The sequence below is a fragment of the Garra rufa genome, chromosome 8 (genome assembly GCF_049309525.1).
Source record: "Garra rufa chromosome 8, GarRuf1.0, whole genome shotgun sequence".
In the NCBI taxonomy this organism is placed as follows: Eukaryota; Metazoa; Chordata; class Actinopteri; order Cypriniformes; family Cyprinidae; genus Garra; species Garra rufa.
Window position 1 is genome coordinate 22145547 of NC_133368.1, and position 71739 is coordinate 22217285.

Genomic DNA, 71739 nt, shown 5'->3' on the forward strand with positions numbered 1-71739 from the left:
TAATGCTTGGTTACTGAGTCTAACATAAATATTTTTCCACCATCATGACTATCAGTTTGGAGTAACACTACAATAAAAGCTGCATTTGCATTAAAAACTAGAAGTGTTGGGAATGTTACTTTGAAAATGTAATAAGTTACAGATTACAAGTTACCCTATTTAAAATGTAATAAGTAGTGTAACTATTTCAATTAATTTATTAAAGTAATGTAAGTGCATTGCATTACCTTCTTAATTTCTAACAAATGTTTTCAACTGTTAATAATTTTTAAACATCACCTTCATCACTTGAATTCAGATTATAATAATTCAATTATTTCAGCCAACACAAAATCAGACTTTAGCACTTCTTTTTACTTTGAAATCGTTTTGAGATTAAATACAGATTTAAAATAACAAATAGTTTAACAGCTATAATACTGTTTTGAAGATCAAATCTCATAGCTATGACAGGAAAAATGATTGAATAAGCATGTGTCCTGCTCTGTGTTCTGAACTCCTGAAACATTGGTGTCTCAAATTTTAGAGCAGTCAATGCAATTTAGGAAAGAAATCAATTAATGTAATTGTAATTTTTTTTTACAGTAACTATAACTGATTACAGTTACATTTATTTTGTAATTAAATTATGTAACTAGTTACTGCCCAACACTGCTAACTAGTCTAGATAACAAATGAAGTGAACAGGAAAAATGCCTAATGTTTGTTTACCAATCGTCACTGACATGTTTTTGCACCACAGTGGAAAAAAGCAGCAACTGTGTCAACAGTAACCGTTCAGCTGGATGGTGGAAAATCGCATTTTGTTGATACTTGTATGTGCGTGTGAGAGAGCAGAGCAATAATAAACAATAATTGCGACGTGATCCTGTGTCAAGGAGCTCCTCTCGCTGAATGCCGAACTCAGTGATGTGATGTGTTGCATTGCACATACATACAGGAATGTGCTGTACTCTCATGCTGTATGCGGTTGCAGTGCTGTAGATATGCAGAAAGCGTGAATGCAAATGAACCCCCTGCACCTGTACCTTCCAATTACCTCCCAAGAATTGCATTAAGCCTCTGGATCCAAGGCTCACTGGAATAACAGAATAACAGATGAGATGGCAAAATTACTAACGTGCCCGGCAGGAAATTGGAAAATGGGAAATCTGTCTGGTGAAAGTATTCAATTACTGCGCTCCTTTTCCACACGTTCGGCCACGTTTCTGAAACATGGTAATTTCCGCTTTTCTCACCGCCTCTTGTGCTGAGAACAGAGCCTACACCAATCACAGATTATTATTACACAGATATGAATACGACGCACTCAAGTTCATGGCTGTACTCTTAAAGATTTTCCCTCGGCTCTTTTCCTGGCTCCGCTGTTATGCTGTAAAATGACGATGAGTTTAAGATAAAGAAGGGTGGAATTTGGCAGCATAAAGGACGACATCAGGCTCGCCTGCACCTTTAAAGTCAAATGAGAAATCTTTTATCTAATCGCACACTTAGGTTCAGCACAGACGCACATAAACAGACACCCTCCGTCTCCCCTTCCAAGTCGGCTCTGCTGTTCCCGATCCCCCGGTTCCTCTCTTTTCAGCTGGGAGATGCTATGTGTCTAATTCCACGTTGTTATTGATGCTGGCTGCTCCCCTCGATAAGAGCAGGCGGAAAAATCAATCACTCCCATTAGACGCTGAGAGAGTGACAAGAGGGCAAACCCTGGCAAGGGCCCCCACACACCCCCTCACCGCATTTGCCTCTGTGTGCTTCTCTTTGCTCTTTTACTATATCTTTCATTTAGTTTTTCTTTTACGTATCTGTTTGTCTGCCTTTGTCATGTCTTTTACCCATTTTGTACCATTCACACTTTTAACAGCTCAGCAGCTCAGCTTTATGTTGCGCTTGTTCACATGCATTTCTCGCATGATTCTGGTTTATGATTCTACAAATGTAAATAATAATTTAATACTATATACATTACCAGTCAAAAGTGTTTATTTCTAATGTTTTTTAAAGAATTTTCTTCTGCTCACCAAGCCTGCATTCATTTGATCCAAAATACAGCAAAAGTAGTAATATTGTGAAATATGTTTACTATTTAAAATAACTGCTTTCTATTTAAATATATATTTTAAAATGTCATTTATTCCTGGCAAACTTTCAGCATCATTACTCCTGTCTTCAGTGTCACATGATCCTTCAGAAACCATTGTAATATGCTGATTTGCTGTTCAGGAAACATTCTATTGTTATTATTATTATCAATATTTAATACAGTTGAGTACATTTTTTCAGGATTCTTTGATGAATTAAAAGATCCACAGATCAGCATTTATCTGAAATAAAAGTTTGAAATCAGTACAATTTTCTTTTTTTTTTAGACAAATGCTGTTCTTCTGAACTTTCTATTCATCAGAGAAACCTGGAAAAAAGGTTTCAACATAATAGTTTTTTGAGCAGCAAATCAGAATATTAGAATGATTTCCGAAGGATCATGTGACTGAAGTAATGATGCTAAAACGTCTGCTTTAAAATCACAGGGATAAACTACTTTTGAAAATATATTCAAACAGAAAACAGTTATTTTAAATAGTAAAACTATTTCAAAACTGTACTGTTTTTGTTGTACTTTGAATCAAATAAATGCAGGCTTGGTGAGTAGAAAAGACTTTTTTCAAAACATTAAAAATCCTGGTGTTCAAAAACTTTTGACTGGTAGTGTAAATACAAATAAAAAAACTATTTAATAAATAATAATGATAACTGCAACAAATGCATGTAATTATAAAATAATAATAATGTATACTTTAAATTGTACATGTTTTTTCCCTAAAGTTTATGAAACCTATCTTTTCAGGTGTCAGTACATTTAAAAATAAATCATGAAAAGAAGATGCTCACTCTCACCTGATGGAATTTCTGCACAATTTGCTCAATCAACACAAAGGTTAATAATGTTAAAGTTCTCCATTCACCCAAAACTCTGGGTTCTGTTCATAAGAGAGGGTCATGATCTATGCCATAATGGGAACGATCACCATACACTGCTGCAAGTTTAGAGCAGTTCAACCGTCCACTGTCAGGGCATCTATTATCATTTCATTATAGGCAACAGCCACTGTCGATAAACAGTTTGGAAGAAACAAAGACACCTGGATCCATGATGTAATCACGCTGCACCACATGCAATAATAAACCTCTGGGTGTTTGTTCTTCAAAGTAGATGCTGATTGTCCAATAAACAGGATTTTGAATCATGATGATACATTTAAAAAGCGTAAAACAATTGATTCGAAAAGTTTTATCAGCGCACACGGTATTTACAGCTCGAAGCCCAAAAGCAGAAAGTCTCTACAGAGGAAGTAATGACATTCGAAACCCTGTAAGAAAATCGTGAACTGATCCGTAAAGACACACCTGAAGTCAATAATGAGCGAGAGATACAGGACAAAAGAATAAAAGAACGAAACTGTGATTCATCAAAACAATTTTAGCAAATAAATAACGGAGCAATCTTCGAGCTAATGGAGCCCTTTCACAGCCGAATAACTCAGCACACACACTCCATTAACTAAACTCAATACCAAGATCATTATTATCTGATAGACATACAAAAGAAGCACCCCATAGTCAAGCCTTTCAGTCCACATGGCGATTAATTACTTTAATTCACCCTAATGGTAAATAACAATATATGTGAGTGTATGTCCTGCAGAGGCAGACTCACAACAAAGCAGCATCTCTAAATTGTCTCCATGGTCATCTCAGCTTAGATTGATTATCCTATCTGCATTCACTTGCTTTACAAGTTAAATTATTTTCCTATTAGTCCCAGTCTGCATTTAAATCTTATTCTCTACAGTAGTGTGCTTTTTCTCTTCTGAAAAAACAAAGGCACAAAAGAGTGTCCGATTTGCTTGTGCATGCATGAAGAGCAACAGGATCCGTGTGTTTGGGTCAGCATCACTTTCTTTTTATCACTTTCAATGACCCCAGTTTTACAGCACCGCAGAAAGAGTTTAAACTCTTGGCAGCCATCCCTCTTTTTTATACTCTTTCCATCTCCGTATTTCCTCCTTACTGTTTTGCGATCCTAAGCTTGGGGGTAAATCCTGCTTGGCATTGCCAGCCAATCCTGCACATGAAATCCATTTCTTGGCTCTTCCTTTTCTTAAGGGTGAATCTATTCTAAAAACCGCTTAAGTATTGCTCTCCTCTCATTCATATACCTAATGTCAGTAAAATACTGTCTACTATCAGTTAAATATTATTGATATATCTTGTCTGACATTGCCGTAGACCGAGAATCATTTCCCCTGGTAATATTACAGCAGTTTTTATTTTTTATTAAGAATTAGAACTATGCCAGAATGATAATGAATCACTCTTTTGATCTAACTGGTTTTCAGACTCAGAAATAGTAACAGAACTTGCAAATGCCTTCAATCATTTAAAACATGATAAGACAGTAGTGAGCAACACTTTACTGTTGGTAATGACAATTTATATCCATAATTAAATATAAAAAAATATTAAAACACTGTTTGATGGTGAGCAAATGGACCACAATTTTCTTGGGATGTTGGGATTTTTATTTTTTTGTACTTTAATGTATTATAAATGAAAATACTCAGTAGTTTATCAATTGTTGTTGCTTTCATGCATATACTGCATATATTTTATAATGAAAATATAAATAAAAGGGGAAGTTCTTAATCACATCACTCTACATAAGAACTCAGTTATAGAACAATACTGCCATCTATTGGAAATTCATGTGAATCACCTCTATTTTAATACTGTACTTCAGCTGGTAACTGGAACACCAGATTTAATTTGAAAAACATTGTTTCAGTTAAGCTTTCCCAGTTTTCATTGGTAACTGCAGTCAAATATTACAAAAAGATTTGAAAAGGTGACTCGTTTAGTATAGATAACCTTGGGAAAGTTGTGAGAAACATGTGGCTATACAAACAAGACCAAAGGGGAATAAACCTAAAATCATTTAGGTGATCTTGAATCATATACTTTGAAAACATAATAAAGTGAGAGTTTCTTCATTAAATAAATTAAAACTACACTACCAGTCAAAAGTTTTTGAACAGTAAGATTTTTTCCGTTTTTTAAAGAAGTCTCTTCTGCTCGCCAAGCCTGCATTTATTTGATCCAAAGTACAGCAAAAGTGGTAATATTGTGAAATATTTTTACTATTTAAAATAACTGCTTTCTATTTTAATATATTTTAAAATGTAATTCATTCCTGTGATCAAAGCTACCTTTTCAGCGTCATTACTCCAGTCTTCAGTGTCACATGATCTTTCAGAAATCATTCTAATATGCTGATTTGCTGTTCAAGAAACATTTTTATTAATTATTATTATTATTATTATTGTTATTATTACCATCAATATTTAATATAGTTGAGCACAATTTTTTTCAGGATTCTTTGATGAATAGAAAGATCTAAAGATTTTTTTTTCTGCTTTTATCTTAAATAAAAATGTTTTTTTTTTAACATTATACACCATACCAAAAACTCCTAAAAGCTTAGAGTCAGTATAATTGTTTTTTAATAATAAATGAATACTTTTATTTAGCAAAGATGCTTTAAATTGATCAAAAGTGATGATAAAGATATTTATGTTACAAAAGATTTCTATTTCAGATAAATGCTGTTCTGATTTCTTTCTATTTATCAAATAAACCTGGAAAAATTATACTCAGCTGTTTTCAGCATAATAACAATGAATGTTTTTTTGAGCACCAAAACAGAATATTAGAATGATTTCTGAAGGATCGTTGGACTGGAGTAATGATGCTAAAAATACAGCATTGAAATCACAGGAATAAATTTTATTTTAAAATATATTCAAATAGAAAACAGTTATTTTAAATAGTAAAAAATATTTCAAAATGTTACTGGTTTTGCTGTACATTGAATCAGATAAATGCTTGGTAAGCATTAAAAAACTTACTGTTCAAAAACTTTTGACTGGTAGTGTAAATGCACAAAATAACTGTATGACAAATTAATGGCACTATAAGACTTTTTTACACTACCTTTAATTCTGGTTTAACATTTTCTTAAACCCTGGGTTAAAGCAACTGTGAGTTGGTAGGACCTTTAACCCATGGGTTAAGAAAGCTATGGTTCAGAACAGGGCTAGCACTGCTTTTGAGGGGTTAACTCTGAACTGCTGTGACAAAGGAATGGTGCTGTTGTGCCAGAATGTTAGAATGAATCATAAACTGACTACTTACCTTATTAAATATTCATGTGAGCTGCACAGTTCCAGAAACATTCACATCATCTCAATTGTTGTTTAGATTCAGCATCTATTGGGAAAATGTGAAAAATGTGCAATGACAACAAACTATGTTTAAAGAGATGATGAAGTGATGTGACTACTCATGATTCATTACTTACCCATTGTATAGCAGAGTGGATCCCAATCCTGATCCTGGAGTACCCTCAATGGGCTTCACATTAGCTCCTTAGTAGAGAAATGAATGAGAGAGATAAAAGAAACATTTAAAAATATGCCATGCTGCCAGCATGATGCTGGGGTACTGCAAACACGGAGCAAGACATTACAGCATTGGTGGCCAACATCGGCCTTGGAGAGCCACGGCCCTACAGAGTTCAGCTCCATCTCTAATCAAATACCTTAACAAGCTCATCAAGTACTAAGGGTTACTAGAAAGTTACAGGCAGGTGAGTTTTAATCAAGGTTAGAGCAAAACTCTGCAGGACTGTGGCTTTCCAGGGCCAACACTGGCCACCCCTGCATTACGCTTTGATAGTGGAAAAATGTAAAAAAAAAAAAAAAAAAGAATTTAGAAAGGTGTGATTTACACAAACTTCAGTATTTCTAGCTTCAGTTAAAATGGTATAATTGTATATAGGCCAATTTCTGCCACAAAAGAAAAAGTCATATCATAGCTATGACATTAAAAGTAGAAATAGAGATAACTTAGAGATAAAAAGCATATAAAAAGTACATATAAAAGTCTAAATTATGACATAAAAGGCACAATGATCACAAAAACTGAAATTATATAGAAAGTCTGAATTATGACATAAAAGTAATAATAACCACAAAACATCAAATTAGATAAAAAGTCTATATTATGACATAAAAGTCATAATAATCACAAAAAGTCAAATTAGATTAAAAAAAGTCTAAATTGTGACATAAAAGTTATAATCACAAAAAGTCAAATTAGATTAGACATTAAAAGTCCATAGTATTATACATTTTCCATAATACAACTTTATTTAAATATATATTTAAATATAATCTCATATTTATATAAATATATATTTTTATATCATTTTTATTTATTATATAAATTATACAATTATTTAAAATTATTACATAAATGAAAGTGGTAATAAATGAAAGTATTATTTATTATTTAGTGTTATTTAGCTAATTGTTGAGGTACCACAGCTGCTACACAATAAAACTAACTCAAATTAACAACCGATTTATGAACAAAATGTAGTATCACTTTGTGATATTTGACTGTTCTATTCTCAGAAAGCATTCTAATATGCCGATTTGCTGTTCAAAAAACAGTAATTTTTTTTCAGGATTCATTGATGAATAGAAAGATCCAAAGATCAGCATTTATCTGAATTATACACTATACCATTCAAAAGCTTGGAGTCAGTATATATTTTTTTGTTTTGTTTTGTGAAAGAAATGAAAAAAATGTGTACTTTTATTTAGCAAGGATGCTTTAAATTGATCAAAGGTGACGTGTTGTTTTTTGAGCAGCAAATCTGAATATTAGAATTATATCTGAAGGATCGTGTGACTGAAGTAATTATGCTAAAAATTCAGCTTTGAAGTCGCAGGAATAAATTAAATTTAAAAATATATTCAAAATTATTTTTAATAACAAAAAATTCAAAATGTTACTGTTTTTTCTGAACTTTGGATCAAATAAATGCAGGATTGGTGAGCAGAAGAGACTTCTTTAAAAAACATTACAAATCTTACTGTTCAACAACTTTTGACTGGTAGTGTCTAAACAAACTATTAAACAATAATTGTATGCAGGCCAATTTCTGCCACAAAAGAAAAAAAGTCATGTTATGGTAAATCATAGTTATGACATTAAAAGTACAAATTATGAGATAAAAAAAAGTCTGTAATTACAGAAAAAAGTCATATTAATCACAAAAGGTCAAATTAGAATAAAAGCCTAAATGGAATAAAAGTAATAAGAAATGTATAAATTGCTTGGAATTTATTACATAAATTGGTAGTACATAAATTTAATTGGTATTAAATAAAAGTATTACATAAATTGGTTTAAATTATTACAAAAAAGTCAAAATTATGAGATAAATTAAAATCATGAGAAAGTCTAAATTATGACAAAAAATGTTACATTTTGAGATTATGATATAAAATGTCAAATTATTAGGTAAAATCATAATTTTGACAACATTTAACTTTGTTATAATTATTATTTTTGTAATAGTAGTTATTAATATATCATAATTTCTACTTTGTATCTCATAATTATTTTCTTTTTTTCAAAGTTATGATTTACCTTCTTACGAGGCAGGAATGTGCTTCCATAAAATTGTTTACCCAAACAGTGAGCATCATTTAAACACCATCAGTCAGTTTACAAAAGGGTGTTTTTTTTCCCACTGTATCCAAAGTTACTGGTCTCTTAACTGTTTATGTAGCTAATTGTTGCATTACCACAGCTACGGCACAATAAAACAAACTGTACACCTCTCAAACTAGTAGTCAACTCATGAACAAAATGTAGCATCACTTTGTGATATTTTACTGTTCTGTGCCACTCACTCTTCAATTTCTGCATTTTATATGACAGTATATTAAAGTAGTACTGTATACTGTACTATTATGCCTGTCCAACCAGCTGTTTATTGGGCTAGCCATGTACACAATAAATGAAAAATAGCGACAAAACATAGTAATGTAATCTCTAGCATAATATATTCTGCATTAAATACTAGACTCAATTCCTGGAGCTATAAATAGATGTTTCATAAGGCAGTCCCTGTGTCTGAGCTCCACAGGTTAACTGGGGACACCGGGCAGTACGTGCCAGACTAGCATAGACCGTTTTCAAACTAGCATCAACAAAAATGTTTTCTCAGTACGTTATGGTTGACCTTTGAAACGTCTACCTCACATCTTGCATGAAAGACTGTCACTGTGCTCGATCACAATGATGTTAAATTCAACACTAACCGTGGCGAATTTGTAAATCATGATGAATCCTACTAAGGTAAAGGCTCGTAACTTAATATTCATAAACCAGGCCTCGCCATTGGAAAGTTACTTTGCGAAACGTCACGACCTAATTAATATACATAAGCCGAGCTTCGCCATTGGATCATTTCGGGGCGACGTCAGTACAACGTGATTAAAATTCAAAAGCTAAACTCTCTGCGCGCTGCGTCAAGTGTAGAGTGACTAACAGACCGCTTGAGGGTGCTGTGAGATACAGACAGGGCTAGGGCTGTCACTGTGTGACCCCGGCTGAGAGGAGGAGGAGGAGGAGGAGGAGGAGGAGGAGGAGGAGGAGGAGGAGGGACTTACGCCGAAAACAAGCAGAAAATCTGGCAGAGCCGACAGTGAGCAAGCGGTTAGCAATGGAGAGATACGAGTGAATGGTAAAAGGGCTGAATCGTGCAGTCGCAGGAGCATGTTGATATGGACAGAGCCCAGCATGCACGAAGTCTCTGTTAGTAATCTCTCAAATCTGACGCAAAAGGGGTGGTCGCAACCCAAGAGCGGAAACAAAGGCGCTTTGGTTTGAACAAAATACATCTGTAAAGAAGGGGATAATTGGTGAGCAACAATTTCAGTTTTCAGAGGTTCCGATTTGAAAAGAAACCTCACGCCACACGCAGAGTGACGCTACAGTTGTGTTGTTCTGTATTGAACTAATCGATTTGATGTGTGCTGCTGTGTTGCACTTCTGCAACATTGTTGGTGGGAATCCAGTTTATTATGCACGAAATGTCACTTGCCTTGTTAGTCTCCTCTGTGTCTGATCACTGTCTCTATCAACTGCCCCACTAAACTTATCGTCTGTATCGAATTTCGGTTTCCCAAATTTGCTGCACAGTATTTTCTTCTAGCCGAGAGAGTCCACTGTTCATTCACATGGCCAGGCATGTCCATGTGACGGCCGATGTACTAAACTAAAGCTAAATAAACCCAATATTCAGTATAATTTGTATTAGGAAGCTATCACGACTGGTTTTGTGACTGTCTTTAATGTTTAATTCTGATGTATACAATATGTTATTGCTTGTTGACAGTTCAGTAAACGCGGTTCTTTCCATTTGTCAACTCTTTCAAACCCTCCCTCAGTTATCCATGGTAAAAAAAAAAAAAAAAAACGACGTAAACCACTTTGCCATTCTTGGTTGCTGGTTTTAGAGGAGTTTTGGACACTTTTCAGTTAGTCAGGCAGTGAGACCAGCTGGCTGACCAGGTAAACCAACTGAGCACAAGGTTGGACAGGCTGTGAGCCCACATAAGCTTAGCAAAAAGGCTAGTTTAAGGTGTTTTTTCAGCAGTAAAAGCAGTAATTTTTTTTAAAATGTGTTTGGACTTATTTTTATTGACAGTAAAACAGTTGACTGCCTTCTGCAAAAGTGCATGAAGTACATGAAGTAGGTATCTGTAAAATAATCAGATGTTTTCCAGTAAATGTTTTTGTCCAATTGCCTAAGCTGTCACAGTTTGATTCAGTACAGTAAAATGTCTATTAAATATGTAAGGTAAGGAGAAATAATCCAGCATGTGTCAATAAATAAAACTGGTATGCCACTCTTTTAGTTTAATTTGAATGTATAGGTGTATCCACCTTTTCTTCAACGCGGAAGTAAGCCTATTGGCGAGACTTGTAGTTCATTACCCGCTATAGGAAAATAAGGAGAAGGATAACAATGTGCAGTAAACAGTAAAACTTTTTGCACTACAAACCAGTGAGCTCAAAATTAAGATAATACATTAAAGGTCCCATATTGTACACATTTCTGAAGGTTTATTTTAGTTGTTGATGTCCTTAAGAATATATATTTGCGGTATAAGTGCCAAAATCCATCTCAATATATTTTTACAGCTCCTTTTTTAGGAGCTTTGTCAAGAAGAGGTCGATTTTGGCCCATCTAATTAATATGCATGAGCCTCTCTTCTGATTAGCCTGCTGTTTTCTGAGTGACACACAGCCAGGCCAACCACAAGTAACTATGGTCATGTATGCTGTAGCCCAGTGGTTCTCAACTCCAGTCCTCGAGGCCCACTGCTCTGCACATTTTGTATGTTTGTGAGTCTGACACACTCAGTTCAGTTCATGAATCTTTCTTCTAATGAGCTGATGATCAAAATCAGGTGCCTTAAATGAGGAACACATACAAAATGTGCAGAGCAGTGGGCCCCGAGGACTGGAGTTGAGAAACACTGCTGTAGCCTAGCCCAGAGCCATAGAGAGAGCTGATACTCAACAGGATATTTCAGAATGATCATTAATGTTTTTTTCTTTTTCAAACACCGAATGCAGTAAGCTACGTAACTGTTGCTTTAGTAAAGCCCCTTTCACAATGTGCGCTGATTTTGGAAAATTACGGGAACGAGCGCTGTGTGAACAAAAGCCAGAACCAAATGCCATAAAGGCAGTGTTGAAGTGATGATACACGTTACCGTACGACTCTTCAGGATGGAAAAATACGTGCAAAGTGGAATGAAGTAGCGATCAGGGAGCTCCTCACTATCAGCGCTGAAGCACAGTTTGTTCAGGTTAGATTCAGTTTAGTGAAATGTACGCGTCGCATTATGCCTCACATCCAAACGTCACATGTCTTTATGGGTTGTGTGTAAAGCACGCACAGATTCCGGAAAACAACTGTGAATGAACCTAATTAAACAATTCCGGAACAAATCATGGGACACATTATCCGTGTATTTTCCGGAATGGCTGTGTGAAAGAGGCTAAAGTTGACGTGCCGCTGGTCTCTTATATTGACGTTGTTCGGAAGCCTGTTCAATGATGTAGTTTTGACATCCATCCACTAAACAGCGTTTTCTCGACTTGTTTTCGTGTTGTTGTTGTTTAGCAATAAAATGGACGCGATGTTGTCGGGGGTTTGACAAAAGGAGGGTGGGACGGTGATTGGTGCTCTGGGTGGTGACTGAGTAGATCGTATGTCACGTTTTAACGGAAGTCACAGCGGCTCGTGAAAATGAACAGCTACTTTATGCAGGCTGTGTGCATTTTCCTGTGGATTGACTGTTTTGAAACTTATATGGTAGTTACATAGCCCCTATACCTCAGTTATAATGAAAAAAGCCAGGAAATTTCGATTTTGACAATATGGGACCTTTAAAATAATATGGTGAGACACACCAATTTGCAATATCAAGCAGCAAAACTAGCTTATTTGTGCAGTTTCTGTGCTCTCATCACTACCACATTGCTGAAAAGATCTACTTTCTAACACTGAGACTGTACTACTTCAGATATGTAAAGGGACCAGGCTGATGATAAAGTTAGCCTAGCTGCTCATGTAGAGCCTAGTGTTTAAAATTCTGCTGTAGCACTGTGTGTGTTGAAGAAAGAAATCGAGCAAGATGTTCCTTCTGTGTGGAGAGGAGGTGCGTTTTTGCACAAGGCCGATTAGAAGCGTTGTTTTGCACTATAAGCATGAAGATGCACTTGATACAGCTTCCTGTGGAGAATGAGATTGTGTATGTGATTTTGTTTTATGATAGAGGGGGAAGCAGGATAGATCCCTAATAATGTTTATTCTGCCTTGCTCTGCTCCTCACATGCTACAGAAATGAGAATAATGTACCTTTTACTTTTGGGATGCATTGTTTGGGCTGATCTGTCGCATATGATCAAGGAGAGTCTTGGAGTGAAAGAGGTCTTTTCTAGTAATTTTTCAGGAATTACCTGTTCTCTGATAAGCTGTGCAGTACTTGGAGAAAAGGCTGGTCATGTGCTTTCCATTCACCTTTGACCTCTGTTATTCAGAAGTAAGGTATATGCATTCTACAAAGACTAGGAATTAGCTTGAATGCAGTGCATTTGATCTTGAATTCCATGTGAGGTGTAATTTAGAGGATTGTGCTTCTGTCTGTCTTCACTTTGCAAAATGCAACTGCTTGATTGTATACAGTTGAGGTCAAAAGTTTACACCCCCTTTCAGAATCTGCATAATGTTAATTATTATACCAAAATAAGAGGGATCATACAAAATGTGTGCTATTGTTTTAGTACAGACCTGAATAAGATATTTCACATAAAATACATTTTCATATATAATCCACAAGTAAAAATAACGGTTGGATTTATAAAAATGACCCCATTAAAAAGTTTACATTGATTCTTAATGCTGTGTTGTTACCCGAATAATCCACAACTGTGTTTTTTTGTTTGTTTGTTTAGTGACTGTTGTTCATAAGTCCCTTGTTTGTCCTGAACAGTTAAACTGCCTGCTGTTCTTCAGAAAAATCTTTCTGGTCCCACAATTTATTTGGTTTTCCAGCATTTTTGTGTATTTGAACCCTTTCCAACAATGACTGTGATTTTGAGATCAATCTTTTTTCACTGAGGACAACTGAGGGACTCATATGCAACTATTACAGAAGGTTCAAACACTCACTGATGGTTCAGAAGGAAAAAAAACATACATTAGCTGGGGGTGAAAACTTTTGAATTTGAAGCTCAGGGTAAATGTAAGTTATTTTTTTCTTCTAGGAAACATTTATTAAAAAAAAAAAGTATACATCTCTATTCTGTTCAAAAGTTTACACCCCCCGGCTCTTGATGCTTTGTTTCCTTCTGAAGCATCAGTGAGCATTTGAATCTTCTGTAATAGTTGCATATGAGTGCCTCAGTTGTCCTCAGTGTGAAATGATGGATCTGAATATACAATCATTGTTGGAAAGGGTTCAAATATGCAAAAATGCTGGAAAACCAAAGAATACGTGGGACCTGGAGGATTTTTCTGAAGAATAGCAAGCAGTTTAACTGTTCAGGACAAATAAGGGAGTCATGAACAACTATCATTAAACATAAAAACACAGCTGTGGATCATTCAGGTAACAACACACTATTAAGAATGTAAACTTTTGAACAGGGTCATTTTTATAAATTCAACTATTATTTTTTCTTGTGGACTATATGTAAACATCTTTTATGTGAAATGTCATATTCAGGTCAGTACTAAATAAACAGTAACATGCATTTTGTATGATCTCTTTTATTTTGGTAATATAATTAACGTTTTGCAGATTCGGAAAGGGGGATGTAAACTTTTGACCTCAACTGTATATCATTGAGAAATGTGAGCTATATTATATCCCGGCTCTAATCTGCAACATGCAACCATGAAACATGAAAGTATTAAAGTATTATAAACATTTAACATGTTTTTCTGTAAAGCTGCTTTGAACCAATGTCTTGTGAAAAGCACTATACAAATAAAATTGATTAGATTTATTCTCAGCTCAGGATTCAGCATTTCAGATGCATTTCATTTTCTTTATTAAAGGAGTCACTCATCTGCCTGCTAATTAAAGCAGTAGCACTTGTATGTACAGTATCTCGCTTTCCTTGAGTCTGTAAATGCAGAGTGAGGAAGAGAACAGATGTGCATGTTTTGTTCTCATGTTCATTTTCATAGTTTTTGACTCATTCCATTAATTTGTTGTCTTTCAGGTCCCTCAGTATGAGTCGAGATGGATGGAGAAAGAAAGTCAGCGAAGAAGATGGGTGGGGAGGACGGGTAAGAGTCTGTTGTTCTTTATTAAGAAATGTGTTTATTATTGAAAACAGGGAGGCTCAGCAGCTGTTTTTTCACAGTTGAGTCGTCCTCTGACGTGCTGTTTTTACTTGTCCTTAAATTCCCTCAAAACCATAGACTGCGTCTCTACCAGTCGAACACTCCCCTTCATGTGAGAGCTGGTGTGTGTATGTGTCTGTTACTGCTAAAGTCTAGACAGGTTTTCATTTGTATTACACCAGCGAGTAATCTCAATTTTCCTCACTTGTGACCAGCACCTCTGCTCTGCCGCCACAGTCCGAGCATGGCGAGAGATTTGATACGCTAGCATAAACGACTCCAAGAGCTTCTGTCTTTACTGATAACATTTCACAGTATTTCCCTGATAATATGACCATAATGTGTTGCCACCAATTTTGAGAACCGAATGAATGGAGTTTGTGCAGTTGATTTGCAGTTACTAATTTAATAATTTGCAGACAAAATAACAGACCCCCGATTTCACGTGAAAGCAAATCTTGCTGGTTCATGTACAGTATGACAATTATATTGTGCAGATTTTTTTAGTTTAATTAAACACAGCACAGTCGTTGCCTTCAGGCCTTGTGTGTTGTCATATCTCAGGTTATATTAATTAGATTCAGGGGAATTTCCCGTCAGTACAGGTGGAGAGGGTGAGTATTGTGGAGTATTTTCGTGTGTGTGAGTCTGTTTATTGGTTCAGGCTCAACTCCTGAATCCCAGCGTTCCATCCGTTGCCATGGAGACAGAGTCGCCGTGCCAGCAGGGCAGACTTGCACCTCCAGTCTCATTGAATGTCTGAGGCGTAATCAAACGCTTGTCAGCCAGACGCTGCACGTTTTTCTTTGTGCGTGTGTCTGTATTGCAGTCTGTTCATATTTACAGGGGTTAGAATTGTTTTCTACTGTATAAGTGTGCTTGGTCTGTGTGTACTCTCTGCTTTGTCTTGTTACCTGGTCTTATGAGGTTGCGTTGATGTGAATGGGATTTTTTTTATTGGGAATTTAAGTCTAATTAACATCACAGATTTGTTTGTTGAATTTTTTAGGGAGGTTACATGGCTGCAAAAATCTCTAAGCTTGAGGAGCAGTTTCAGAAGGACGCCCCGAGAGAGAAACAGAAAGAAGGAACGTCCTCCTGTATCTTCAGTGGTGTTGCTATCTACGTCAATGGATACACAGGTCAGATCTCTTCCAGCATCCTCACCACCCACATGTGCTGTAATAACAACTGTGAACAGGAAAACAAACTTACTTCCTGAAATGACATCAGTTTTACTGCATAATGCATGTGGAGTAGCAGCAGCAGCATCATATTTTATAATCAACAATTATTGTTTATTATTTGTTTTTATTAGTGCTGTCAGTCGATTAAAAAAACGAATTAATCATGCATTTTTTTCTGAAATTAATTGCAATTAATCGTGATTAATCCCACCTAACATTAAAGTTTTTAATTATACTTTTATATTGCAATAATTGCACATATCATCTTTAAATTAGTGTAGAAACAACAAAGTATATTTTTTATATTTATTTAATGCCATTTTTTTTACGACTGAAGGCAAGTATCACTGATACCAACTGATGTCTCTGAATTTTTTCCCCTAATATTTAACTATTGACCATAGCCATTCAACATTACAGTATAATTAAAATGAGTTTTTAATTAAAAAAATTTTTTTTAGACTTTAAAAAGCAACTTTTAATTTGTTAACAATTTCCACATAAACCCATTATAATTGGCCCTTGTTTTAACAATCTAAGCGCATGATCTAAGGCGCACAGGTGCACGTGTTCGAATCCACTTTTGCTAGTTTAACAACAGGAAAAATGGTCAGCGTGCATGGTCTAAAAGGGTTGTCCTTTTAGACCATGACTATTCTCTTAATAAGTCAAACCTAACTCCGCCCCTGCGTTAATTGCGTTAAATATTTTTAAAACGTTAAACTGAAAAAATTAATTGCCTGCGTTAACACTCTAATTTTGACACCACAAGTAATTATTAATGCCAACACAATAATTTTAATATTTAATGAGAACAGTATTGCTATATGTTTTTATAGAGATATTATTAGCACTATTGTAGTTGTTATTTTATTAAATGCATTTTTTCATTAACATTATTAAATAAATAATACAAATTTACGTATCCTATCACCCGTTATACTGTGCTTGGAGCGCATGCTCTTCAATTTCACGCACAAATATGGTGGTGCACGCAGTATCTTTTCAATGAGAATGAAACTGAGCCGTATCAAAGCCGTGTCATGTTTAGCAGCGACAGCTCTTAAAGTAGTAGCAGCCAAATAACCTAATAACCCAGCTGCTTATCTAATAATCAAAGAACAAAAGAAATAACTTTTTATAGCTTTAAGGATTCATCTGCATTCAATTAAAAAATTAGTGTTTGATAACTTTATTCAATTTCTGTGTATTTCCTACTTGCTGAAGGGCACAGATAGCTGAAAATAACATTTATTATAATAGGTTTATGTCAAGATATGTCAAGTTCACTTAAATTAGAATTTTATTATTAGTTATTTTTTAAAGTTAAAATTAAAAATGTTAAAATTACTCTTAATTATACTGTAATGTTGAATGGCTGTAGTCAATGGCTCAATATTAGGGGAAAAAACAATTTCCTAGAGACATCAGTAATATTGGTATCAGTGATACCTTCGGTCATAAATAAAATAGTCAACAAATGTTAAAAATATAGTATCTTTATGTTGTTTCTTCATTAATTTAAAGAGGATTAGGTGGGATTAATCACAATTAATTAATTTCAGCACTAATTTTTATATACAAGAATAACCAAATGAATTGGAAAAATGAAGTTGAATGATTCTGAGGAAACCTTGCAGGCTGGGCTTAAGTCTGTGTTTCCTATTTGAGCACCATAGCTGAATGTTTCTTGTATTGTGTGTTTTTTTTGTATGTAGATCCGTGTGCGGATGAGCTGCGCAGGCTGATGATGCTGCATGGTGGGCAGTTCCATCTCTATTACACTCGCTCCAAAACCACACATATTATTGCCTCCAACCTCCCCAACAACAAAATACAAGATCTCAAGGGAGAGAAAGTAGTGCGACCAGAGTGGATCACAGACAGGTGTGTGTTTTTGTGTGCACATTGCAATTTATAGAAGCATGATATTATATGCATACTAAGTTTTTTGTTTGTTTTTGTGCAGTATAAAGGCAGGCCACCTACTTTCACACGTCCAGTATCAGCTCTATGCGAAGCAAAAAGGCTTGAACTTTACCAGTGTTTGTGCACAAGGAAAGCAGAATTTGACGTCCAGCCATGATCTATCCAAACTCACTCCAAGCCACCCCCAGTCAGACATCATTAAACCTCAGCCCAGCCACACTCAAACCCTCTCGAAAGAAGTTCTCAAATCCACTCACACTAACCACACAGCAACTAACTTGGGCACTAACACTGAGCGAACCAATCACCAGCTAGATGTCAGATTGTAAGTATGCTTTATAAACAGAGATCCATTGGCATATGTCAGTGTCAGAAAACATTTGGGAAATTATTTAATATTGTTTCTTTTTTTGTCTGACAGAAATGGTTCCTGTAGCATCATCTCTGAGGAGGATACAGAGAGGCCTAGAGTTAATGGGATTCATGATGGAGATGATTATGATGATGATGACGCCTTTGCCCTTTTGCCAAGAGGCTCACAAGACACTTTGTTAACTAACGGTTATGTACACCCTGTGAATGGTGCCTTAAAGCCTCAGGACTCTTTTGCAGAACATCCTCTACATGTTGTTGACACAGGGTCCCATCAGTCTCACCTCCCACAGGCTGAATGCAGGGATAGTGAAGAGCCCAGCTGCTCTTATGCTGGGTCAAAAGCAAATACCCATCAGAGGTCCTTAACATCCTCTGCCAGTCCTGCAAAGCAGCCTGGTCTTCACAATATGCAAAAGGACCTCCATCAAAAACCAACATCTAATCTAGGAACGTCAGCTGCTCCTCAGAAGGGAGGAGATCAGACAAAAGTTAGACTCAATGGGAGCTATCACATGACCCCTAACTCCTCCACTCTTGCAGACTCTAGCAATCAGCCAGGAAGGCCAGGCCAGGGAGCAGAGGCTGGAATCATATCTGAGTTCTTTTCTCACTCAAGGCTACATCATATTTCTACGTGGCGGAATGAGTTCTCAGAGTACGTCAACACCCTTCAGAGCAGGAGGCGAGCAGCAGGAGGAGTGGTTTTCTCTGGAAAAGAGAAACTGAAAAAGTTCAAAGCTAATTGCAGTTCAGGTATCTTGCCTTTGTGGTTTGTGGTGTTTGTATATTTAGGGGTTGGTAGGACTCACACTGTCCACAACGTCACCCAGGCTCGCCCCAATCGGCCTGACTGGGGTGCTACATCGATCAAAAGTAAAATAACGCTCATAACTCCTAAACCCTTCGTCACCGGCTCAAGTGTCTCATATCATTGGAATCTTTGGCTCACGACTGGCGTGCCTCGGATTTGTCCGTCACCCTGGCGAAATTTTCGGATGTTTCTCATTTTTTTAAAAAAATTTACTTTTGCGAACTAGTCCTAGGTTTTTCGCCAGATCGAAACCAAACCAGTGCAGAAAGATTCTCTGGAGAGTAAATATCAGTAATTATCAAAAAAAAGCTGAACTTTCGACTCTCCGTCACATAAGGATGCTGAAACATTTGAAATGCCGCATTTTTCAAGGGCGTAAATGATTGTATATTATGTGGTTTTTCACACATCATACGAAAGACCTCCGTGTTCTGAACAATTTTGCTTCTGGAACCACTGCTGTCAATCAAACCGTTTGTTAACTGTTTCAGAAAATGTGAAAAAACTACTATGAACTAGTTGTTTAAAAAAGGGGCCTGTCCAAATATGCCCAAAAGTCTGTAAAGCCTAAATGAAAACTCAAAACTTGCGACAGGTGATTCTAAACAAGCATGCAATGTTTTAGGGAGATCAGACCACAGCTGTAACTATAACAGTCATAAGCGTTAAAAATTGATCTGGATTTGCCAAAAATGCCTCTTCCTATCATTGATTTAGGTCATTAATGGCTTGCTAAATCATATGTAATGTCTTTTTTCATATGTGCTTAAATGCCTTAAAGAGCTTGAACCCCAGTAATCGCTGCTTGCAGCTACATTTCTTTATGTTGTTGAAAAGCATGTGCCTTTGTGATGCAGAGTTTCTGTTTTTATCTTTTGCCCAGGTTCCTTAATGGCTGCTCCTCAGGTGCGTCAGTCCTGCGTTCTTCATGTGGACATGGACTGCTTCTTTGTGTCTGTAGGGATCAGACATAGACCAGATCTCATTGGTAAGATTTTTTTTTAAAGTGAATTGGAGGAAAGTGGTGAAGCTTGTTGTTGATTTTGATAGCACTTACTTATCATTTTTACTGATGGTCAATCTGTACTCCAGGTAAACCGGTTGCAGTGACAAGTAACCGCGGTCCAGGCCGTGTTGCACAGCGACCTGGTGCAAATCCTCAGCTTGAGTTTCAGTACTACCAGAGGAAACAGAAACAGTATAGGAAAGGTAAGCACAGGTTCTAGAAGTAATATGTTGGTTACATTTTGCTTGAAGTCCAGAATGAATTTAGTATACGTTTTGAAGTTTGAATCTAGGTGATCATTGTTCTTTCTGATTTAGAGAAAACAGATGATGATCTTGAGATGACCCCATCTCCACATGGTGATGAAGTTCCCAGTAATGGAGTGGATCTGGACCTGGCTGCCCTCTCTATGGCTGAGATTGCATCTTGCAGTTACGAGGCCAGGTATTTCTTGTAAACATGCTAGGCTCTTTTTTTTTTTTTTGTGCAACACAGTCTTGTTTTCGTCAACGATGACGATGACAAAATCATTTCGTTGACGCCACTTTTTTTCATGACGATAACGAGACGAAGACGAGATAAAAATGGCTCGTTGATGACTAAAACATGACGAGACGTGTGAGTTTTCGTTGACGAGACGAGAATAGACAAATGTTAGTGGGTGGTCCGTCAGACGTTTAAAATACATGAGATTTCCGCTTATTGTGCATGCCAATTAAAGCTTAAAAAGTATCTGACGCTATGGCAAGCCGTTTTAGCATTAAATACTCTTTGCTATACTAGTATGGCAAGCCGTTTTAGCATTCCATCCTTGTTTGTCTTTTATGTTCTAAAACATTCCTTCATTATTGTAATTATTGGTGAAAATAGTCGATCCGGAAGCTCACATTGTGTTGAACTATAGATCTGCTATTTTCAGAACTTATAAGTGACACTACCCAACAGCAAAATACTTACTGACCTACATTAATTTGTTAAAAGACTACTTTTTTCCCTTTTTTGACTAAAGTGACTAAAATTTGACTAAAACTAAGAAGCATTTTAGTCCAAAAGACTAAGACTAAATCTAAGATGGTTGTCAAAAACAACGCTGGTGCAACATGAACCCTTCAAAAAGATTTTAAAATTGACATGTCAGTATCTGCAAAACATCCATTCCATTTTTAAAAACTTTTAGTAGTAAATTAGCAAATTCTCTCTCTTTTTTTTTTTTTTAATTTAGTTTTTTTATTATTGACCTCCATTGTCCACAGAAATATATTTTGGGGAAAAAAAAAACAGATTTTATAGGGCCATGTGTAGGTTTCCATTGGTACATTTGATGTAATGACAGTTTTGTTTTCAAAGCTTTTTTTCTAACTTGCAGAAACTAGGATTGTCCTTTTAGATTAAAATGAGTAGCTAAAATAATTATAATTCAAATTAAAATAGTTTCAAAATTACATTTTAATTTAGATGTTTGTGTTTTACTCTATAAGGAATTTTAAATATTTTAGAATGTTTGCCTAATTACATATTTTGGAGCTTTGCAGAACTAAAAAATATTATACATTTCAATATTTTATTAATTTACATAACTTCTCTAGATTTTCTCCAAGTCACACTTGTAATTTAGGCTTCCTTGATCATGATTGTCTAAGACCATAATTCGTCTTTTTTAAGCTTACCTTAATGCATACTTTGTCTTATTTTGAGGCCCCCAAATGTTTTTTAAACTAAATTTCTATAATTTTTCCAACTGATAGGACCTGATTGTTTATACCCACTGTAGAAAAGGTCATTCCAGAACGACACACAAGTTTATAATAATATGAGGATATTTCCTAACATGTACTGTTTTTAATACAATATGACTTCCAGCAGTACCTGTTACTCTGTTTTCTTCTCTTACAGGCAGGCTGGTGTGCGAAATGGCATGTTCTTTGGCCGGGCTAAGCAACTCTGTCCTGATCTGCAGTCTGTTCCATATGACTTCCAGGCATATAAAGAAGTGGCACTGTCCATGTATGAGACCCTGGCCAGGTAAGAGATATAATGTTTGTTACAGCTTCTTTGTTGAATTGCTACGTTATTTCTAAACCCAGCAGACAAATGCAAGAGTTATTTTGCTTGACGGATGTTTGTTTTGTAGCTACACTCATAACATTGAGGCATTAAGTTGTGATGAGGCGCTGGTAGATGCCACAAATCTTCTGGTTGAGCTGGGGGTTACACCTGATGATCTGGCACGAGCCATCCGTGAAGACATAAAGGAGAAGACTGGTTGCTCTGCTTCAGTTGGAATGGGTAAAAGAATTTATTGAAAGGGATAGTTCACCCAAAAATGAAAATTCTCTTATTAAGTACTCACCCTTATGTTGATAAATTACCATCCGTAAGACCTTTCATATTCAGAATACAATTTAAGATATTTTATGAAATCTGAGAGCTTTCTAACCCTGCATAGACAGCAACACAACTATGACGTTCAAGGCCCAGAAAGGTAGTAAGGACATCATTAAAATAGTCCATGTGACATCAGTGTTTCAACCGTAATGGTTGAAAAACTACAAGAATACTGTGAAAGAAAACTGACTGACATAGAAGAGGAAAAATTATTAAATAAACTCATTATTTTTGTTTTCTTGCCACACAAAAAGTATTCTCATAGCTTCATAACATTACAGTTGAACCACTGATGTCCCTTTCTGTGTCAGTTGCGTTGCGAAAATATCTTAAATTTTTGTTTCGAAGATAAATGAAGGTCTTATGTGTTTGGAACGACATGAGGGTGAGTAATTAATGACAGATTATTCATTTTTGGGTGAACTAACCATTTAATGACCCTTATTTTGTTCCAAACTTTTATAACTTTTTTTCCGTCCATGGAACACAAAAGGAGATTTTTTTTTTTATATATATAAATGTTATACTCTCTCTCATTTCCATGCAAACCCAATGACTATATTCCAGAGTTCCAATCCTCATTTACTTACTTTTAACTTGAAAAGAGTGGCCAGGATATATATATATTTTTTTAAATTTACCCTCTACAGAAGCCATAGAGGTTTGGAACAACATGAGTGATATGAAGTGTAATGACAGTGTGTTTTACTGTAATGAAGTTGCTAGTGCTCTTTCATCTCTAATAGCTTTTGTAACTTCCCTTATACGTCTTATTAGGTTCCAACATCCTTCTTGCTCGAATGGCAACCCGTAAGGCAAAACCAAACGGGCAGTACCTACTCAGATCTGAGGAGGTGGATGATTTTATCAGGGATCAACCTGTCTCTAGCTTGCCAGGTGAGTACAGAGCATCCTACATTCAATAATTATTATTTAATATTCAGCCATTGCTCCAGTCTTCAGTATCACATGATCCTTCAGAAATCCTTCAGATATGTTTGTGCTCAAGAAACATTTCGGAAACTGTTGAAAACTGAGATTTTTTTTCAGGATTTTCTTTCGACTTTGAATTTTACAATGGAATTTATTGCTGTATTTGTTCATTTGTAGACTGGTGCTGCTTTGTTCTTATGTGCAGGTGTTGGCCGCTCAATGAGCTCCAAGCTGACCTCCCTGGGTGTAAGTACTTGCAGTGACCTGCAGCAGTTGTCCATTTCTCGACTGCAGAGGGAGTTTGGGCCAAGGACAGGACAGACACTTTTTCGCTTTTGCAGAGGACTGGATGACAGGCCTGTGCGCAGTGAGAAGGAGAGGAAGTCTGTGTCTGCAGAGATGAACTACAACATTCGGTTCACACAGGTTTTGAAGTATACAAGTTACTGCAATAATTGCAAATCATCCTGTATCTGTCATTCTCCTCAGTCTGTTGACCTGTCTCATGAGTTTCCCATCACCTCTAATACTTTGCTAGGTTGAAGAAGCGGAGTCTTTCCTTTCAAACCTGTCTATGGAGGTGCAGAAGAGGTTGGAGGGGGCGGGGCTTCGAGGTCGCCGGATTACACTGAAGGTCATGATGCGAAAACAAGGGGCTCCAGTAGAACCAGCCAAATATGGTGGCCATGGGATATGTGACAACTTTGCCAGGTGACTTGCACCAGAATAAATTAACACTGTCTTATCAAGTAACCACTGTATTTCTTTTTGGGTAGTGATGTGCTGACATATAATTTCTATTGTGTTGTACATCCGAGTGGAAAAAATGACTAAATTTCAATATTAACTTTAAGTTATGTGACGGCAAAGGTATTTCAAATTTAAAAAGCAGAAAAAAGTGAAAACAAGCATGCACAATTAAAGGGATAGCTCACCCCAAAATTGAAATTCTGTCATTAATTACTCACCCTCATGTCATTCCAAACCCATAAAACCTTTGTTTATCTTCGGAACACAAATTAAGGTATTTTTGATGAAATCAGAGAGCTTTCTGACTCTCCATAGAGAGCAATGAAACTGAAATTTTCCCAGACCCAGAAATGTAGTAAGGAAATAGTTAAAATAGTCCATGTGACATCAGTAGTGCAACCATAATGTTACAAAGCTATGAGAATACTTTTTGTGAACAAAGAAAACAAAAAAATGACTTTATTCAACAATTTTTCTCTTCCGCGTCCACTGTCCTCTGCCATTTTCAGGAGTACCATGACGCATGCTGCTCATTTTTGGGTTAACTATCCCTTTAAACATCCAATATTAACCAATACAGATTGATTAACTATTATTTAAATCGTTAATATTGACTGATAACCAAACTCTATTTTTGATATACGTTTGACATTCTCATTGCTGTCACGTTGCAGGTCTGTTTTACTCGCTCAGTCCACAGACAGTGGTCAGCTGATTGCAGCAGAGGCCATTAAGCTATTCCATGCCATGAAGTTGGATGCAAAGGACATGAGGGGAGTGGGACTGCAGGTGCAGCAGTTGGAGGGATCACATGCAGACCCATCAGGACAAGGACCCTCTCGTAGTCGCTCGATCAAAGACCTGCTGCTGACCAAACAGCCTGCCCAGAGCCCCAAGAAAGACCCTCTAGCACAAGGTCGGAGCAGTGTGATTAGAACAGGGTTCTTCAAATCCAGCTCTGTACTGTCCTGCAGAGTTCAGATCTAACCCTGATCAAACACACCTACCAGTTACTCTAAATATCTTGATTTTCTCCCTCAGGTGTGTTTGATTATGGTTGGAGCTAAACTCTGGATAAAACTGGATTTATAGTATATGTGTAGGATTTATGTTTGTATCTAGCGCTTAACATGCCTTCTTTGTTGCTTGTATTTTAGATGATTTGCCCGGCCCTTCTTCATCTAGAGCTTTCTCCTCCAATCTGGAGAGAGTTACCCCTCCGTCATCACCACTGCCGTCCACCAGCTCAGATCCAATGCCTGGAACGAGTAAAGGAGGACCTTACCACCCACACACCCCCAACCATGTCAGGACATCCCTAAACATCAGCATTGAGGTGCCGTCTCCCTCTCAGGTTAGAATCTCTTCGTTTGATTGTACCTTAAGAAAAACAAAGAAAACTTCTGTTATTAATTACTCACCCTCGTGTCATCCAAACCCCGTAAGACCTTTGTTTATCTGCAGAACACAAATTAGGATATTTTTGATGAAATCAGATCTTTCTGATCCTGCGTAGACGGCAATGGTAATACCACGTTCAAGGACCAGAAAGGTAGTAAGGACATTGTTAAAATAGTCCATGTGACATCAGTGGTTCAGCTTTAATTTAATGAAAACAAGAATAACCTTATTCAACAATTTTTGTATCAGTATTCGACGCGCATTCACTAGAGTACCACGAAGCATGCGTGTGCATATCTCTAATTTGCGCACAAAAAGTATTCTCGCAGCTTCATTAAATTAAAGTTGAACCACTGATGTCACATGGACTATTTTAATGATGTCTTTACTACCTTTCTAGGCCTTGAACATGGTAGTTGTGTTGCTGTCTATGCATTATTGGAAAGCTCTCTGTTTTCCCTCTTGATTTAGGTGGACCAGTCTGTTTTAGAGGCTTTACCTGTAGACATAAGGAAACAGGTGGAGCAAACCTGGAGACAAAGAGAGGAGCAGCCCAGCACCTCGTTTCATCTCTCAACCCCACCTCGAACCTCCTCTTCTCCACCTCCAGGTCCTTCGCTTGGCACCCTTGTTCTGCAGCTCCCAAACCAGCCGGGTCAACCATGCACAACGGGCATTATACTAGAGCTCCCTGACTTCTCCCAGGTACATGCAGTTAACATTCCAACCACAGGGGGGAAACATGGTAAAATGGTGTTACATTCCCCATCAGAACCTAGTCTTTTAGATATCCTAACTCGCCTGAACTTTTAACAGGTTGACCCAGATGTGTTTGCAGCTCTTCCCAGAGAGCTTCAGGAAGAGCTGTGCTCTGCTTATAGAAACAAGGCAAATGCTCAAGTCTACGCTCAAGCTCAAAGCAGCGCTGGTAAGTAAAAAATAAGTAGGGGTGTTATTGTATCACTTGAAGAGTGTTTTCCCTTTGAGGCCACAGGTTGGAGAAAGTTGCTTTGCGCGTACCTAATAGTTGAACTGTGTGCATAAAAAAATTAACCCTATGTAGCTGACATCCTAGAGCTAATTTCTGTCATTATGAGCACTCACACAGTACTTTTAAGATCTTATTGAAATCATACTTTATGTTATAATGTGATTCCTAAATTTAGTCCTAGTGTGTTTTATCTGACTTTTTATTAACAAAGTAGTATAGATGTAAAATATTTGCCAGTTGTTGACATTTGCCATAAAAATAACACAATTTTTATCTTATCGATTTAATATTGATGTTTCTAGAATTAAGTAATCAACAAATACTGCGCACCATATACTGTATCTCCAACCTTTCTCTCTCGTTTCTGTAGTTGAACAAAAAAACCCATTTCCTCAACTAAAGCAGCCTGCAGTGGGGAAATTAAAGCGCCGCTACAAAAAGAAAAATGCTAGTCCTGCCAAAAAGGGTCCAAGTCCACAAAAAAAACTATTTCCTGGAAACAGCCCTGCCAAATCCAGCCCCTCCAAAACACTTCCTCTGCCACTCAAACAGCCAGGCCTCAAAGTAAGCTTGTTATCCAGTTATAATATTCTCCTGTTTATCTATAATATCTTCAGCCACTTGATACACTTTAAATACATCTGTGTTCAAAATTTTTTGGGAAAAAAGTATTTATCTGAGATGTTTTTTATTGGTAGACTGAAAATGTACAATGCCCGAGCACAGATGTCCCAGAGACGCTGTCCAAATTTAATCCCCGCCCAGTCCCAACCCTAGCTGGAGCTTATGAATTCAGTGACATCAGAACTCTGCTTCGTGAATGGGTCACCACCATCTCAGGTATGTTAAATTCTTGTTAAAGTATTCATAGTCCCTTTTTTTGCGCTTTATGTTGTTGCCTTATGTTATACTGCTTCAAATTACCCCCCCCCCCCCTCATCAATCTATACTCCATACACCATAATGACAAAACAAAAACAATTATCAGAACTTTGTAAATAAATAAATAAATCAAATAAATTACATTTAAGTACATTGCATAAGTATTCAATAACTCATAACTCAGCACCTTTACAGCCTCAAGTCTTTTAGGGGATGCGGCAAGCTTTGCACATCTGCATTTAGCAATTATCTGCCATTCTTCTGCTTACCTCTTCACCTCTCAAGCTCTGTCAGCTTGGATGGGGGCAGACGCACATTTTCAGGTTTCGCCAGAAATGTTTGATTGGGTTTAACCCAGGCTCTGGTTGGGCCACATTCACAACAACATTCACAGAGTTGTCTGTAAGCCACTCTTACTGTGTGCTTAGGGTCATTGTCTTGTTGGAAGGCGAACCTTCTGCCCAGTCTGAGGTTCTGAATGCTCTGGACTAGGTTTTCATTAAAATGTTGATGCATTGAGCTTTTCTTCTACTCTGATGAGTCCCTGCCACACAGCATGATGGTACTCTGCAGGTGATGAGCAGTGCCTGGTTTTCCTCAGACATGATGCTTGGAATTGAGGTTCATCAGACCAGAGTATCTTGTTTCTCACAGTCTGAGGGTCCTTTAGGAATTTTTTTTTTTGCAAATTTTTAATGTTTAATGTGTATTCACTGAGAAGAATATTGAGTTTGGATACACCGCCATACAGACCAGATTAGTGGAGGTGGAGTGTTACAGCGATGTTTGTCCTTCTGTAGATTTCTCCTATCTCCATATATGATCATGGAGCTCAACTAAAGTGACCATCACGTTCTTGGTCACCAGTCCAACCAAAGCACTTCTCCATCGATTGCTTCATTTGGCCAGGAGGCCAGCTCTAAGAAGAGTCCTGGTTGTTTCAAACTTCTTCCATTTAAGGGTAACGGAGACTACATGCTTCTGTGATCCTTCAATACAGCTGATTTTTTTCTTAACTTTTCCCCAGATGTGTGGATTGATGCAATCCTGTCTTTGAGCTATACAGACCTCTTTTTTTTTTACCTCAGGACTTGGTTTTTGCTCTGATATGAATTTTCAGCTGTTAGACCTCTTAAGACGTGTGTCTTTCAAAATCATACTCATTCAAATAAATTTGCCACAGGTTAACTTTACTCTAAGTGTAGTAACATCTACAAGCAATATGAAGTTTCAACTGTCTCAGATAAGGTTATGAACACCTATGTTCATAAATGTTTTTTTTGTTGTTGTTGTTGTTGTTGTTGTTGTTGCTTTGCCATTATAGTGTTATAGAGTGTAGATTGATGTGGGGGAAAAAACATTTTAAAGCAGTTTAACATAAGGCAGCAACGTAAAACATGAGAAAACTGAAACTTCGCAAAGCAAAGTGTATATTTGCATTGTGCAGTTGGTTTATTTGTTTGGTGCTGCGTATTCATAGAACCAATGGAAGAGGACATTCTCCAGGTGGTGAAGTACTGCACAGAACTTGTGGAGTATAAAGACCTGGAGAAACTCTACCTTGTCATCAAATACATGAAGAGGTATTGCTCTGAATTCTCCCTCACTAATTCTTGCAATTAACACCAGTACATTCTAAATCTCACCAGTAGTAAAAATACACTACTGTTTACTACCCTACCGACCCCAAACTTTTGAACAGTAGTGTAGGTTGACCTACATTGACCATTTCATTGTTTTATCTCTTGGTTTCAGACTTATGCAGCAGTCGTCAGAGTCGGTATGGAGCATGGCCTTTGACTTCATCCTTGACAATGTGCAGGTAGTGGTACAACAAACCTATGGTAGCACTCTAAAGATCTCATAGGAGGACCGTCCTAACCTCAGTCACTGTGACATCAGCCCAGACCTGCCACCTCATCATGACAACAAAACCACTTGAGTCTGCCAATCATTGTAGCATCGCTTGTCCTCTTCTCAGCTTCTCAGAGAACACAGAGGATTGAAGGTCATGCCAATGAGGAATGATGAGGAACAGATGAGCATACCAGCTACATTCAGAAGCAGCTGAAAACTTTCTTTCATCATGATGTCAATTCTCTAGACAGTCTAGAGATATTTTGGTAGCACCTTTCAATCAGGTTGTATTTGTTAACATTAGTAAATGCATTAAGTGTCTTGACAGCATTTATTAAACTTGGTTATTGTTAATTCATACATGTGCTATTTTACTAGTTCTTAGTTATTAATGCATTAACCAATATTAACATACACTACTTTCATAGCATTTAAAGATGTATACGTAAAAATGAAGGTTTTACAGCACTTATTAATCTTGGTTAAAGCATTATTGATTTTTAGGTCATGTTGACTATTGGGTTAACTAATATTAACATGTACAACCTGGTTATACAATGTTACCAGAACTTTTTTTGAATGTTTTAAATGCACTGACTGTCCTAAACCAAGCAAAGCAAGCCTCTTTGGTTTTCGTTAGCTTTTTTGAATCTTTCTTGTCTTCATTTCTTGTACTTCAAAACATGTGTTTATATTGAAAGCCTCAGAAATATTTACAGACTTTGTAGCAAAGCAGAATGGAGTGGCATGTTATTTGCCTTTTATGGGTCAGTCCAAGTTAAAAGTGGAAATGGAGAAAACAACCTCTTCTATCAAAGTCAGTTTAGCATGTTGATACTAACATTTTATGTAAAGCTAACATTTGTTTTTCTAGAAAAAATATTACTCCCTCTTATTGATCGTTTATTATTGTATGTTTGTCTGTATGTGTAAAAGAGCTAAGAAAGAGAGAGATAAATATTTATGAAGAGAAAGATTAAAACATTGGCCAGGTTAATTTTACTAAATTGAGTTTCAAATGTCTTGTCATGCTTCTCAGTCTTTTATTCTAAATTTGTGGATGCGGTGCTGGAGGAAAGGAAGGGTTTTTCAATCAGTTGGATGTGAACTGCATAATATGTCTAGATAATTCAGGACAACATTCCAAATGAAGCATTTTCCTCTCAATACCTGTTCAATGTAGGTTTGGCTTTATGTATAAACAGAATGTACTTGACTCCTCAAAATTTGTACTTTCTAGTTTTTAAGAAGCTGCTCAAGAACCAGACATCTGTTCTTTCACATTATCATGACATTACAGAGAGGAAGGCCTACAAATTAGTATTTGGTCAAAAATCTGTCATGACAGAATGACCCGTGCCTGAAGACCTGAAGCTGTGACATAATTTGTATGTTTTCTAAATTTGCAAATAAATTTGGATAAGTGATACTGTCTTGTTGTTGTTGTTTTAATGTATGTATTTATAATTTGTTGATCAGGCTAAAATTTATCTATAAATAATGTCACTAACAATGATAAAAATGTAACAGAAAACTTTTCATACTGTGCTAATTAAATAAGATACCTTGAAAAAAGGGGAAAGGTAAAAAAAAAAAAAAAAAAAAGCATTCTATCTCTGGTGAAATGAGTGATATGATAACTGTCACTGTACATAACTATCTGTGACCATGGACCACAAAACCAGTCTTAAGTCGTAGGTACATTTGTAGCAGTAGCTAAAAATACATTGCATAGGTCAAAATTATCGATTCTTTTATGCCAAAAATCATTAGGATATTAAGTAAAGATCATGTTCCATATACATATTTTGTCAATTTCCAACCGTAAATATATCAAAACTTAATTTTTGATTAGTATGCATAGCTAAGAACTTCATTTGAACAACTTTAAAGGCGATTTTCTCAATATTTAGATTTTTTTGAGCCCTCAGAAGCCAGATTTCGGCCAAATATTGTCCTATCCTAACAAACCAGGTATCAATGGAAAGCTTATTTATTGTCAATTTCAAAAAATTTACTGGTTTTGTGGTTTAATAACACTGAGGAAAGTTAGCTTGTGGTGATGTACAAATAGGGTTACCACTTTTAATACCCAAAAATAAGGGACGCATTCGGGGGGGGGGGGGTCATCTAAAAAATGCTGCAGTAAAAAGGTTTCATATGAGTTGTGCATATAATATGGGACGTCCTGAATAAGAACTGATCATTGTTTTTTTCTACTTTTTAGAAATGGGGTCTATATACCCCGTTAAAATGTAATCATGTCCCATATCTCAAAAATGCTGCAGTAAAAAGGTTTCATATGAGTTTTGCATATAATATGGGACGTCCTGAATAAGAACTGATCATTGTTGTTTTCTACTTTTTAGAAATGGGGTCTATATACCCCGTTAAAATGTAATAATGTCCCATATCTCAAAAATGCTGCAGTAAAAAGGTTTCATATGAGTTTTGCATATAATATGGGCCGTCCTGAATAAGAACTGATCATTGTTTTTTTTTCTACTTATTAGACTCTAAAGTCCCATTTCTCAGAAAAGAACCGTCAAGTACACCAATAAATAAAACGGATATTAAAGCATAAATGCAAATAGATGAGTAAGTAAAAATTCACGAGCATTTTGTAGTGTTATCTCTCAGTCCTGGGCGTCTAATGAAAAGCGCTCTGTAAGCGCGTTCTCTCTGTGTTGTTTCTAAAACTACCGTAATCACTGTAATATGCGCGCACACTTAAAATCAATCGCGGCTGGATGGGCCGTGTTTTTCTGAACCGCGGCTGGCTTTACCGCAGTGATTATTTGCATGAGATGCTGCTTTAAAATTTTTTATAAAAATACGGGACAAAACCCGTCCCGTATTGATTCAAAACGGGACGCGCAATTTCATTCTCAAATACGGGACGATTCCGTATTTTAAGGGACGGGTGGCAACCCTATGTACAAATAATACCACAATACTGAGGTACAATATTACAATTGGTGCATTTGAAGAGGCACATTTCTATTCAAAGACAATGATTTATTAAATTTATTTTGCATTTATATATTTGGTCGCATTTGATAATCATAAAAAAAATTGTACCACTAGAGCGGATTTTGTATAGGCTATACACAATTTTAAAATGTACTTCTAGTACGATCTGCCTTTGTAATGTAAAATACTACAGTTACAGTAACAACAATTATTAAAAATACTGTACTACTATGGTATGAGTATGGTTAACGTTAACGTTACCATGTCCGTAAGGGTAACGTTAACCTTTTTTTTTTTTTTTATTCAATGCCACAAGAACAAGAGTTATTACATATTCATATCAAATAAACATTAGCTGCCAGAGGAAAAGAAGAAACAAAATAGAAAAAATAAATTAAATTAGATAAATTTTAACGTTTTTAGAGCATTACATGTTTTCAGTGCTTTTTTAAGGGTGACGTTAACCCAAGTAACAATACAGAGAATAAATGACGTGTAATTTTTAACTAAACAAGGCGACTGCTTTTTACATTTGTACAAAAATGTATGACCGAACAATACAAATATATATTTATATTCTTTATAAAATGCGTCGAACACGCTACGCTTGCATGACGTATGACGTGATCAGTCGACGCCTCGACGTGAAACCTACGTCAGCGTGCTGCCTTCTAGAAATCATACGGCTTTGGTAAGTGCTCTTCCCTGACCTACATAACACCAATAATACATTTTAAACGTTATGTCAGTTAAATAATTTCTAGTTTGTCGTTGCTTTTTGGTAAGTGTGTTGCTAACTAGGCAACAGCTAATTATTAGACTTTGTTGGGGATCAAAGCTGCCGTTATCACGGTGCTTGGAAGCCAGAGCAAGACGCTAGCACTAGCACGATTTGACACAAAGCCCAACATATCAATTTTAAATTCAACAGTCTTTGTTTACAAAAGCTTATTGCCTGTTAATATCATCAACTGTTAATGAGACACTGACATACTGTAAAAAGTAAACCAAGTTGGCATGTTTGTCTTTATGCGCTGTGGTCAGGCGCTGGCCCTATACTAGCATCTCTATTGTTGTGAATAAACGGAATGGCCATAAAACCCAGACTACTGTTGACTAACTTGTGCCACACCTTTCATACATACGTAGCATTTGTTACATTTCATGCTCTCTGTACTTCAATAGTGTCAATTCAGAACTGTTTGCCTGGTAGCGTATTGCTCTATTTCAAACAGAAGCCTTAATACTATTCGGCTAAAACATAAATAAAGGCACAAATGCCATGTTTTGTTGTTAGACCTGTGATAACAGTTATTTAACAACGTAGCGTTAATCTAGAAAAGTGTTTTGTTTTAATTAATGTATTTTTTTGAGCATTAAATTATTAAAGTTCACTGTCAATATCTAATTGCATCCAACAATTTGCTGTATTTCTAAGAGGCAGTCAGAAAGTGAGAGAAAATGGCCAGTCAGTCCATGGAGGTTGTTGCGAAGGCTCTAGAGCAGCAGGTGCTGCAGTCAGCGCGGCTGGTGGAAGAGCAACTGGATGCCGAACTGGTGAAGCTAGAGTGCATGGATGAAGATGAGCTGGAGCGACTCAAGGAGAGAAGGCTTGAGGCACTCAAGAAAGCTCAGAAACAGAAGCAGGTGGGTATAGAGGGTTTGCGCATACGTCACAGTTTGGTCAGTTACCCGGATGAACGGCCATATTGGAGATGTAAACAATAGCATTGATTGCACGGTTAATGTACTACTGAATGCATTGTTCTGCTAATTTATGCTGTCTAAACCATGGAAATGTGTGGAAGCTGCTAAATAATATAGAAAAGGACTTCGAAAGTAGCAAAGGGCAGAATATTTTGACATAAGATATAATTTTTGGTAAAGATATGTACGAGCAGTTTTTCACCTACCTGACCGGAAATGATAAGAACAAACATAAATGTTCAATATTCTTGCCCTGAAAATCCTGGTTTATGGCCAACCACAAACGCATTTTGTTCCTCAGATAGTTTTTCATTTTCAGATTGTTATAACTTTTATAGCTTTTATATAACTCTATAGTTCTCCAAATGTTTTTCCTGGTCCGACCAATTAGTACAGCCTAAAACATGATGATAATTCACCATTTTCAGCAGCAATAATTAGTCAAATTTTCGGGTTCTGTCTGGTTCACTGGCATTGTTTGTTCAGTGCCACCAATATGGCTGATTGATAACGCGTCATGAACGCCATAAAAACATACAGGTTTTTTTTTTTGGTTTAAATTTGAAGCTTGCTTTAAATGTAGTTTCAAAATGAGTTATCCACATTAGTGTTTATTACAGTGCATTGAAACAGATCAGATTCCCCCACTAGTGTGATTAAACTTTGTGGGCTGTTGTATGTGTCTGTCCTCAGGAGTGGATATCTAAAGGACATGGTGAATACAGAGAGATCCCAAGTGAGAAGGATTTCTTTGCTGAGGTGAAAGAAAGCAAAAATGTGGTCTGCCATTTCTACAAAGATTCTACCTTCAGGTATTGTTCCTATACTATTTTTGTGTTTTGTTTTATAAATCAATTGTGAATACAGACATTTTCAATGTTTACAATTTTTTTCAAAGATGCAAACTTTTGGACAAGCATCTAGGTATTTTGGCAAGGAAACATCTGGAAACAAAGTTCATCAAACTAAATGTTGAGAAGGCTCCATTCCTAACGGAAAGGCTGAGAATTAAAGTCATTCCAACACTGGCTCTGGTGAAGGATGGGAAGACTAAGGATTATGTTGTGGGCTTCACCGATCTGGGCAACACGGATGAATTCCCTACTGAAATGCTGGAGTGGAGACTGGGCTGCTCAGATATCATTAACTACAGGTGAGTGAAGAATATATATTATATACATATTATTCTAGATTCCATCCACCTTGTTTTTCCCGTAAGAGTGGGCACAGCCAGTTGTAAATGTTATGGGTCTGGCTTCCGGTCTCATCTGCGTCCAGCTATTTGTAGCTGTACAAAACAGCCTGTTTTGCTGCTTGATATTGCAAATTGGTGTGTCTTACTATATTATTTTAATGTATTGTCTTAAGTATGAGCAGTAGTGCAAACAGTTTTACTGTTTACTACACATTGTTACTCTTCTTGCTATTTCCATATAGCAGCTAATGAACTGGAAGTCTTGCCTATAAGCAATGAAGCAAAAAGTGGATTGCTAAACATACTGAGGTGGTGCAGGGTTAGCCCACCATTCAAGGGCCATTCGGTGTAATAACGTCTGAGTTTGACAGTCTTTATAGAACAGCAGTATCTCTCTTATGATCGATGGAAAGACATCTCCTCAGATTGCATATGATGATGATGCATGTTAAGGGATGTGTTGAAGTGAATTTTGAATTCAGGGCAAGGATAAAGAATGAATTGTATTTTAAAGGATTAGTTCAGTTCCAGAATTAAAATTTCCAGATAATTTACTCACCCCTATTTCATCCAATATGTTTGTATCTTCGTTTCTTTAGTTGAAAAGAAATTAAGGTTTTTGAAGAAAACATTCCAGGATTTTTTACCATATAATGGACCTCAAAGGGAGCCAATGAGTTGAAAGTCCAAATTGCAGTGTTATTGCAGCTTGAGAGGGTTCTGCCGAGGAAAAAGGGTCTTATCTAGCAAAACTCTTTGTAAACACTGGGTCGATACTTCCACCTATGTCATGCATGTGTGAAGTCGAGCTAGTGCGGGACAAGCATTTATGGTTAAAAGTATATAAATTGATATTTTTTTAGAAAATGGACAATAGTTTGTCCAGATGAGACCCTTATTCCTTGGCTGGGATCATGTAGAGCCATTTGAAGCTGCATTGAAACTCTAATTTGGACCTTCAACCTGTTGGCCACCTGTGAAGACTATATGAAGAAAAATCCTGGAATGTTTTCCTCAAAAACCTTAAGGCAGCCATTCCTTCAGTATTACATTTCAGATCCACGTGATTCTTTAGAAATCATTCTAATATGCTGATTTGGTGCTCAAGAAGCATTTCTTATTATTAATGTTGAAACCATGATTTTTTCAGGACACTTCAGTGAATAGAATGTCATAAGAACAATTTTATTAAATGGATGTTTTAAATTTTACTGTAACTTCTGATCAATTGAATGTGTCATTGCTGAATAAAAGAATTTCTTTTTCGTTTTTATTTTTATTTGTATACTACTTTCACATTTTTTCATCTTTTCTCCTTCTAGTGGGAGTCTTTTGGAGCCACCAACTATTGGACAGAAGTCAGGGTCAAAGATTACCAAGGTGGAGAAAAAGACCATCAGAGGCAAAGGTTATGACTCGGACTCTGAATCTGATGAGGACTAGAGGACTAAAACATCAAGCTCCATCTCTCTCAGGGCTTCCTGCATAACAGTCCTAAATCTTGTAACACCACTTAGTTTGTTTTTTTGCAGTGTCTATTTAATTTCTTGTGTTTCTCACCCTTGTCTTTGGTTGCCCGTTTTAAGATGACTGAATACCGCCTGATAGGGTAGTATTACTACTACATTTCATATCTCTTTCATTTTAATGTACAGAAGTGAAACTTTTCTATGGAGCATAATTCTGGTGAAGGTTCTCTCTCTTTAGCACTGATTTATTATCTAAGGAAGATTGAGTTTTTGTAAGACTGAACAACCGGAAACATTTAAACAATGGTGCAAACACAAAATTTATTGACTGATGCTCAGATCAGTGAGTATCAAAACAAGTGCCAAGGAAGCAAACTTCTGTATCCCACTAAGAATCGCCACCTCTTTCTCCCATTGATCTGAAGGAAGTGCATTTTTTTTCCTTTTATAGCAGTACATGACTTATTACAAAAATAAATATAATACTCCTGTCTTGTTATTGTCATTGAAAAGTGTTTTCTCCTTAATGACTGATGTTTGAAAGGCACAGATTTATAGAAGACTTTACGATTTTACATTCATGCAACTGGCTGTCACTTCTATCCAGAGTAACTTCCATTTAATTCGAAGTATACATTTACATTTGATCAGTTCTTGTGTTTCCAGGAAATGCTCTACTGTAAAGAAGATTGATATTCAAATTTTTATTAAACAAACAAACAGACAGTAAGCCACATAACTTCTATGACTTAATAGCTTTCTGCTCAACTGGTTTCAGGAGACGTTTCACCACCAGCTCCCCTTTGCTATTCAAATATGTGTTAGCCATGTCCTCCTCAGCAGGTAATCCATAGGGGAGCTTGAGAGGTTCAATCCTGCAGATATAAGTATTAAGTAAGTGAGTTTGCAATGGTCAGCAATCATGTTAACCTGATTTAAAGCGTGAAATAATTCAGTCCAGCTTACCTAACTAGATGCTTAATGATTTTCAGAAGATTGTTCACTGATGGGGTGTTCTTGTGGATACGGGGTTCATGTCCCTTGTGAAAAACATAATATATTTAATTCTAATATTTCACTGGAATTTGATAGTTTCTTAGAGTGATTATATATTTAAAAAAAAGATCACATCTCACCTTCATAAGCCCCAAACTCTTTACAACCTTTATTTCCCAATAGGGTCGTCTCATTGTGCTTTTAACTCGTGTTACTATATGCAGTTTATGTGGCTGTTCTGGATCACCGCCATACTTGTCATGTTCTTTTGCTCGTTCCTCAAATACCTGAAGGACGAAAATATAGTATGATGTTACTACGTTAAATAAACGGAATGGAATAAATCGACGCAAGCACATTTGAACCGTCACATACCTGTGCAGGGATGCGACTCCTAGTGAATTTAGTGCGACATGGTGTGGCTTGTGTCAGATTCTGCAATGAGTTTTAAAAAGGTTTTGTTAAACACTCTTTTGACAGTCATTAAATCAATAATCACGATTTATCCATTGAGGTTGATGGTCAAATGTGAGAGAAACTCACCTTTGTGACGTTGGAGGCAGATGTGAGAAGAGCTCGATACAGTCCTGCCATGATCACACACTGACTGGCGTTGACTTGAACGCTACTTGGGAAGGTTATTAGCTAGCAAGCTAGCTAGAATTAATCATGCCCAGTACAGCACTAAAAAGCAGGACTAAATAGTGACCACAACTGCATAAATGAATATGTTGTTTACTCAGATACCTATGTTATTGCGTTAAGTTAACGAATAAATCTACCATAACAACTAAACATACTACATCACATGCATGTATGTCAAATATGTTGACTGGAAAAGGAAAGTACTCTTTGTTAAAAGAGTCGTTTCAAAATAAAAGTTCCCCGAGCCGAAGCCTTAGAACGGTTCATTTCACAGAATCGGTTAAAATTGTTTCACAATTCTAATTTGTTTATTACCGTTTTTATTAAATAAGTTGTATTTATTGTAATTTCATGTGTCCTATTTTGCTACACGATTAAACTTAAAAAAAAAAAATTATGAACCAGTCAAAAGTTTTTGGACAGCAAGATTTTTTCTCTCTTCTGCTCACTAAGCCTGCATTTATTTGATCCAAAGTACAGCAAAAACAGTAAAATTATTAGTTTTATTTTGAGGGATCATGTGACACTGAAGACTGGAGTAACGTTAATCTGATGCTGAAAAATTAGCTTTGATCACAGGAATAGATTACATTTTAAAATATATTCTAACAGAAATAAATGGTAAAAACATTTCACAATATTACTGCTTTTGCTGTATTTTGGACCAAATAAATGCCGGCTTGGTAAGCAGAAGATTTTTTTTTATAAAACATTAAAAATCTTACTGTCCAAAAAATGGTAGTGTAAGTATAATTTACATTTACAGAAATATTTTCTTTTTCTTGTCTAAATTAACAAAACGCTCGAAAGAGCAGATTCTCAGTTCAGCTCAGTAAGTTTTTTACTCAGAATGAATCATTCGACTGTTCAATAGATCCGACTCGAAAGAACGATTCATTTATAATTTGAAAATCGCTACAGTGGGCAGAGGCGCTGTGGCACCATACTCATTGACGAAACGCAAAACTTCGTAGCCTTTCAAGTTCATTGCTATTTTCGTTGAGTTTGTGACTCCGTGGGAACATGGGAAAACGTGTAGCTGTAGTGTTGGCAGGCTGCGGTGTGTTTGATGGAAGTGAAATCCACGAGGCGTCTGCGGTTCTGGTTCATTTGAGCCGTCAGCAAGCTACTGTAAGTTTATCAGCTCTAACGCTCTTCACTGAATACAATGCAACAGTACAGATAAAAACAGAACACAATATAATACCAATGCAACAAATAGCCGACTCACTTAGAGCACATGACTAGTCAAGGTGATTCTATTTATATCAGATCACTTATTTAAAAATGGACATCACACACAACTGGATGAATGAATTGACAAGCTGACAAGCTGTCTTTTCCCCTTACAGTGGATATACTGCACTGACTTTACTCTTGAGAAAGAAGCAGTGCATCTAAACTATTAAATATTGTACATTAGAGCATATTTGTAACCTATGTGTAGCTAGTTTAAAATCATTCTCAGCCTACCTTGTAAAATAGCATGTAATTCATTGTTCTTTTGCGTTGACTTTCCCACAGGTTAAGATATTTGCACCCAACACTGATCAGATGCATGTTGTAGATCACTTGAAAGGCTCTCCAACTGAAGAGAAGAGAAATGTGCTTGTGGAGAGTGCAAGACTTGCCCGAGGGGAAATCCAAGACCTCTCTGAGCTCAGTGTAAAGGATCTGGATGCCATCGTCTTCCCTGGTTAGCACTACTTCTGGAAGAATGTACATACACTCTTCAGCTCAGCATTTTGTTTAGTATTATTTTAACATTATTTTGCAGGTGGCTTTGGAGCAGCCAAGAACCTGTGTAGCTGGGCTGTCCAGGGTAAAGACTGCTCGGTCAATGAGCAGGTTAAAACAGTGCTGGAGGCCTTCCATGCTGAGAAGAAACCCATTGGCTTGTGCTGCATCTCACCTGTGCTGGCAGCTAAGGTTTTCCCTGGCTGTGAAGTGACTGTTGGCCATGACAAGGATGATAGGTAAATTACGTGACTTGTAATAGTTTTAGGAGATATTACATTTGTGTACATAACGAACTCTGCTAACTTATAGAAATGTGTGCTTAATGCAGCTAGTATTCAGATTTGTCTTCAATTTGCATATACACTACCAGTCAAAAGTTTTTGAACAGTAAGATTTTTCATATTTTTTTAACGACGTCTCTTGCTTATCAAGCCTGCATTTATTTGTTCTAAAGTACAGCAAAAACAGTAAAACTTTGAAAGATTTTTACTATTTAAAATAACTTTCTATTTGAATATATATTTTAAAATGTTTTTTATTCCTGTGATTTCAAAGCAGAATTTTTAGCATCATTACTTCAGTCGCATGATCCTTCAGAAATGATTATAATATTCTGATTTGCTGCTCAAAAAACTATTATTATTATGTTGAAAACAGCTGAGTAGAATATTTCAGGTTTCTTTGATATTTTTGAAAAAGTTAAGAACATTTATCTGAAATATAAATCTTTTGTTACATTATAAATGTCTTTATCATCACTTTTGATCAACTTAAAGCATCCTTGCTAAGTAAAAGTATTAATTTCTGTAATTTATTTCCAAAGATAATTAAATTATACTGACTCCAAGCTTTTGAATGGTATAGTTTATAATGTTACAAAATCTTTTTATTTTTAGATAAATGCTGGTCTTTAGATCTTTCCATTTATCAAAGAATCCTGAAAAAATTTACTCAACTGTTTTAAATATTGATAATAATAATAATAATAATAATAAATGTTTCTTGAACAGCAACTCAGCATATTAGAATGATTTCTGAAGGATCATGTGACACTGAAGACTAGTTTAATGATGCTGAAAATTTTGCTTTGATCACAGGAATAAATTACATTTTAAAATTTATTTTAAATAGTAAAAATATTTTGCATCAAATAAGCAGGCTTGGTGAGCAGAAGAGACCTCTTTAAAAAAACATTAAAAATCTTACTGTTAAAAAACTTTTGACTGGTAATGTATATGATGGAGAATATGGTGATAATCCACAGAAAAGGCAGAGCTCCAATCATATAAAGCCATGTGTTTTATACACAGTTATTTTTATGTCTCTGTAACGTTCACGAAAATTTTGATATTCATGTAAAAAGACAGCTTTGAAAGAGGCGTCTAAATCTTTGCCTTTTAGGTATCCAGATGTTCCAGACACTGCGGAAGCTATTTCTCAGCTTGGTTGCAAGCACATCTGCAAGCATGTGAATGAGGCTCATGTCGATGAGAAAAATAAGATCGTCACCACCTGTGCCTTCATGTGCAAAGCACCACTACATGAAATATTTGATGGAATTGGAGTGATGGTACAGGAGGTCCTGAAACTTGCCTAAATTCATGCAAAATGAATAGATTGGCACTGTTTTTCTAATGTTTGTATATAACGATTCCAGCGTCTGAATAAAAAAGTAACATAATTGACCCCTTCCAAAGACTCGCCCCCTTTGAATACATCACAGAGTGAAGAGAAAACTGACAACGCAGACAGACAAGACAGAGCAGGTTATTTTAGGTATGAAAATAAGTCGCAGCTTTTAAATTTAGTAATTTTATATAAAAAAATCCAAATAATAAATACTGTTTTGTGGCTCTTTAATGTGTCGTGACAGATCACTGTAGCACCTCAGTTTAAAGCAGCACATGAAGTTATCATCTCTTCCTAATTACTAGTTATAGCAGAAAATAAACATGAATGAAAATCATATATTTCAGATTCAGCCCTGTAATTGGTCAGCTCGCCTGTCAATCAAACTCTCGGCAAAAGGTTAATTTTCTAATTAAGACTGTTTAGACTACAGGTGAAATTGACATCTTAATATCTACCTAGTAATGCTTATTTAAGTATGAAGATCAGTCAGGAGCACAGATGTTACAAAACTTTAATGTGTCCCCGTTATCTAAAAATACACTATAAAGGTCATATAAATATATATATCATTTCAAAGTTTTTATTCAAACATACTTTTATTCAGCAAGAATGCATTACACTGATCAAATGTGTTGAAATGTGTCTTGAGCATCAAATCAGCATATTAGAATGATTTCTGAAGGAAGGGTCATGTGACTGATGACTGGAGTAATGGTGCTGAAAATTATTTTTCATCAAAGGAATAAACTATATTTTAAAATATATCAGAATTGAAACCCGTTATTTGAAATTGTACTAATTATATTTCACTATATTACTGTTTTACTGTATCTTTGATCAAATAAATACAGATTCTTTCAAAAAAAAAAGTGGTAGTGATAATGTAAATGACTTTATTAGATAAACAACAAATATACAACAGGTAATTTAACATGGTAATTTCAACATGGAATAGAAAAAAATACAGAAACAGAACAGAAAACAGTGATGCACAAACAAAAGAGGAAAATGATGTGAAACATTTTAATTTAGAAACTTGTGAAAATGAACAAAGCTCTATTCTCGCTTTACTTTCAGTTTGACAGGTGAAAGGAACTGACTTTCCACTTTCTGGGAAAGACTATCTGATGAAAGAGCAATGTTACTTAATGTTGTGTATTTGAAAAAAAATCTGACATTGCAGAAATACTGTAGGTCAGCCAGAAAACACTCAAAATGTTTGTCAAATATATAGACGAGGCAAAAAATAAAGTTTACTTGCTAATCACCAAACAAAAGTTGGTTTTGATGAGTAAATAACTTGTAACAATTTGGTTGCAATACAAAAGTCACAATACTACAGTGGTTCTCATCTCATCAGCATTTACACATTTATCACATTCACCGTTAAAAATTGGTACAGATTAACCAAAATGATACAAGGAACAAAGTCATGACAGGTTCCAATATGACAGGTGGTTTACTGACATATTTTCTATTAGCCTGAATGATGCAATAATTCAGCCCAAAGCTGAATAGCGGCGCTCATCTCTGTGCATCATGTGCTTATTAAAGTGCATGTATGACCAAAGCATTGAACAGTCCTGGTTTGTGTCCAGTCGGTCTACGGTGTAAATAATGCCCTCCACAACATCAGCGCTCAGCACATTCGAAGCATTAGCCCTGAACTTCCTCACCAGATCCTCATGACTAAGTGGTTTCCTCCAATGACCGTAAAAAGTGTTGCAGCGCGCAGTGAACGTTTCCCCCTGTGTTGTCTCCACTGCAATTTCGCAATACATCTTTTCAAAACTCGAATGATTGTCTTGTGGATTTTCCAAGTGTACTTTCAAAAGCATCTCCTTTAGGGCACTTCTGTTCATCTGGCTTTTGCTGAAGGAGTCGACGGTGACCTCTCCATCCAGCAGTGCGGTACAGCAGTTGAACTGGAATGAGTGTCTGGCCTGGTGCTCGCTCACCGGAAAGGGGCAATCTACATATCTGGATGCGGGCACTCTAAGAGTGATCTTCTTGATTTGACTGAGATCTGCATTTGGGTATTTGTCCAAAAATTTCGCCCTCGCTTCTATTGCTGCATCTGCCACCCAGTGCATACCAAGATGGGCGGGAAAGCGCTTCTGTGCAATGTTCTGGTCTTCTAACACCCACCTGTAATGAGAAGTAGGGGTGACCTCAGCCAGTGGGTGAGGGACATAATCTGGATAGAATGCCCCAAAGCCTGATTCCAGATCCAGAATCTGTGTGTTGCCCTCAAGGCCAAGGAAAGCGAGCTGGGAGGCTTCCAGACCCCCCCGGGCAGCATTGCCCATGTGCAGAGGTTTGGTTTGAGTCGCAGCATTTGCCATGGGCGCTCCAGCAGATGAGCAGGCTATCGCTAGAGCTGCTATGCTCTGGGCCACTGGGAGACCCAAAAGTTTAGCCGTAGCAGCTGCGCTGCCCATAACCCCAACAACTGCAGGCGGGTGGAATCTGAGAGGGACACATGAACCAAAAATAAGTTTCTATTGTGACAACTCTCAGAGGGTTTTAGCATTGTAATGTACACGTCAATGTTAATGTGTTTAGTCTTGGCAAAACAGATCTACTACGCTGCTGCGGCAGAGTAAGTACAGAAACTTGCTACTGCCAATACATCCACAACATGCAACTGTGAGCATGTAAGAAATACTGCTGCTGCATATTTAACATATATGAAACACCCCCATATATAGCAGATCTATACAGGTGGAGCTGGGGAAGGTGAAGGGTTTCTGATGTGCGCTGTAACTGCTACAGCAAGCACTAGCCAAGTATTTAAATATTTATACCAGTAGTAAGATTAAAGTATTTATCTTGAACTCTGTCACGGAAATTATGTATAAACCCTAGTTAAACAATTTAATAATCAATTTACAATGAATTTGTTTCTGTATTGTATTACGCTGTAAAATGTTGTAAAATGAATGGATGGATGATTCAGCTGCAGGCACCATCTTCTGGCGAGACACAGGAATTCAATCAGCGCGCGACTCTCACAGTGCATTATGGGTTATCTCTAGCCGTTAAGTGTACATCAGTTGTACAATCGTTTTTGCAGTGCATTGTTGGACTGAATGAGTGCACTCAAGAACATCCACTATGGTTTCGGGCACCACTAAAGATGGCTGTGGGCGATTTCAGACACAGCCTAAGTTAGACTTATCAGACTGCGCCATCTAGAGTTTAATGACAGAACTTTGGATATACCGTTGCAGTCACAAAGTTTACATACGCCTTGCAAAATCTGCAAAATGTTATTTATTTTATCAAAATAAGTGCCATCATACAGAATGCATGTTATTTTTTTTATTTAGAATAAGATCTCTGAATAAGATATTTCACATAAAAGACGTTTACATATAGTACACAAGATAAAATAATTAAAAATTAAACAATTAAAATGTTAGGACAGTCAAATTCCAGTAAAGCTGTTAAAAACTATTTAGAAATTAGTTTTGCTTGCATTTTATGAATACAGCCATTCATATTTTATTAAATACACTTAATTGATAAAGTGTTTATGTACATTCCCACAGTTTGAAATGTACACTGCTGTTCAAATATTTGTTAGTAAGGTTTTTAAAGAAATTAATATTTTTATTTCGCAAGTATGCATTAAATTGACATTATTACAAAAGATTTCTATTTAAAATAAATGCTGTTCTTATGAAATTTCTGTTCATGAAACAGCACTAAAAAGTAATAATTTATAGTTTCTTGAGCAGCAAATCAGCATATTATAATGATTTCTGAAGGATCATGTGACACTGAAACCAGGAATAATGGCAGATGAAAATTCAGCTTTGCCATCACTGATATAAATCACATATTAAAATATATGAATACAGAAAACAGTTATTTTAAATTGTAATAATATTTTTGAACAAATAAATGCAGCCTTGGTGAGCATTAGACTTTTCAAAAACATTAAACATGTTACTAAACCCAAAGGTTTGAATGCTATTACACTAGCATTCAAAGCATCCATAACTGATAATACAGAAACAATGTTTTTCTTACGCACTACTGAACATTTAATGAATTATTATTGAAATTGAATTCATAGATTACCTCTACATTCACTGATTAATGCAATGCTTCTAATAACTTTGATATTCCATAAATACATCATGACGTTTTAGTTTCATCCCCAATTGCGAACACTGAAAATGCCTACTATGTCCATTTGAAAGTCAAAATCACATGATTAGCTGTAAAAATGAGTTAGAAAATATGATTACCTTTTGGGAATGTTGTATGCCTCTTTAGAAAACCGCAGGAGTCGTCCCTGAACCTCTATGCCTATGTTGAAAGCCAGCAGCAGCTCCAGGCCAGAGGGTTTAACAGGCAAAGTTTCAGCCAGTGCCAGGACAGCTGGCAACACAGCGCCAGAGGGGTGAGTGGCTGGATGCCAGGTGTCATCAAAGTCCATAGAGTGCACCTAATAATTCACAGGATTTTGAAGAACTGAGTAAATGTTCAATCACAATTTTTTATATTTATTAGTGTCTGAAAGTGATTATTTAAATTGACCTACCGCAACTCCATTAACAAAAGCAGCATACTGAGGTGGAAGAGATAATCCTGGTCTTCCCCAGACTTTGCTGTTTTCCAGTGCTTGCTGCCTCTAATTTATAAATGATCAAAAAATGTGCATAAAACATAGAAGGCATCAAGAAGGATGAGTAAAGAATATTCCTATGTAAACACCATCCTTACTTGGCTGCACTGAAGAACTGTGTTAAAGACTGGAGTGCTGGTTCCAAGCAATCCCACTCCCAGCGTGTCTAGTATCATTCGCTTGCTCCTCCTAATCACTTCATCTGTCAGATGAGATGTGCTCAGACAGGAGACTGCTGCTCCGAAACTCTCAGTAACTCCCTGAGAAAATAATTATCATAATAATTTTGCATAGCACATCAACAGCACAAATACATTTTCGATGCATTTGATTTTTCTGTGTGTAGAAAACAGCTAGATGAATTATCTAAAATTGTTTAATCTGCAAAGAAATACTGCAAGAAGTAATAGATTAGATGTCAGTACCTTTCTGATCATGGTCTGAATCCTACTGTGAGTTTAGTGTGGTAATGTTCGCCTTTTATACTAATGTTCCTATAAGCAAAACTGGTTCACCAACCACCAACTTTCCAAGGTTACTTAACCACAAAAGCGTGAAGTGCATTGTTTCACAATTTGCAACTACCTTATGACAATAAATCACAGTTCAAAATTTTCACATGAACATGACTATTTTTATGTACTTTGTTTTGATTTTACAATACATTTTCACAAAATATTTAGTAATACTGAATACTAAAAAAAACTAAACAATTAAGTTTAAAACACAAATATAAGAACAACAAATAATAATGGATGATAATAATAATAATATTTATTATTATTATTATTATCATTATTCCAGAACTTGTCTTACACATTAACACACAATTAGATCATTGTTCACACGATTTTTTCACAGGGAAAATCATTTAATGGAATCAGAGTGCTTTCATGGAATGAAATTGAAAACAAGATCATTTTCAAACCATATGATAATATGATGTGACATCATATTTCATGAACTTTTATGTACACTAAGTGTGCATCTCCAGCATTTGTGAAATCTGGAATTTCTTTTGCAATTGTGTTTTAGTGTCAAACCAGTCACTGGTTCCTCATAGTGTCACATGAGTGTGACCCTTCTAAAGTGAAAGAAATATAGGCTGTGATATATGTGACCCTGGACCACAAAACCAGTCTTAAGTCGCTGGGGTATATTTGTAGCAATAGCCAAAAATACATTGTATGGGTCAAAATTATTGTTTTTTCTTTTATGCCAAAAATCATTAGGAAATTAAGTAAAGATCATGTTCCATGAAGATATTTTGTAAAATTTCTACTGTAAACATATCAAAATGTAATTTTTGATTAGTAATATGCATTGTTAAGAACTTAATTTGGACAACTTTAAAGGTGATTTTCTCAGTATTTTGATTTATCTGCACCCGCAGATTCCAGATTTTCAAATAGACGTATCTCGGCCAAATATTGTCCTATCCTAATAAACCATACATCAATAGAAAGCTTATTTATTGGGCTTTCATATGATGTATACATCTCAGTTTTGTAAAATTTAACCTTATGACTGGTTTTGTGGTCCAGGGTCACATATGTTAATGTATTGTTGTGGACAATTTTCAATTATTAGGCTTTCCAGCAGTTAATGTGATCAAAACATGACAGTTTCAAGATTCTAAGTTTTAGATTTATTATTTGAGTGCCTTACAAATGTTTTACTTTAACATCATTCTAGTTCAATAAATGGTTATTTCCCATTAATATCTTTTATTACGCATGAATCATTATACAGCTCATCAACTCGGGTGACAAGTAAAGGTCTAAATGTGCAGCTGGTCCTCCAGGACTGAAAAACACTGCATAACATTTGTTTTACATTCTTTAGAGTTATGGAATAAATAATTTGAGTATACAATATTATATAACTTTACACAATGTTATATAATGGTCCTCAGTTTCAGTTGTAGCCCCTACTAATGGACAGAACCTGGCACAGTCTTGAATTTCCCCCTGTGAATTTTCACCTCTGGTATACAGATGCAAGCACAGCCTTTAGCTCCAGCTTGAGCAAGTTTTGTCTGAAAATTGAACATCTCCTAGTCCTATTCTAGCCAGTTTGCCTCTTCCTCTCTGAACCCTGGAGCTTCAGTATGGAGTTATTTATGTGCCAAAATAAAACAAACAAATACAGCGTTTTGCAAACAAACACAATCTGCTTTGCAAAGAAAAAATTGATTTTCAAACAAACAAAAAGTACTATGCACAAACACAAGTCAATTTGAGAGAAAATGCAGAGGTATTACAAATATATGCATTGTGTGTTGCAAATATGTATACTTTTTGTGAGGAAAACTTGGTTTCTCACACGTGTACAGACAGATTTTCTCACAAATGTGTCCATATCTTCTCACAAATGCAATGGAGCAACTTCCTCTTGCAAAACAGCAGATGGCGCTATCGTTCAATTTACTCTATTCTCCCAAGACCTCGAACAACGTGTTTATATGGTTTACCTGTGTTGGCTAGAGGGTATACGGTTGTGGCTAGAGGGTATACAGCTCAGACCGGAAACTAACAATGAAATTAATTGTTCTACCTATTAGATTGTGTTTTATTAACGTCTACACCTACCCCAACCCTAAACTTAGCCCTTACTATAATACAAAAAAGTATTATTGTTGTACATTGTGACAAAAATAACGTTAGACTGATGTGCGCATGCCCAGTAGCCTTAGCTGTATCCCTTCTAGACTTTACCAGGGTATACATCTCCGACCGGAAGACTAAGAATTAAATTAATTTTTCTACCTATTAGATTGTGTTTTTTTATGTCTACACCTACCCCAACCCTAAACTTAGCCCTTACTATAATACAAAAACAGTATTATTGTTGTACAGTGTGATAATAATAAAGTTAGATTGATGTGCGCATACATAGTAGCGAATCCTGTCTCCCTTCTAGCAAAAACCGGTTTACCCTTATGTCCCAGAGGAATATGAGTGGGGAACAGGTGAGTTTCTGCCATACTATATTTATAATTAAACATTTGATGTTTTCACAATGCTGACTCTACCACAATGTCAGTGAAATTCAAAATATCTCCTTTAAAGTGGTTAATGCTAATGATCAGTTAATGGCTTGGCATGGCTAAACATTTAAGCTAGGCCTTTTTAACATTTATCAGTTCTCCGAACCTATGCTGGATCGCGGGATATAAAAAAATATATTTTATATACTATATAATATATTATATATTATTATTATATATTATATATACTTTTATGTAATTTGTCCATATACGATTTTTTGTTGCTACAACTTTTAGCAGGTAACACTTTGCAATAACAGTACACGAATTATCATGCATTAATTTGTGAATTAGTAATTTCTTGACTATGAACTTATGATTAGTTAAGACATGTATTAATCAAGAACTAATGAAGAACTAACGTAACTACGACCTGAGTCATATGAATTACTGCATGAATGCAATAGCCTACTGCTAGAAGATATTTTGAATTTCACTGACATCGTGGTAGAGTCAGCATTGTAAGAACATCAAATGTTTAATTATAAATATAGTAAGGAAGAAACTCACCTGTTCCCCTCTCATTATCCTCTGGGAAATAAGGGTAAACCGTTTTTTTAACGTTATTATTATCACACTGTACAACAATAATACTGCTTTTGTATTATAGTAAGGGCTAAGTTTAGGGTTGGGGTAGGTGTAGACATAAAAAAAAAACACAATCTAATAGGTAGAAAAATTAATTTCATTGTTAGTCTTCTGGTCGGAGATGTAGGCCTATACCTTCTAGCCAACACAGGTAAACCATATAAACACGGTCGAGGTCTCGGGAGAATAGAGTAAATTGAACGATAGCGCCATCTGCTGTTTTGCAAGAGGAAGTTGTTCCATTGCATTTGTGAGAAGATATGGATGCATTTGTGAGAAAATCTGTCTGTACACGTGTGAGAAACCAAGTTTTCCTCACAAAAAGTATACATATTTGCAACACACAATGCATATATTTGTTATACCTCTGCATTTTCTCTCAAATTGACTTGTGTTTGTGCATAGAACTTTGTTTGTTTGAAAGTTGATTTTTTCTTTGCAAAGCAGATTGTGTTTGTTTGCAAAACGCTGTATTTGTTTGTTTAATTTTGGCACATAAATAACTCCATACCTTCTGCCTCTATTTTCTTAACATACAGTGCAATGCATTGCAAAGTGCAGTTCTTTTCTGTTTGTTACCTTAATTCAAATCTGGATTTAAAAGGCCCTATCCATAAATTAACTGTCATACACTACCAGTCAAAAGATTTTTAATGTTTTATAAAGAATTCTCCTCTGCTCACCAAGCTTGCATTTGTTTAATACAAAGTACAGCAAAAACAGTACAATTTTGAAATAGTTTTACTATTTAAAATAACTGTTTTCTGTTTTAATATATTTTCAAATGTAATTTATTTCTGTGATCAAAGCTGAATTTTAAGCATCATTACTCTCTAGTCTTCAGTGTGACAGGATCCTTCAGAAATCATTCTAATATGCGACCATGGACCACAAAACCAGTTATAAGTATCATGGGTATTTGTAGCAGCAGGCAAAAACACATTGTATAGGTCAAAATTATTGATTTTTCTTTTATGCCAAAAATCATTAGGATATTAAGTAAAAATCATGTTCCATGAAAATATTTCCTACCATAAAGATATCAAAACTTAATTTTTGATTAATAATATGCAATGCTAAGTACTTTATTTGGACAATTTTAAAGGCGATTTTCTCAATATTTTGATGTTTTTGCACCCACAGATTCCAGATTTTCAAATAGTTGTATCTCAGCCAAATATTTTTCTAACAAACCATACATCAATGGAAAGCTTATTTATTCACCTCAATTTAAAAAAACTGACCCTTATGACTGGTTTTGTGTTCCAGGGTCAAATATGCTGATTTGCTGTTTAAGAAACATTTATTATTATTATTAATATTTTTTTTTATTTTAAACAGCTGAGTACATGTTTTCAGGATTCTTTGATGAATAGAAAGATCTAAAGATCAGCATTTATCTGAAATAAAAAGCTTTTGTAACATTATAGACTACACCATTCAAAATGTGGGTTTTTTCAGTGCATGTTGAATTTGATTTATTAATAGTTTTGATAAACCAATGGAAACATAATGGCCATATTTAAATTCTTGACAGGAATGAATTTGAAAGTAAAATAACCTGAAAAATTGAGGCTGTGAGGGATAGAAGTGCTTGTGTTCAATGGCCTACTGTTGTTTAAAAACATACTGATTGTTCAGCTGATGAAATGTCTTTCGAAGAAAAAATACTAGGCAAAAACTAACCTGACTAAAGTGCATATCTGTTCATTTTACAGTTCAGTATCAACTGTGCTTGTGAACACTAAGACCCATACTTCCGTCTTTACACCACTAGATGTCGCTGTTTTCCTTTGTCATGGAGCGTAAGGGAGAAAATGTCAATACTGTAATTTATTAGACAATTTTTACCTTAGGTGTTTTGGAAGAAGATTCGTCTAGCCGTAAGTCTTTGCATTTTCCCATTCTTCCATCTACGCAGCGTAATTTATATCCTTTAAACATTATACATTTTCAATAATGCGATCATATAAGCGTCAGTGTAGCATCTCACAGTCACTGATCATTTTGACAGCAGGAGGCACGGCACCAGTTGGTCCCATTTTGCCAATAAAGCGTTAACATCCGCCGTCTCCTCTCTCCCCTCCCACAACCTATTTAAACAATCATCTGCCCTTATCGTGAGTCTTTAGGAAGCCCGTTGCACACCTAACTGGCATCTTCAGTTGAAGAGACGTGATGGCTTTGGCAGATCCTGAGTGTGGAATATCAAACGGCGCGGATTCCACGTCCCCGTTTTCTGACATTATTGAACTAAATGTGGGAGGACAAGTGTATGTGACACGGCACACGACTTTAATAGCCGTACCGGATTCTCTCCTGTGGAACATGTTTAGTAAGAAAACACCGACAGAGCTGGCACGGGACAGCAAAGGGCGCTTCTTTTTGGACAGGGACGGCTTTCTTTTCCGCTACATTTTAGACTACCTACGGGATCTAAATCTAGTTTTGCCTGACTATTTTCCAGAGAAGAGCAGATTACAGCGGGAGGCTGAGTTTTTTCAGCTGCGGGAGCTGTCCAAGCTCTTGAGTCCCAAAATGAGTAAAGACAACTCCATCACCGATGAGATTTGCCAGAGTGACTCGGAGGAACCGAGCGCCAGCGCAACTCCGTTGGTCGGACCCGACACCTCGCGTACTCTGTCCGTCGCCAGTACCGCGCATTCTCCTTCCATCGAGTCCAAAAAGTCGGGCTACATCACAGTCGGTTACCGGGGCTCATATACAATCGGAAGAGACATACAGACAGACGCCAAATTCAGGCGAGTAGCGAGAATCACGGTGTGCGGGAAGACTTCTCTGGCTAAGGAGGTGTTCGGAGACACTTTGAACGAGAGCAGAGACCCGGACCGACCTCCGGAGAGGTACACATCACGCTATTATCTGAAATATAATTTTCTCGAGCAGGCGTTTGACAAACTGTCAGAGTTTGGCTTCCATATGGTTGCGTGCAGCTCCACTGGCACATGCGCTTACTCCAGCAATGACCCAAACGAGGACAAAATCTGGACAAGCTACACAGAGTATGTCTTTTGTCGAGAATGAGTTGATTTAAGTGTGTATATAGGCATTCCACTGCAAGAGTAAAGTTTTATCCGTTTTGGAGAGGTGTATTGGAGTTATTGTCATTTACAAATTTCTAGTTGTGCGCATCATAGAATTGGCTGTTTAATAGCCTTCTACATGTATTGCTAGAAATAACAAACGCAGAAGATCTAGCTATCATTGCACTTCCCTTCACAGCTTCATTTTGTTTGCAGATAAAGTCATTTTCAGACTTGATTTGTAAAAAGTCCCAGGTGTGTTTTGTACTTGCTGTTCTTTCTGCATGTATTTCAAATGAACACATGAAATGTTTTTAACATTCTGGAAAGACTCTGACATTCAGCTTCATTTGTATGAGTGACACTTTTCTTTAACAAGTTTAGATTCATCTTTTCACTGTGAATAATCCACAAAATCTGAAAACCTAAGTTTAATTGCTGCCTTAATTTCTTTAGTAAAATTAAAGTGGTGCCAAAGTTACCTGCAGTGATTCATTGCACTTTTTTGACCACAGTTTCATTACAGATGAAGAAAATCGAGTGGAATCTCTTAAAATGAAAAGAAATGAAAACTTTGTAAGAGATAGTACAAATATATTACAACATTTTTAAGTGAGGCTTACTTTTTTACATCATACAACTGTGTTTTATTGAATTTTGCACATATTTTGGTTGGGCGAAGAGTGGGAACTGTTTGTTTTTTTGTTGTTTCCCAGTCTGTATTACAACAAAGTTCTCTCCTTTTTATTCCAGCATTGTAAGCATCTTATATCTGTTGTCTGTTCAAAAGTTGATCATTCAATAAATTGTAATCTGTCATAATCTTTCAGCATCAGCCTTAATTTTATTTGTTTCCAGTTGTTTCCAGTCTTTTGTAGCTCTAAAGGCCGGAGGGCTAAACAAGAACTGCTGAACAACCCAGATTTACTCTTCTGTTCAGATTTCTGCAAATGCACCCTCATGCTTTAAAGAAGAAAAAATTCCTGATCATTTACTCACCCTAATGTCATCCAAAATGTTTACGTCATTTTTTCTTTAGTCGAAAAGAAATTAAGGTTTTTGAGGAAAACATTCCAGGATTTTTCTCTAAATGAATTTTAATGGCGGCTAAGGGTTTGAGGGCCAAAATTGCAGTTTTAATGCAGCTTTAAAGTGCTCTCACGAGCCCAGCCGATGAATAAAGGTCTTATCTAGCAAAACGATCGCCCATTTTCTAAGCAAAAAAAAAACTTTATAACCACATATGCTCGTCTTGCACTAGCTCGACCTAACGCACTATGTAATAACACATGCTTGATGTAGGCAGAAGTACTGACCCAGTGTTTACAAAGTGAACATGCAAAGAATGTCAAACGTTCTTTCCAAAAAAAAAGGTAAAACGACGAGAGAAGAAAATTAGTCTACCTTTTTTAACCAAAAGGCATGAAGAGAACTAACCGCGTATTACTTTTCCAATAAGATTATGCAATGCATGAAGACGAGCATCACAGAGCTAGTGCAGGACAAATATTTGTGGTTAAAAAGTATATACATTTTTATAGAAAATGACAGATCGCTTCGCTAGACAAGACCCTTATTCCTCGGCTGAGAGAGCCCTTTGAAGCTGAACCCGTTGGCCACCATTAAAGTCTTGGTACGGTTTTGTCAAAAACCTTAATTCCTTTGCGACTAAAGAAAGAAAGACAAGTACATCTTGGATGACATGGGAGTGAGAAAATTGTCAGGAAATTTTCATTGGAAATTTCAAGTGAAGTTCTCCTTTAAGTGCACTCTGTTTTAAAATACCTTTTGTGCTATAAAAACTCAAGAGGGTTTACTGGAAAATGCATGTTTGAATTTAAAATTTTTGCGTAACTTTTATCTAACCTCATCAAACAGAGATTGAGGGAGAAAATGAATTACAAGGAAATCACTGGGATTAAAAAATTGCTCCTCAAGATTGCTTTTTGGATGGATGCAGTATTATTAACTGTGCTCTCAAGAGGTTTGGGGGTCAGCCAGATTATTTCAATGGCCTGATCATGGATCATTGCCAGGGATAATGAATACAATAATTGTACCAATGTACAATAGTTCCCTTTCCGTTTTGTTTGTGACACAAATGTTGTTGAAATGCAAATGGCGCAGCTGTGCACAAATATAGGTGGCATTATCATTTTGAGTGTAAATAATGAAAGGACCCATCTGCAAGGTTACGGTTACAGAACGGGTCTCTGTTTACACGCAGCAAAGGTCCTCAATTGTATTTGCATTTAGCAATATAATACTAAATCAAATGTCAAATTTCTGTTAATTACACATGTAAGGGTGTAAGAATTATTTTAAAAACTGGGGTGGACAAACCTTACACTCATTAGTCTACTGTACATTGATGTATGGTTTGTTATGATAGGACAATATATTGAGAAAATCGCCTTTAAAGTTGTCCACATGAAGTTCTTAGCAATGCATATTACTAATAAAAAAATTAAGTCTTTATATATTTACAGTCGGAAAATTACAAAAAATCCTTATGGAATATTGTCTTTACTTAATATCCTAATGATTTTTGGCATAAAAGAAATATCAATAATTTTGACACATACAATGTATTTTTGGCTATTGCTACAAATACACTCGTGCTACTTAAGACTGATTTTGTGGTCCATGGTCACATCACATGTAAGTATACACTTTTTTTTAAACACAGAAGTTCAACACAACTGAAACAACCGATACAGTTGTGTATTGTCTGCAGATCGGGCCAAGTGAGGTCATGTACAGTATATAAAGAGAAGGGGGCCAAGAAGAGGACACTCACCCTCTCAGGGGAACCTTGAATAATTTGATGGTGAGGTAAGACTTAAACTAGCAAAGTGCAGTTGTTATATAAAACCTGAAATTCTGGAGAAGCTTCTGATAAGGGTTATAGTTCACTTACTTGGATTAATTCAGAATCACATTCATGCATTGCAGCAGACAGATGACCATTTCTGAATTATCTTTGAAAGGGCAGAGACCTCTATCCACATGCTGTTCCAGCTTCCAGCACACTCTTTGTTCTTGTACAAAACCATTCTTTTCGGAGAAAATCAGATCAAAGCATTGCATAACAAAACATACCACAAGACTGACTTCAGACACATTATTCAAATTAAATTCTTAGCTAAAAATAACCAGTACCCTCAGCTGGGAAATTTATTAATGGTCTATGCGCTCATTGCACAGCTCAGTTATTTCTCAAGGAGAGTGTTGTCTCTCAAGTGAAGTGCAAATTTCATGTATTTGAAAGTGTATTTGTTTTTAAACTCTTGGAAAGAAATGTGTAATAAATGCGTAATTCAATAAATAATATTCCATGTAATCAAAACATGGAATGTTTTCCTCAAAGACCTTAATTTCTTTTCGACTGTAGAAAGAAAGACATGAACATCTTGGATGACATGGGGGGTGAGTAACCATTATACACACACTTAATCTTAGTTATATTCAATCTGTTGTCCAACTGATGTGTACATTAAGCTAATGAGGTTACCATCACTTGCCACTCAGGAACTCGACAGAATTTAATTTGAGAGTATGTTCAACATTTCCTGAGGTGGTGTTAATAGTCTGCCTATGAGGCATTTACATTTTACCTGTGAAAGTAAAGTGGCATCATTGCTTACAGCTGAGATCATATATGTTTAAAAACGTAGACTCATATCATTCTTCAAGCTGACAGCAAAACTAAATACATTCTGCATTTTTAACCTGTCACTGTTTGCTTGCTGTACTTGCATTATATATACTGTATTTTTTTAGCCCATCATAATGGTTTAGTGTATAATTTGCAACCATTATTTTCCATTCAGATCAATTTAGAGCCGGCAAATGCAGAGTGAATTACATTAGCCTGGGAGGGAAGACAGTGGATTTTTGACATCTTTGAAAGCAATTTGACATAAAGCTCTGATAACTCCATTTCCTAACAACCATGAGATGCATCCCCAAGAGAACAGACATTAATGGTTTAGGAGTTCATCGGCTTGAACACTTAGCCAATTCATGTGGCACAAAACCGCTGTATTATGTTGTTCTTTTAAAAGACTATATTTTAGTGTTTCACCAGTAAATTTTGTTGTTGAGCTGTAAATTCATTTTTTTGAAATTGCTACATTTATCCTAGCCCTATGGCACAGAATATTGTTGGAAGCATCCTCAAATTAATTCAAGAACATGACTTAGCAGTCTGTCTTTTTAACCACTCAGCCAACCTGACATGACTTACTTAGAACATTAAGTAGTTGATAGTTCAGTTCCATAAAAAAAATTGCTGGTAATTTACTCACCCCCATGTCAACCAAGATCGTCTTTCTTTAATCACAAATAAATGAATTTTTTTAAGGAAACATTTCAGGAATTTTGCTCCACATATAGTGGACTTCAGTGGTGGCTAACAGGTTGAAGTGGCCAAATTGTAGTTGCAATACAGCTTCAATGGGCTCTACACGATTCCAGCCAAGAAATAAGGGTCTTATCTAGCAAAACAACCATTCAATTTCTAAAATTCAATTTCTAAAATTCATTAAAATGTACAGTCAAGCCCAAAATTATTCATACCCCTGGCAAATTCTGACTTAAAGTTACTTTTATTCAACCAGCAAGTTTTTTTATGACCGGAAATGACACAGGCTTCTCCCAAAAGATAATCAGACTTTGTACAAGAGGCATCATTGTGGAAAAAAAAAAAATATTTCTCAGCTTTTATTTACATTTGAACAAAAAGTGGCATGTCTAAAATTATTCATCGCCTTTTTTGGCTATAACAGCAATCAAACGCTTCCTATAATTGCTGACCAGCTTTTTGCATGTCTCCACAGGTGTTTTTGCCCATTCATCTTTAGCGATGAGCTCCAACTCTTTTAGGTAGGAGGGTCTCCTTGCCATCACCCTGATCTTTAGCTCCCTCCACAGATTCTCATTTGGATTTAAGTCAGGACTTTGGCTGGGCCACTGCAAAACGTTAATGTTTTGTCTGCTAACCATTTTTTCACCACTTTTGCTGTGTGGTTTGGGTCGTTGTCATGCAGAAATGTCCACTGGTGCCCAAGGCCAAGTTTCTTTGCAGAGTGCCTGATGTTGTTGTTGAGAATTTTGATGTGTTGCTCCTTTTTCATGGTGCCGTTTACTGTGATTAGGTTCCCTGGTCCACCGGCTGAAAAACACCCCCAAAACATTAGGTTCCCACCACCATGTTTGACAGTGGGGATGGTGTTCTTAGGGTTGAAGGCTTCTCCTTTTTTACAGCAAATGAAGGCTACGTCATTGTGAACAAACAATTAAATTTTTGTTTCCTCTGACCATAAAACAGGAGACCAGAAGTCTTCTTCTTTGTCTAGATGAGCATTTGCAAAGGCCAAGCGGGCTTTTGTGTGCCCTATCTGGAGAAGTGGTGTCATCCTTGGTCTGCGTCCGTGGAACCCAGCGGTGTGCAGTGTCCTTTGGACTGTCTGCCTTGAAATGTTGCCACCAGCAGAGCCCAGATTCATCAGGATGGCCTTGGTGGTGATCCTTGGATTCTTTTTTACCTCTCTCACTATCCTCCTGGCCAGCACAAGTGTCACTTTTGCCTTCCGACCAGGTCCTCTGAGATTTTTCACAGTGCGGAACGTATTGTATTTTTTTTAATAATACTTCGCACTGTAGCCACTGGAACTTCAAAACATTTACATATGTGACCCTGGACCACAAAACCAGTCTTAAGTCGCTGGGGTATATTTGTAGCAATAGCCAAAATACTTTGTATGGGTCAAAATTATTGATTTTTCTTTTATGCCAAAAATCATTAGGAAATTATGTAAAGATCATGTTCCATGAAGATTTTTTTTGTAAAATTCCTACTGTAAATACATCAAAATGTAATTTTTGATTAGTTATATGCATTGTTAAGAACTTAATTTGGAGAACTTTAAAGGTGGTTTTCTCTGCAACCTCAGATTCCAGATTTTCAAATAGATGTATCTCGGCCAAATATTGTCCTATCCTAACAAACCATACATCAATAGAAAGCTTATTGATTGAGCTTTCATATGATGTATACATCTCAGTTTTGTAAAATTTAACCTTATGACTGGTTTTGTAGTCCAGGGTCACATATGGTCTTATAGCCCTTTTCTGACTTTTGAGCAGCCACAATGCACAGCCGCAGGTCCTCAGTAAGCTCCTTTGTCTTAGCCATGACTGTCCACAAACCAACAGCAGAGAGCTCCTGTTTTTCACCTGTTGAGTCGATTAAAACAGCTGTTCCCAATGAATCAGGGTAATTAGGATACTTTAGAACAGCTTGGACTATTTGGAATGGTATAGAACTTTGGATTTTCCCATGGACTGTGACAGTTTGCAAAGGGTATGAATAATTTTGGACTTGCCACTTTTTGTTCAAATGTAAATAAAAGCTTAGAAATATTTTTTTCCACAATGATGCCTCTTGTACATCATCTTATTATCTTTTGGGAGAAGCCTGTGTCATTTTCAGTCAAAAAAAAACTTGCTGGTTGAATAAAAGTAACTTAACTTTGCCAGGAGTATGAATAATTTTGGGCTTGACTGTATATACTTTTTAAACACAAATGCTTTTCTCACGCATTATGTAATTACGCATGTGATATAGGCAGAAATACCTACCCAGTGTTTACAAAGCTAATATGCAAAGAAAGTCAAATGCCTTTTACAAAAAAAGGTAAAACAACGTAGGACGATTTTAAAGTTGAAGAAGAAAATGAATGTTTTTTGCCCTACCCTACATTTTTAAACCAGAGTACACAGACGAAGAACTAACCGCATGTGACTTTTCCATCGAGCAATGTATATGGATATATATCCAGATTGAGAGATTCACATTTTGACAGCATGTTGCTGGTATTTCACACCATTTTTCCCCCCAGTGATGTCACTACAGTGTGTCTTTGCAACGTCTGAAAAGATCCAACACAAAAGATTTCAATTAGAGGATTTATTAGCTCTGACAGAATGACAGCATCTTTTCACTGAGTGGATGTTCTTAAAAATGGGAAAGCTTATTGTTTTGTGACACGAAAGACTCTACAAATGTTTACAAGAGAGAAAAAAAAATTAAAAATGATTGACTGTTTGTCATCCTGGTATATGCATAAATAAGAGATTTTGTGGTCAGGATATATATTTAAATGTACAACGGTGAAGGCACATTACAGGTATTTGCTTTCATATCTTGGAATAATTTCTCAAAATATTCTTTCACAAACAGTATAAATAATTAGCTTATGTCATGAAAAACTATGGAAGCCCATTTCCACTGAAAAAAAAGGTAACTGCGACTTTTTATCTCACAATTCTGACTTTTTTCCTCCAAATTGTGGGATGTAAACTCACAATTGTGAGTTGTAAATTCAGAATTGCAAGATTAATTATTAGAGAAGATTAATAATTGCGCGGCAAAAACTCACAGTTCTGACATTATTCTCCTCATTTTCCTCCTTCTGACTTTATAACATGCAATTGTGAGTTATTGAGTCAGAATTGTGATAAAAAATTGCAATCCTGAAAACATGTCTGTCTTTTTTTCCCTTCAAAATTGTATTTTTTAACTGACAAATTTCAAAACATAGATGCAAAACATACATACAAACATGCAGTTCCGGGCTTCCGTAAAAAAACTGTATATATTATATAATTAAAACATTCATATTTTTACTTTTAATATCCTTTAATACAAATAAGCATACGAAAGGTTCCGAGTCTAACAATTAAACATACATGAATTTCGTGCTTTTAGAATAGATGTTGGTCTCACAATTGCTTTCACTTATTTAAACCAGGCACTTTAGTTGTCATTTCTTTTTGCTCACTACCTTTCTTAAATTCTTTCTAGAAACTCAGTCTAGCACACACAACTTTTTTTCTCTTCTTTTTTTCTCTTCCTGTGTTTCCATTTGTGTTAATGCATTCAACTATCCTACTAGACACAAACTAATGCGTCCTTTTCATAACATTTTACTATGGTTAAACATCAAGCCACATTATGTCTTAAATTATTAATTGTTTTACATAATTCAATAAAGTAGAAATGAAATAAAGTGACACAGATACGTACTAGGACTGTGTTTAAAAAGTGAGCAGGTCATGTTAAATCTGCAAAGATAAAAGCCTTTGCAGTTGCGCAGTGATGAAATCTAATGCAGTTGCATTGTTTTCCCAGTGAAGCACAAAGTTAAATCAAAAGTAAAAACATAATAAGCTAATTAAAAATGGATTATGATTATTATAAATGCATACACTCAAACATTCATTCACTTAAAAGCTGTCAAGGCTTACGAAATGAAATTCCCAACCAAGATGAGACAGTGCAGTGACCTCTAAAATGTTAAGCATTTGTAGTTTGAATTGAATGTACTTTTATAGTGACCTGCTTTCCTTCCACATCCACAGCTTCTTCTAAAAAACCACTGGGCTGGCATTACCCCAGTCTCATCTTTAATCAACTCCTTACAATAAACAGTTCACACAGGTGTTATGCAAAAGACGGAGGCTGTTTGGCTTAATACATTAATAGGCAAATGCAGTCTGTTGGCCACAAGCCCTGCCTAATCCAATGAATATTTTGCTGAAGAAACAGGTGACATATCAAGGTCTGCATGAACAATGTAACTCAGTGAGTCTGTGTTTTCCATAAACACATGGTTGTGTTTATATTCTCTCGTGTCTTTGTGAGGGTGCAGTGTGTTCTGCTCCTGATGGAAAGAACATCTGACAATCATCTCTCCATGGTGCAAGAGTCAATGTTGCCAAGAATGTAACAGACATACAGTACAAATCACATAACAGATGGTCCGTCTTCATAGACGAGATGCTTAAGCATGTCTTAAGGGAAAATCTTGTGCTTTTGTAATTATTTTTGTTTGAAATAAATACACTAAAAGTCTCTGAAATAGAGAAAAACTGTTTTCAATATTTATAATAAAATGAAGTGTTTCTTGAATACAAAATAGCATATTAGAATGATTTCTGAAGGATCATGTGACACTGAAGGCTGGTGTAATGCTGCTGAAATATCAGCTTTGCCATTGCAATAACTTACATATATATATTAAAACAGAAAATACTGTAATAATATTTCTCAATATTACTGTTTTTATGATCAAATAAATGCAGTATTGGTGAACACTTCTTTCAAAAACAATAAAAAATCTCACCTTCCCAAACTATGAACAGTAGTGAATGTTTTCATATATTTGTTGGGTAACTCATTGGATAATAAGCACTACAACATGTGCAGCCACACATGCAGTGTGATCTTGGTGAAAAACACACATCTGTTCATTATTATACTATCACCAGATGTCTGCTTCCATCTTCCCGTGTTATTAAGAGAGCACAGCTTCAGTATATCTGAAGAGATTGCTTCCATATTAAAAAAACAGTTCAGCTGTTTTATGCTAGCACAATCTGTCTTTGAAGCGTGAAATATTTCACAGCAGTGACCTGGACTGTGATTTCCTGGTTGGCTTGCTCCAGAAATACAAATCACTCCTAAGTCCCTCTTTAATTCGATAAAATATGGCAAAACAGCAAGAGCGCTGCAGTTTTTGGTGCTGCATCCTTAATATAAACAGTCCAAACAAATGATAAATTAAAGAACATGTAAAGTAATTTCTAGCAGTACCGCAGTGAGTATTCGAAATAATCTTCACAGATTATATGGTAGAAGTTCATACAGAGGTAAGTAAAAATTCCACAGTGGAAATCCTGGTGAAAAGTCAAACTGCTCCTGAGGCTACTGCTGCATATTTGGATTTGCTTGAGCAGGATCATCTATGGCCCAGGTTTGAGATTAGAAAAGTTCAAATGTGTGGCCTCAGTGACTACTCACTTTTAAAATCAAAATTCATTTGATACTGGGATACCATTACACTGGGTTCAATTTTTAAGACACTACAGTCAAAACCATAGTTTTTTTTTTTTAATCTAAGCATAAATTTTGAGATTTTGGGCACTTTTGCTCCCATAATAATATTTCAGATTAGTGGGAGGAAAACATCAAAAATTCACAATTACATGTTTATTTTATTACATCTATTTATGTCTGTAGATTTTAATTAGGAACTGGTTTGTTAATATATCATCACACCTGCTTTAAATATAATTGTATACCTAAAAAAAAAAAAAAAAAAAAAAACACACACAAAATCCCCTATTATACTAATATGTCAAGAAAATGAGACAAGAATTTTGTTTGTGGCTTCTGTTCTGGGAACTTAGTTAAATTAATGCATAGAGGAGACAAGAGAGCAGTGGATCTATTGATTTATTTACTGTATATTTCACTGCTGCCACACAAATATAATATAAACATGCAATTTCTTTCCCAGTTGATTACCTTCACAGACATAACTGACTGTTTTTGTAACTCATGTCTGTTTTTAACATAAACCTGTGTGTATTTGACAGTTTAAGTGCAATAAGACATGAAAGAAAACTTAGTTGAGTACTCACATGCTGTGTGACAGCCGCTTTCTGTACGCGTGCTTTGGATGTGTCCTATAGCAGAAAAAAAAACACATGACTTTAGCACGATAGACATGATAACCAAAATGTGTTTTTTTAAGGAAAGGAAGGAAGGAAACGAGGTGAAGTGAGGCCAAGTATGGCGACCCGTACTAGGAATTTGTGCTCTGCATTTAACCCATCCAAGTGCACACACAAAGTAGTGAACAAACACAAACCGTGAACACACACCCGGAGCAGTGGGCAGCCATTGCTGCGGCGCCCGGGGAGCAGTTGGGGGTATGGTGCCTTGCTCAAAGGTCTCACCTCAGTCTTGGTATTGAGGGTGAAGAGAGTGTTGGTTATTCACTCCCCCCACCTACAATCCCTGCCGGACCTGACCTTTTTGACAGAGTATCTGAGGTACGAGCTGTAAAGGCACAGCTCTATTCTGGAAAAGTCAGCGGGGAGCAGCAGCTCATTTGCATTTAAACATTAAACATTTAGACATGCATGAAAACAGTGTGTTTCTGCTTCCACTCAAAAGAGGCATTTTCAAAATTATATAATAAATGATCTGTAGAGTATTTTGAGCTGAAACTTCACAAACACAATTTAAATTAAAGCTGCAAGCAGCGATGAACGGGCCCTCGCACACGGGCTCACCGCCGACCGGTGGCTTCAGGAACACAGCTAATGGTGGGCAGTATGCTTTTAATAGAGTAAAAATAGGAGAAATATGTCAAAGTCACTTAAAAGTGCCAAATTTCCTGCTGCCAGCTGGTGGCGCTATGCCTATAACTGATTATTGGCATGTAGATGTGTTCAGGCCAGCACTTTTATCAAACATATGAAGTTTGGTGCAGATTGGCCTAGGTATGTTTGAGTTAGTGAAAGATATGATATATCCTGCTGCCAACAGGTGGCGCTATGATAATATCTGAATATTGTCCTTTAGGTATCTTCAGGCCAGGACTCTTACCAAACCTGTGTAGTTTGAGGCAGATCGGACATTTTATGGCTGAGTTATAACAACTTCTATGTCCATGGCGAAACATCAAACTTTGTCAGGCCGCCACGGACACGCCCTTTAACGAAAACTCAAGATCTTCGCAATTTAACATCTTTAAGGCCTCTAGATCAAAATGACCAAATATAATGTTGATATCATTAAATCTCTAAGAGGAGTTTGATACAAGTCATTTCCTGTTGCCAACAGGTGGCGCTGTGATTATAATAGAATGTTGGCCTTGAGATGTGTTCAGGCCAGGACTCTTATCGAATATGTGAAGTTTGAGGCAAATCGGACATTTTATGGCTGAGTTATAACAAGTTTTATATCCATGGCGAGACCTCGAAATTTGTCAGGCCGCCACGCACACGCCCTTTACCGAAAACTCAAGATCTTTACAATTTAACATCGCTAAAGCCTTTATATTAGACTGACCGTTTTTGGAGTTGATCTGTATAAATCTCTAGGAGGAGTTTGTTGTAGAGTACAGCATGACACTTCCTGTTGCCTGCAGGTGGCGCTATGACTATAACTGAATATGGGCATGTAGATGTCTTCAGGTCAGTAGTGTTATCACACATGTGAAGTTTGGTAAAGATCGGACATTTTATGCCTAAGTTATAGCAACTTCCTTTTTCATGGCGAAACATCGAAATTTGCGAGGCCGCCACGGACACGCCCTCCGATGAAAACTCTAGATCTTCACAATTTAACGTCACAAAGGGCTTTAGATTAGACTCACCAAATTTGGTGTTGATCGGAATAAATCTCTAGGAGGAGTTCGTTCAAGTATGACACCTGAAAATGGCAAAAATGACACAAATTTTGCTGAGAAAATTAATAATAACCGACTTCCTGTTGGGTTTCGGATTTTATCTCAAGAGGCTTTTTTGTAGGTGTTGGTGTGTTACATGTGTGTACCGATTTTTGTGCATGTACGATAATCACAGCTGAATGCGCACACCGCGGAACGTGTAAAGGTGGCGCTATTGAGCCATTTTGCCACACCCACTTCTGCAACCCATATCAGATGTCCATTTTCGCCAGGTCTGATGTGTGTGCAAAGTTTCGTTAGTTTTCGGGTATGTTTAGGCCCTCAAAAATGCGATTCATTCCGGATAAGAAGAATAATAATAATAATAATAATTAAAGCTGCAAGCAGCGATGAACGGGCCCTCGCACACGGGCTCACCGCTGACCGGTGGCTTTAGGAACACAGCAAATGGTGGGTAGTATGCTTTTAATACAGTAAAAATAGGAGAAATATGTCAAAGTCACTTAAATGTGCCAAATTTACTGCCGCCAGCTGGTGGCGCTATGCCTATAACTGATTATTGGCATGTAGATGTGTTTAGGCTACCACTTTCATCAAACATATGAAGTTTGGTGCAGATTGACCTTGGTATGTTTGAGTTAGTGAAAGATATGATATATCCTGCTACCAACAGGTGGCGCTATGATAATATCTGAATATTGGCCTTTAGGTGTCTTCAGGCCAGGACTCTTACCAAACCTGTGAAGTTTGAGGCAGATCGGACATTTTATGGCTGAGTTATAATAACTTCTATGTCCATGGCGAAACATCAAACTTTGTCACGCAGCCACGGACACGCCCTTTAACGAAAACTCAAGATCTTCGCAATTTAACATCTCTAAGGCCTCTAGATCAGACTGACCAAATATAATGTCGATATCATTAAATCTCTAGGAGGAGTTTGATACAAGTCATTTCCTGTTGCCAACAGGTGGCGCTGTGATTATAATAGATTATTGGCCTTCAGATGTGTTCAGGCCAGGACTCTTATCGAATATGTGAAGTTTGAGGCAAATCGGACATTTTATGGCTGAGTTATAACAAGTTTTATATCCATGGCGAGACCTCGAAATTTGTCAGGCCGCCACGGACACGCCCTTCAACGAAAACTCAAGATCTTCACAATTTAACATCACTAAGGCCTTTATATTAGACTGACCGATTTTGGTGTTGATCTGTATAAATCTCTAGGAGGAGTTGGTTGTGGAGTACAGCATGACACTTCCTGTTGCCAGCAGGTGGCGCTATGACTATAACTGAATATGGATATGTAGATGTCATCAGGTCAGGAGTGTTATCACACATGTGAAGTTTGGGACAGATCGGACATTTTATGCCTAAGTTATAGCAACTTCCTTTTTCATGGCGAAACATCGAAAATTGCGAGGCCGCCACGGACACGCCCTCCGATGAAAACTCTAGATCTTCACAATTTAACGTCACAAAGGGCTTTAGATTAGACTCACCAAATTTGCTGTTGATCGGAGTAAATCTCTAGGAGGAGTTCGTTCAAGTACGACGCCTGAAAATGGCAAAAATGACACAAATTTTGCTAAGAAAATTAATAATAACCGACTTCCTGTTGGGTTTCGGATTTTGTCCCAGGAGGCTTTTTTGTAGGTATTGGTGAGTTACATGTGTGTACCGATTTTCATGCATGTACGTGAATCATAGCTGAAAGCGCACACCGCGGAACGTGTAAAGGTGGCGCTATCGAGCCGTTTTGCCACACCCATCTCTGAAACCCATATCAGACATCCATTTTCGCCAGGTTTGATGTGTGTGCAAAGTTTCATGAGTTTTCGGGTATGTTTAGGCCCTCAAAAATGCGATTCATTCCGGAGAAGAAGAATAATAATAATAATAATTAAAGCTGCAAGCAGCGATGAACGGGCCCTCGCACACGGGCTCACCGCCGACCGGTGGCTTTAGGAACACAGCTAATGGTGGGCAGTATGCTTTTAATACAGTAAAAATAGGACAAATATATGAAAGTCACTTAAAAGTGCCAAATTTCCTGCTGCCAGCTGGTGGCGCTATGCCTATAACTGATCATTGGCATGTAGATGTGTTCAGGCCAGCACTTTTATCAAACATATGAAGTTTGGTGCAGATTGGCTTTGGTATGTTTGAGTTAGTGAAAGATATGATATATCCTGCTGCCAACAGGTGGCGCTATGATAATATCTGAATATTGGCCTTTAGGTGTCTTCAGGCCAGGACTCTTACCAAACCTGTGAAGTTTGAGGCAGATCAGACATTTTATGGCTGAGTTATAACAACTTCTATGTCCATGGCGAAACATCAAACTTTGTCACGCCGCCACAGACACGCCCTATAACGAAAACTCAAGATCTTCGCAATTTAACATCTCTAAGGCCTCTAGATCAGACTGACCAAATATAATGTTGATATCATTAAATCTCTAGGAGGAGTTTGCTACAAGTCATTTCCTGTTGCCAACAGGTGGCGCTGCAATTATAATAGAATATTGGCCTTCAGATGTTTTCAGGCCAGGACTCTTATCGAACATGTGAAGTTTGAGGCAAATCGGACAGTTTATGGCTGAGTTATAACAAGTTTTATATCCATGGCGAGACCTCGAAATTTGTCAGGCCGCCACGGACATGCCCTTCAACAAAAACTCAAGATCTTCGCAATTTAACATCACTAAAGCCTTTTTATTAGACTGACCGATTTTGGTGTTGATCTGATTAAATCTCTTGGAGGAGTTTGTTGCAGAGTACAGCATGACACTTCCTGTTGCCAGCAGGTGGCGCTATGAGTAAAACTGAATATGGGCATGTAGATGTCATCAGGTCAGGAGTGTTATCACACATGAGAAGTTTGGGACAGATCGGACATTGTATGCCTGAGTTATAGCAACTTCCTTTTTCATGGCGAAACATCGAAATTTGCGAGGCCGCCACGGACACGCCCTCCGATGAAAACTCTAGATCTTCACAATTTAACGTCACAAAGGGCTTTAAACTAGACTCTGCAAATTTGGCGTTGATCCGAATAAATCTCTAGGAGGAGTTCGTTCAAGTACGACGCCTGAAAATGGCAAAAATGACAAAAATTTTGTTGAGAATATTAATATTAACCGACTTCCTGTTGGGTTCCGGATTTTGCTCCAAGAGGCTTTTTTGTAGGTATTGGTGTGTTACATGTGTGTACCGATTTCCGTGCATGTACGTGAATCACAGCTGAAAGCGCACACCGCTGAACGTCTAAAGGTGGCGCTGTCGAGCCATTTTGCCACACCCACTTCTGAAACCCATATCAGACGTAAATTTTCGCCAGGTTTGATGTGTGTGCAAAGTTTCATGAGTTTTCGGGTATGTCTAAGCCCTCAAAAATGCGATTCATTTTGGAGAATAATAATAATAATAATAATAATAATTAAAGCTGCAAGCAGCGATGAACGGGCCCTCGCACACGGGCTCACCGCCGACCGGTGGCTTTAGGAACACAGCTAATGGTGGGCAGTATGCTTTTAATACAGTAAAAATAGGAGAAATATGTGAAAGTCACTTAAAAGTGCCAAATTTCCTGCTGCCAGCTGGTGGCGCTATGCCTATAACTGATTATTGGCATGTAGATGTGTTCAGGCCAGCACTTTTATCAAACATATGAAGTTTGGTGCAGATTGGTCTTGGTATGTTTGAGTTAGTGCAAGATATGATATATCCTGCTGCCAATAGGTGGCGCTATAATAATATCTGTATATTGGCCTTTAGATGTCTTCAGGCCAGGACTTTTACCAAACATGTGAAGTTTGAGGCAGATCGGACATTTTATGGCTGAGTTATAACAACTTTTATGTCCATGGCGAAACATCAAACTTTGTCAGGCCGCCATGGACACGCCCTTTGACGAAAACTCAAGATCTTCACAATTTAACATCTCTAAGGCCTCGAGATCAGACTGACCAAATATAATGTTGATATCATTAAATCTCTAGGAGGAGTTTGGTACAAGTCATTTCCTATTGCCAACAGGTGGCGCTGTGATTATAATAGAATATAGGCCTTCAGATTGGTTCAGGCCAGGACTCTTATCGAACATGTGAAGTTTGAGGCAAATCGGACATTTTATGGCTGAGTTATAACAAGTTTTATATCCATGGCGAGACCACGAAATTTGCCAGGCCGCCACGGACACACCCTTCAACGAAAACTCAAGATCTTCGCAATTTAACATCGCTAAAGCCTTTTTATTAGACTGACCGATTTTGGTGTTGATCTGATTAAATCTTTTGGAGGAGTTTGTTGCAGAGTACAGCATGACACTTCCTGGTGCCAGCAGGTGGTGCTATGACTATAACTGAATATGGGCATGTAGATGTCATCAGGTCAGGTGTGTTATCACACATGTGAAGTTTGGGGCAGATCGGGCATTTTATGCCTGAGTTATAGCAACTTCCTTTTTCATGGCGAAGCATCGAAATTTGCCAGGCCGCCACGGACACGCCCTCCGATGAAAACTCTAGATCTTCGCAATTTAACGTCACAAAGGGCTTTAGATTAGACTCACCAAATTTGCCGTTAATCCGAATAAATCTCTAGGAGGAGTTCGTTCAAGTATGACGCCTGAAAATGGCAAAAATTACACAAATTTTGCTAAGAAAATTAAAAATAACCGACTTCCTGTTGGGTGTCAAATTTTGCTCCAAGAGGCTTTTTTGTAGGTTTTGGTGAGCTACATGTGTGTACCGATTTTCGTGCATGTACGTGAATCACAACTGAAAGCGCACACCGCGGAACGTGTAAAGGTGGCGCTATCGAGCCATTTTGCCACACCCACTTCTGCAACCCATATCAGACGTAAATTTTCGCCAGGTCTGATGTGTGTGCGAAGTTTCATGAGTTTTCGGGTATGTCTAAGCCCTCAAAAATGCGATTCATTTTGGAGAAGAATAATAATAATAATAATAATAATAAACGAAGCAGATCCAATAGGGTCCTCACACCATCGGTGCTCGGGCCCTAATAATAATAATTAAAGCTGCAAGCAGCGATGAACGGGCCCTCGCACACGGGCTCACCGCCGCCCGGTGGCTTCAGGAACACAGCTAATGGTGGGCAGTATGCTTTTAATAGAGTAAAAATAGGAGAAATATGTTAAAGTCACTTAAAAGTGCTAAATTTCCTGCTGCCAGCTGGTGGCGCTATGCCTATAACTGATTATTGGCATTTAGATGTGTTCAGGCCAGCACTTTTATCAAACATATGAAGTTTGGTGCAGATTGGCCTTGGTATGTTTGAGTTAGTGAAAGATATGATATATCCTGCTGCCAACAGGTGGCGCTATGATAATATCTGAATATTGTCCTTTAGGTATCTTCAGGCCAGGACTCTTACCAAACCTGTGTAGTTTGAGGCAGATCGGACATTTTATGGCTGAGTTATAACAACTTCTATGTCCATGGCGAAACATCAAACTTTGTCACGCCGCCACAGACACGCCCTTTAACGAAAACTCAAGATCTTCGCAATTTAACATCTCTAAGGCCTCGAGATCACACTGACCAAATTTAATGTTGATATCATTAAATCTCTAGGAGGAGTTTGATACAAGTCATTTCCTGTTGCCAACAGGTGGCGCTGTGATTATAATAGAATATTGGCCTTCAGATGTGTTCAGGCCAGGACTCTTATCGAATATGTGAAGTTTGAGGCAAATCGGACATTTTATGGCTGAGTTATAACAAGTTTTATATCCATGGCGAGACCTCGAAATTTGTCAGGCTGCCACGGACACGCCCTTTACCGAAAACTCAAGATCTTCACAATTTAACATCGCTAAGGCCTTTATATTAGACTGACCGATTTTGGTATTGATCTGTAAAAATCTCTAGGAGGAGTTGGTTGAAGAGTACAGCATGACACTTCCTGTTGCCTGCAGGTGGCGCTATGACTATAACTGAATATGGGCATGTAGATGTCTTCAGGTCAGGAGTGTTATCACACATGTGGAGTTTGGGACAGATCGGACATTTTATGGCTAAGTTATAGCAACTTCCTTTTTCATGGCGAAACATCGAAATTTGCGAGGCCGCCACGGACACGCCCTCCGATGAAAACTCTAGATCTTCGCAATTTAACGTCACAAAGGGCTTTAGATTAGACTCACCAAATTTGCTGTTGATCGGAATAAATCTCTAGGAGGAGTTCGTTCAAGTACGACACCTGAAAATGGCAAAAATGACACAATTTTTGCTGAGAAAATTAATAATAACCGACTTCCTGTTGGGTTTCGGATTTTGTCCCAAGAGGCTTTTTTGTAGGTATTGGTGTGTTACATGTGTGTACCGATTTTAGTGCATGTACGTGAATCACAGCTGAATGCGCACACCGCGGAACGTGTAAAGGTGGCGCTGTCGAGCCATTTTGCCAC

The 71739-nt window shown here is 36.8% G+C and overlaps 6 protein-coding genes across 6 annotated transcripts; 4 read left to right on the forward strand and 2 right to left on the reverse strand.

Moving 5' to 3' along the window:
• Nucleotides 1-9603: 9603 nt before the first annotated feature.
• rev1 (REV1 DNA directed polymerase) lies at nt 9604-30779 on the forward strand. Its single transcript, XM_073845608.1, has 22 exons — nt 9604-9836; nt 14722-14788; nt 15855-15987; nt 17751-17919; nt 18002-18286; nt 18383-19089; nt 20031-20135; nt 20240-20356; nt 20471-20597; nt 22047-22175; nt 22285-22439; nt 23316-23435; nt 23677-23897; nt 24010-24182; nt 24896-25137; nt 25379-25575; nt 26094-26327; nt 26439-26550; nt 26984-27177; nt 27312-27453; nt 28976-29078; nt 29251-30779. The coding sequence occupies exons 2-22, from the start codon at nt 14732-14734 to the stop codon at nt 29360-29362; spliced, it is 3834 nt and encodes a 1277-aa protein (XP_073701709.1). The 5' UTR covers nt 9604-9836; nt 14722-14731; the 3' UTR covers nt 29363-30779.
• A 2192-nt stretch (nt 30780-32971) lies between these two features.
• txndc9 (thioredoxin domain containing 9) lies at nt 32972-37189 on the forward strand. Its single transcript, XM_073845538.1, has 5 exons — nt 32972-33016; nt 33764-33972; nt 34726-34844; nt 34931-35185; nt 36550-37189. The coding sequence occupies exons 2-5, from the start codon at nt 33787-33789 to the stop codon at nt 36668-36670; spliced, it is 681 nt and encodes a 226-aa protein (XP_073701639.1). The 5' UTR covers nt 32972-33016; nt 33764-33786; the 3' UTR covers nt 36671-37189.
• A 196-nt stretch (nt 37190-37385) lies between these two features.
• Nucleotides 37386-38526, reverse strand: mrpl30 (mitochondrial ribosomal protein L30). The gene is made up of 5 exons (XM_073845540.1): nt 38236-38526; nt 38068-38127; nt 37833-37979; nt 37663-37736; nt 37386-37571 (listed from the first exon to the last, which is right to left on the reverse strand). Exons 1-5 carry the CDS (start codon nt 38284-38286, stop codon nt 37439-37441), a joined length of 465 nt encoding a protein of 154 aa, XP_073701641.1. The 5' UTR covers nt 38287-38526; the 3' UTR covers nt 37386-37438.
• A 720-nt stretch (nt 38527-39246) lies between these two features.
• On the forward strand, nt 39247-41762 carry LOC141340528 (glutamine amidotransferase-like class 1 domain-containing protein 3, mitochondrial). Its single transcript, XM_073845539.1, has 4 exons — nt 39247-39468; nt 39862-40033; nt 40115-40313; nt 41479-41762. The coding sequence occupies exons 1-4, from the start codon at nt 39361-39363 to the stop codon at nt 41672-41674; spliced, it is 675 nt and encodes a 224-aa protein (XP_073701640.1). The 5' UTR covers nt 39247-39360; the 3' UTR covers nt 41675-41762.
• A 143-nt stretch (nt 41763-41905) lies between these two features.
• On the reverse strand, nt 41906-46614 carry acod1 (aconitate decarboxylase 1; the record flags this gene model as incomplete). The annotated part of the gene is made up of 4 exons (XM_073845537.1): nt 41906-44178; nt 45969-46168; nt 46265-46354; nt 46447-46614. Coding segments are annotated over 4 exons (1428 nt in total), but the record flags the coding sequence as incomplete, so codon positions are not given.
• Nucleotides 46615-52125: 5511 nt separating this feature from the next.
• Nucleotides 52126-53851, forward strand: kctd12.1 (potassium channel tetramerisation domain containing 12.1). The gene has a single exon (XM_073846114.1). It carries the CDS (start codon nt 52164-52166, stop codon nt 53028-53030), a length of 867 nt encoding a protein of 288 aa, XP_073702215.1. The 5' UTR covers nt 52126-52163; the 3' UTR covers nt 53031-53851.
• The last annotated feature ends 17888 nt before the right edge of the window (nt 53852-71739 follow it).

What these genes read in the sequence shown, in the direction of transcription:
- kctd12.1 (XM_073846114.1), top strand. Translation starts at nt 52,164, where the DNA reads ATGGCTTTGGCAGATCCTGAGTGTGGAATATCAAACGGCGCGGATTCC.
- LOC141340528 (XM_073845539.1), top strand. Translation starts at nt 39,361, where the DNA reads ATGGGAAAACGTGTAGCTGTAGTGTTGGCAGGCTGCGGTGTGTTTGAT. An exon ending in GGATGCCATCGTCTTCCCTG is followed by an intron (nt 40,034 to 40,114) that starts GTTAGCACTACT and finishes ATTATTTTGCAG; the next exon opens with GTGGCTTTGGAGCAGCCAAG. An exon ending in GGCCATGACAAGGATGATAG is followed by an intron (nt 40,314 to 41,478) that starts GTAAATTACGTG and finishes TTTGCCTTTTAG; the next exon opens with GTATCCAGATGTTCCAGACA.
- rev1 (XM_073845608.1), top strand. Translation starts at nt 14,732, where the DNA reads ATGAGTCGAGATGGATGGAGAAAGAAAGTCAGCGAAGAAGATGGGTGG. An exon ending in CACCAGCTAGATGTCAGATT is followed by an intron (nt 18,287 to 18,382) that starts GTAAGTATGCTT and finishes TTTGTCTGACAG; the next exon opens with AAATGGTTCCTGTAGCATCA. An exon ending in ACATAGACCAGATCTCATTG is followed by an intron (nt 20,136 to 20,239) that starts GTAAGATTTTTT and finishes TCTGTACTCCAG; the next exon opens with GTAAACCGGTTGCAGTGACA.
- mrpl30 (XM_073845540.1), bottom strand. Translation starts at nt 38,286, where the DNA reads ATGGCAGGACTGTATCGAGCTCTTCTCACATCTGCCTCCAACGTCACA. An exon ending in CTGCCTCCAACGTCACAAAG is followed by an intron (nt 38,128 to 38,235) that starts GTGAGTTTCTCT and finishes AACTCATTGCAG; the next exon opens with AATCTGACACAAGCCACACC. An exon ending in GGAGTCGCATCCCTGCACAG is followed by an intron (nt 37,980 to 38,067) that starts GTATGTGACGGT and finishes TTCGTCCTTCAG; the next exon opens with GTATTTGAGGAACGAGCAAA.
- txndc9 (XM_073845538.1), top strand. Translation starts at nt 33,787, where the DNA reads ATGGCCAGTCAGTCCATGGAGGTTGTTGCGAAGGCTCTAGAGCAGCAG. An exon ending in TACAAAGATTCTACCTTCAG is followed by an intron (nt 34,845 to 34,930) that starts GTATTGTTCCTA and finishes TTTTTTTCAAAG; the next exon opens with ATGCAAACTTTTGGACAAGC. An exon ending in TCAGATATCATTAACTACAG is followed by an intron (nt 35,186 to 36,549) that starts GTGAGTGAAGAA and finishes TTCTCCTTCTAG; the next exon opens with TGGGAGTCTTTTGGAGCCAC.